The following is a 72,089-nucleotide window of genomic DNA, read 5'->3' as shown; positions in this document are numbered from 1 at the left end:
GGGTACTGGTGAGGCTGAACACCAGGGTACTGGTGAGGCTGAACACCAGGGTACTGGTGAGGCTGAACACCGGGGTACTGGTGAGGCTAAACACGAGGGTACTGGTGAGGCTGAACACTAGGTTTCTGGTGAGGCTGAGCACAAAGGCACTGGTGAGGCTGAACACGAGGATACTGGTGAAGCTGAACACGAGGGAACTGGTGAGGCTGAACACGAGGGTACTGGTGAGGCTGAACACAAGGATACTGGTGAGGATGAACACCAGGGTACCGATGAGGTTGATCATTAGGGTACTGGTGAGGCTGAGCTCCAGGGTACTGGTGAGGCTGAACACCTGTGTACTGGAGAGGCTGAACACAAGGGTACTGGTGATGCTGAACACAAGGGTACTGGTGAGGCTAAACACCAGGGTACTGGTGAGGCTGAACACCAGGGCACTTGTGAGGCTGAACACCAGGTTACTGGTGAGGCTGAACGCCAGGGTACTGGTGAAGCTGAACACCAGGGTACTTTTGAGGCTGAACACCAGGGTACAGGTGAGGCTGAACACCAGGGTACTGGTGAGGCTGAACACCAGGGTACTGGTGAGGCTGAGCACCAGGGTACTGGTGAGGCTGAACACCAGGGTACTGGTGAGGCTGAACACCAGGGTACTGATGAGGCTGAACATTAGGGTACTGGTGAGGCTGAACACCAGGGTACTAGTGAGGCTGAACACCAGGGTACTGGTGAGGCTGAACACCAGGGTACTGGTGAGGCTGAACACCAGGGTACTGGTGAGACTGAACACCAGGGTACTGGTGAGGCTGAACACCAGGGTACTGGTGAGGCTGAACACCAGGGTACTGGTGAGGCTGAACACCAGGGTACTTATGAGGCTGAACACCAGGGTACTGGTGAGGCTGAACACCAGGGTACTGCTGAGGCTGAATACCAGGGTACTGGTGAGGCTGAACACCAGGATACTGGTGAGGCTGAACACAAGGGTACTGGTGAGGCTGAACACCAGGGTACTGGTGAGGCTGAACATTAGGGTACTGGTGAGGCTGAACACCAGGGTACTAGTGAGGCTGAACACCAGGGTACTGGTGAGGCTGAACACCAGGGTACTGGTGAGGCTGAACACCAGGGTACTGGTGAGGCTGAACACCAGGGTACTGGTGAGGCTGAACAAAAGGGTACTAGTGAGGCTGAACACCAGGGTACTGGTGAGGCTGAACACCAGGGTACTGGTGAGGCTGAACACAAGGGAACTGGTGAAGCTGAACGCCAGGGTTCTGGTGAGGCTGAACACCAGGGTACTGGTGAGGCTGAACACAAGGGTACTGGTGAGGCTGAACACCAGGGTACTGGTGAGGCTGAACACCAGGGTACTGGTGAGGTTGAACACCAGGGTACTGGTGAGGCTGAACACCAGGGTACTGGTGAGGATGAACACCAGGGTACTGGTGAGGCTGAACACCAGGGTACTGGTGAGGCTGAACACCAGGGTACTGGTGAGGCTGAACACCGGGGTACTGGTGAGGCTAAACACGAGGGTACTGGTGAGGCTGAACACTAGGTTTCTGGTGAGGCTGAGCACAAAGGCACTGGTGAGGCTGAACACGAGGATACTGGTGAAGCTGAACACGAGGGAACTGGTGAGGCTGAACACGAGGGTACTGGTGAGGCTGAACACAAGGATACTGGTGAGGATGAACACCAGGGTACCGGTGAGGTTGATCATTAGGGTACTGGTGAGGCTGAGCTCCAGGGTACTGGTGAGGCTGAACACCTGGGTACTGGAGAGGCTGAACACAAGGGTACTGGTGATGCTGAACACAAGGGTACTGGTGAGGCTAAACACCAGGGTACTGGTGAGGCTGAACACCAGGGCACTTGTGAGGCTGAACACCAGGTTACTGGTGAGGCTGAACGCCAGGGTACTGGTGAAGCTGAACACCAGGGTACTTTTGAGGCTGAACATCAGGGTACTGGTGAGGCTGAACACCAGGGTACTGATGAGGCTGAACACCAGGGTACTGATGAGGCTGAACACCAGGGAACTGGTGAGGCTGAACACCAGGGTACTGGTGAGGGTTCGTCACGGCCACCCTGGCGGGAGATTCATCTGTTAAAACTAGCATTTGTGGTCGCAGTGGTCTACCTACCTGTAGGGTATTCCGGGGGATCAACGCCCCCGCGACCCGGTCCACGACCATGCCTCCCGGTGGGTCATGGCCTGATCAACGAGGCTGTTACTGCTGGTCGCACGCAGTCCAACGTAAGAACCACAGCCCCGCTGATCCGGCACCGACTTTAGGTGTTTGTCCAGCTCTCTCTTGAAGACAACCAGGGGTCTACTGATAATGCCCCTTATGGCTGGTGGGAGGCTGCTGAACAGTCTTGAGCCCAGGACGCTTATTGTGTTTTCTCTTAGTCTACCAGTGACGCCCCTACTTTTCACTGGGGGTATGTTGCATCGCCTGTCAAGTCTTTTGTTTTCGTATGGAGTGATTTCTGTGTGCAAATTATTAACCAGTACCTCCAGAATCTTCCAGGTGTAGATTATGATATATCTTTCCCACCTGCGCTCCAGTGAGTACAAGTCAAGTGCTTCCAGGCGCTCCCAGTAGTTAAGGTGTTTGATGGAACTTATTCGTACAGTGAAAGTTCTCTGAACATTCTCTAGATCTGCAATTGCACCTGCCTTGAATGGGGATGTTAATGGGAATGTTGAATGTTCTCATTATACATCCTATCAGTTTCCTCGCAAATATGATAGCATTGTTGTGGTCCTTGAAAGTGAGGTCTTCGGACATTAGAGTTTGTAGTATACTCAGTCCTAGTTATTATTTCCTCCAGTTTTCCATAACGGAGTAGTTGGAATTTGTCTTCATTGAACCTCATATTGTAATAAAGTTGGTAGAATTACCGACAATATGTAAAGTAAAAGGACACAAGTGCAACTAATGTGACATTTATTGTGGCAACGTTTCGCTCTCCAGGAGCTTTATCAAGCCATTACAAACAATACATGGACACAGAGGGTATATAAAGGCTCAGAGTGAGGTGAATACTAGTGAGGTACCATTTCGATGTTCACTAGTGGTAGTAGTAGTAGTAGTAGTAGTGGTAGTGACAAAAGTAATACAATATGGTAGAGCAATTAATTCGTACATGAGTAAAAGGATATAAAAGCTATTACTTGGGTAACATAAAAATAGGTTGGACAAATATAAACTGGAATGAGGCAGCTTGTAGTATAACAGGAGAGACTATGTGATGGCAGGGTTTACTGTTTTCAGGAGGATTCTTGCTAAGACTTCGGAGATGGTGAAGCTGCCGTTGTTTTGTTTAATTGTATTCGAAACAGCGATCAGTGCTGATTCAAGGCACTTGCGTGTGCGGAAATTAGTTTCTTTTATCACTAATTGGGCGTCTCTGAATTTCATAAGATGATTGGTGGAATTTCGGTGTTGTACACAGGCGTTGTTTAAGTTGTCGTTCCTACATGCGTATATGTGTTCATTGAGGCGGGTGTCGAGGTTTCTTGCTGTTTCACCTACGTAGATCTTGTCACAGCCTCCACAGGGTATAGTGTAAACTCCTGCATTGACTGGTTCGTGGTGATTGGGTTTTGTCCTGGTTAGATCCTTTATTGAAGTGGTAGAAGCGATGGCGACTCTGGTGTTAGCTTGTGAAAGTACTTTTGAGACGTTTAGTGCAACCTGGCTGTTGGGAAGAATTATAACTTTGTTGGGAGCGGTGTTGATGCGTGGAGAATTGATGATCTGAAGAGCTCTTTTCTTGCAGTCTTTGATGAAAAAAGAAGGAAATTGCAACTCAGTGAATGTTTGGTGAATGTAAGTACATTCTTCGTCAAGAAACTCAGGACTACAAATTCGGTATGCTCTTAGGAAAAACCCGATGATGATGCCTCTTTTGGTCTTGGTATCTTGACTGGAATAGAAGTGTGTGAGATCATTTTTATTGGTGGGTTTCCGATAAACTTGAAATCTTAGGTTGTTGTCTACTTTGTGAATGAGGACGTCGAGGAAAGGTAGCTTGTCATTGGACTCTTCTTCTAGTGTAAACTGAATCGCTGGTTCAACTGCGTTGAGCCTTGCCTGAAGATCCCGTACATCAAAACGTTTTGGAGTTATTACGAGGACATCGTCCACGTAACGTAACCAAGTGACGCTTGAAGGGATGATGTTGGCGAAGTGTTCGGACTCTAGGTGTTCCATGTATAAGTTGGCTAGGACGGCACTTATTGGGGACCCCATTCCCATGCCGTAGGTTTGTTTGTAGAGCTTGTTATTGAAGGAAAAACAGTTGAAGTTAACACAGAGTTCAATCAAGTCAACAAAATCTCCGGGAGGTAAAGGAAGATTAAGGTCCTGGTTGACTTTACGTCGTAGAACCTCGATGGCTTTTTTGGTAGGTACTTTTGTGAAGAGGGAAGTCACATCCAAACTGCTTAGTTTCTTGTTACGGACGGAGAGGTTACGGATGCGGTTGAGAAGGTCGCCTGAGTGTTTAAGATGAGCGGGGCTGATGGTCCCCAGAAGGCAGGAAAGATGTTTGGCAAGAACTCCGGCTAGTTTGTGTGGAGCACTGCCTATTCCTGACGTGATTGGTCTGAGAGGAATATTGTGTTTATGGGTCTTGGGTAAACAATACATGTGTGCTGGTTTAGGGTTGCTTGGTAACAAGTACAGAAGTTTCTTCCCTTCTCTAGTGCGTTTGAGTATTTGTCTGGTTTTGTATAGAAAGTCTTTGGTGAGCGTCTCCCACTGTTGAGTGCTGATGGGTTCGTATGTAGATTGATCATTCAAAAGGTCCATCATTTTAGTGTTGTAGTCACTGGTGTTGAGTATGACTTCCCTCTTCACAAAAGTACCTACCAAAAAAGCCATCGAGGTTCTACGACGTAAAGTCAACCAGGACCTTAATCTTCCTTTACCTCCCGGAGATTTTGTTGACTTGATTGAACTCTGTGTTAACTTCAACTGTTTTTCCTTCAATAACAAGCTCTACAAACAAACCTACGGCATGGGAATGGGGTCCCCAATAAGTGCCGTCCTAGCCAACTTATACATGGAACACCTAGAGTCCGAACACTTCGCCAACATCATCCCTTCAAGCGTCACTTGGTTACGTTACGTGGACGATGTCCTCGTAATAACTCCAAAACGTTTTGATGTACGGGATCTTCAGGCAAGGCTCAACGCAGTTGAACCAGCGATTCAGTTTACACTAGAAGAAGAGTCCAATGACAAGCTACCTTTCCTCGACGTCCTCATTCACAAAGTAGACAACAACCTAAGATTTCAAGTTTATCGGAAACCCACCAATAAAAATGATCTCACACACTTCTATTCCAGTCAAGATACCAAGACCAAAAGAGGCATCATCATCGGGTTTTTCCTAAGAGCATACCGAATTTGTAGTCCTGAGTTTCTTGACGAAGAATGTACTTACATTCACCAAACATTCACTGAGTTGCAATTTCCTTCTTTTTTCATCAAAGACTGCAAGAAAAGAGCTCTTCAGATCATCAATTCTCCACGCATCAACACCGCTCCCAACAAAGTTATAATTCTTCCCAACAGCCAGGTTGCACTAAACGTCTCAAAAGTACTTTCACAAGCTAACACCAGAGTCGCCATCGCTTCTACCACTTCAATAAAGGATCTAACCAGGACAAAACCCAATCACCACGAACCAGTCAATGCAGGAGTTTACACTATACCCTGTGGAGGCTGTGACAAGATCTACGTAGGTGAAACAGCAAGAAACCTCGACACCCGCCTCAATGAACACATATACGCATGTAGGAACGACAACTTAAACAACGCCTGTGTACAACACCGAAATTCCACCAATCATCTTATGAAATTCAGAGACGCCCAATTAGTGATAAAAGAAACTAATTTCCGCACACGCAAGTGCCTTGAATCAGCACTGATCGCTGTTTCGAATACAATTAAACAAAACAACGGCAGCTTCACCATCTCCGAAGTCTTAGCAAGAATCCTCCTGAAAACAGTAAACCCTGCCATCACATAGTCTCTCCTGTTATACTACAAGCTGCCTCATTCCAGTTTATATTTGTCCAACCTATTTTTATGTTACCCAAGTAATAGCTTTTATATCCTTTTACTCATGTACGAATTAATTGCTCTACCATATTGTATTACTTTTGTCACTACCACTACTACTACTACTACTACTACCACTAGTGAACATCGAAATGGTACCTCACTAGTATTCACCTCACTCTGAGCCTTTATATACCCTCTGTGTCCATGTATTGTTTGTAATGGCTTGATAAAGCTCCTGGAGAGCGAAACGTTGCCACAATAAATGTCACATTAGTTGCACTTGTGTCCTTTTACTGAACCTCATATTGTTCTATGTTGCCCATTGGAAAACTTGATTTATATCTTCTTGGAGCTTTGCCGTGTCCTCAATGGATGACACACTCATGCAGATCCTAGTATCGTCTGCAAAGGATGATACATCTCTGCCTATGTCTGATATGAGAATGAGGAACAGGATAAGGGCGAGTACTGTGCCTTGTGGGACAGAGCTCTTCACTAGGGCAACATCCGATTTAAATCTGTTTACCACTACTTTTTGTGTTCGATTGGTTAGAAAGTTGAAGATCCATCTTCCTACTTTGTCAGTTATCCCTTCAGCTCGCATTTTGTGTGCTATTACACTATGGTCTCACTTGTCAAAGGCTTTTTCAAAATCTGTGTATACTACATCTGCATTCTGTTTGTTTTCCAGTGCATCTAAGACCATATCATAGTGGTACAGTAGTTGTGAGAGGCAGGAGCGACCTACTCTGAGACCATGTTGCCCTGGATTGTGCAACTTTTGGGAGTCCAGGTGGTTTGCTATCCTGCTTCTTAGAACTCTTTCAAAGATTTTTATGATATGGGACGTTAAAGCTAATGGTCTATAGTTCTTGGCTACTGCTTTGCTGCCACCTTTATGGAGTGGGGCTATATCTGATGCTTTTAGTGATTGTGAAATCTCACATGTTTCTATGTTCCTTCTCCATAGCATATTTAGGGCCTGTGAGAGGGGTTTCTTGCAGTTCTAGATGAACACAGAGTTCCAGGAGTCTGGGCCTGGGGCTGAGTTCATGAGCATGTCGTCGATGGCTTTCTCAAAGTCTAGTGGAATTAGGGTTATTTCAGAAATTTGACAAACATTGGCAGGGTTTTGAGGCTCATTCATGAAAACATTGTTTGAATTGTCTATCTTTAGACTGATTAGTGGCTTGCTGAACACAGTCATATTGAGATTTCAGTATCTCACTCATTTCGTTTATGTCATCTGTGTAGGATCCGTCTTGTCTGAGCAGGGGCCTTATACTAGAAGTCGTTTTTGCCTTGTTTTTGGCATATGAAAAGAAATATTTCGAATTTCTTTCAATTTCCCTAATCGCTTTTAGCTCCTCTTGTCTCTTCTGGATCCTGTATGAGTCCTTTAACTTTAACTCAATATTTTCCACTTCCCTGGTTAGCACTTCCTTCCGTGTATCAGATAATCTGGCATTCTTGAGAAGCTCAGTAATTCTTCGTCTTCTCCTGTAGAGGGAGCGTCTCTCTCTCTCTCTCCAATTTACTTCTTGTTTGTTCTCAGGGGAATATGCCTTGAACATACTTCAGCTACCAGGAGGTTGATCTTTTCAAGAGACTGATTAGGGTCCATGTAATTTAAGATATCCCAACGTGTTTCATTTAGGGCATAGTTTACCTGATCCCAGTTTATGTTCTTGTTGTCGAAGTTGAATTTGGTATAGGTACCCTCATAGCTGTATGCATTTTGCTGATCAGGACCCCTGTGCATGTTAGTCTGGACTTCAATTAGATTGTGTTCAGAATTTGTTGTTTTTGATAGTGTTATGTTTCTTATCAGGTCCTCATTATTTGTGAAAATAAGGTCTAGTGTGTTCTTCAGTCTTGCTGGCTCCACTATCTGACTTAGGGTGCGTTTATTGCAGAAATTCAGCAGCTCCTGTGTGTGTGACTTTTCATCTGAGCTGCCTCCAGGGATTATTTCTGCTATAACATTATTTGTATGTCTTAGACTGAAGTCACCAAGCAGCAAGATGTTTGGGGATGGGGCTGGAAATTTTCCAGACAGGAGTCAATTTTTGATAGCTGTTCTTTGAATTGTTGGGAAGTTGCATCAGGTGGCTTATATACAATTACAATGACTAAGTTTTGGTTCTCGATTTTTATTGTCAGAACTTCAACTACAATATTTGTGGTGTTCACTATCTCTGTTCAAATGAGCGACTCTTTGACATGCAGGCCAACCCCACCCCCTTGTTTCCTGTTCTTTCTGTGGCATCTGAAAAGGTTGTACCTAGGTATCCATATTGCACGGTCAAAGTAATATTTTGCCTTGATATTGGTGAGGGACTCCGTAGTTTCAGCGTTGTCTGCGTGTTAAAATATAACAATTAGTCTGGTTCTTTCCAGCCAGCATCCAGTCATTGGTGGGATCATCACCGCGGCTATCCTGGACGGCGTTGTTCCGGGGATAATACTTACTGTCCTGGACGACGTTGTTCTGGGGACAATACTTGCTATCCTGGACGACGTTGTTCCGGGGATAATACTTACTGTCCTGGACGACGTTGTTCCGGGGATAATACTTGCACATAACTTTCAGTCACTGAATCTCTCTTCTAGCTTCCTCTTACTCTGACTTAACTGAAGATACAGTTGGTCTAAGAGCGGAGATCACACTAGGTACATCTTCACGTTACACATCACACAGATCTATACCAGCCCACTTACACAATCTCATACAATTTTTGATTGGTTAAAAAGGATTAAATCGACATTCCAAAGACATTGGATTTACAGTTTATTTTAAGATTTATAGAACTAAACAAAGTACTCCAGTAATAATATATATTCAGAAGTGCAAAAAATAAATTCTCCATTTGGCCAATAAGACTTACTCTTAACAAGAAAAAATAATGATATCAGTGAAACTTCTTGTTTTGCGTTTTACTGATGATCTGAAGTGAGACGAGACTTTCTGAACAAATAAAAACTTATTTGATTGAACGTGATCTTGGTGGACTTATTTATCTTTCCTTAATTCACAATATATTCCACAATTGATCGGCATGCAATTTTTAGTCAGAATTAACATAATGTTAGTAAATAATAGAACAAAAATGTTATTGTATCGAAGGGACTCTTCATGCAGCTCTTCTGAGGCATCTTACACACTGAAGGAGAGCGAACATCCCATATTGGACAACACTGCAACAGGGGATGACCTTTCAAAAAGCTCTGAATGTCTAAATTAACGAATGACAGTGATGATGTTTACCTACGACGCTTCTTGTGTGAAACATTTACAAGTCCCAAGACAAAGTTACTGAATTTCCTGTCAAGTTCCCGTATCAGCTATAATTTGCCTCAACAGTCTTAGACAGTTCCGACTTAATTTCTTAAAATCTAAGGATATATATCATATTTTTTTAATATCTTCAGCCAAATTAAACATGAATGGTAAAATGTCCGTCCCCAACTGATTCAGTATTATAAATCTGTGACAAATTGAACATACAGTCTAGTTGATGATTAAGTCACATGTGCAATACAAGTGACTTAAACATCAGCTGTTGCACATGTGTCTTAATCATCAACTGTTGCACATGTGTCTTAATCATCAACTGTTACACATGTGTCTTAATCATCTACTGTTGCACATGTGTCTTAATCATCAACTGTTGCACATGTGTCTTAATCATCAACTGTTGCACATGTGACTTCATCAACTGTTGCACATGTGTCTTAATCATCAACTGTTGCACATGTGACTTCATCAACTGTTGCACATGTGTCTTAATCATCAACTATTGCACATGTGTCTTAATCATCAATTGTTGCACATGTGACTTCATCAACTGTTGCACATGTGTCTTAATCATCAACTGTTGCACATGTGTCTTAATCATCAACTGTTGCACATGTGTCTTAATCATCAACTGTTGCACATGTGACTTCAACTGTTGCACATGTGTCTTAATCATCAACTGTTGCACATGTGTCTTAATCATCAATTGTTGCACATGTGACTTCATCAACTGTTGCACATGTGTCTTAATCATCAACTGTTGCACATGTGTCTTAATCATCAACTGTTGCACATGTGACTTCATCAACTGTTGCACATGTGTCTTAGTCATCAACTGTTGCACATGTGACTTAATCATCAACTGTTACACATGTGTCTTAATCATAACTGTTGCACATGTGTCTTAATCATCAACTGTTACACATGTGTCTTAATCATAACTGTTGCACATGTGTCTTAATCATCAACTGTTGCACATGTGACTTAATCATCAACTGTTACACATGTGTCTTAATCATAACTGTTGCACATGTGTCTTAATCATAACTGTTGCACATGTGACTTAATCATCAACTGTTGCACATGTGACTTAATCATCAACTGTTACACATGTGTCTTAATCATAACTGTTGCACATGTGTCTTAATCATCAACTGTTACACATGTGTCTTAATCATAACTGTTGCACATGTGTCTTAATCATCAACTGTTGCACATGTGACTTAATCAACTGTTGCACATGTGTCTTAATCATAACTGTTGCACATGTGTCTTAATCATAACTGTTGCACATGTGTCTTAATCATCAACTGTTGCACATGTGACTTCATCAACTGTTGCACATGTGTCTTAGTCATCAACTGTTGCACATGTGACTTAATCATCAACTGTTACACATGTGTCTTAATCATAACTGTTGCACATGTGTCTTAATCATCAACTGTTACACATGTGTCTTAATCATAACTGTTGCACATGTGTCTTAATCATCAACTGTTGCACATGTGACTTAATCATCAACTGTTACACATGTGTCTTAATCATAACTGTTGCACATGTGTCTTAATCATAACTGTTGCACATGTGTCTTAATCATCAACTGTTGCACATGTGACTTAATCATCAACTGTTACACATGTGTCTTAATCATAACTGTTGCACATGTGACTTAATCATCAACTGTTGCACATGTGACTTAATCATCAACTGTTACACATGTGTCTTAATCATCGACTGTTGCACATGTGTCTTAATCATCAACTGTTACACATGTGACTTAATCATCAACTGTTACACGTGACTTAATCATCAACTGTTACATGTGACTTAATCATCAACTGTTACACATGTGTCTTAATCATCAACTGTTACACATGTGTCTTAATCATCAACTGTTGCACATGTGTCTTAATCATCAACTGTTGCACATGTGTCTTAATCATCAACTGTTGCACATGTGACTTAATCATCAACTGTTGCACATGTGACTTAATCATCAACTGTTACACATGTGACTTAATCATCAACTGTTGCACATGTGACTTAATTATCAACTGTTACACATGTGACTTAATCATCAACTGTTGCACATGTGACTTAATCATCAACTGTTGCACATGTGACTTAATCATCAACTGTTGCACATGTGACTTAATCATCAACTGTTGCACATGTGACTTAATCATCAACTGTTGCACATGTGACTTAATCATCAACTGTTACACATGTGACTTAATCATCAACTGCTGCACATGTGTCTTAATCATCAACTGTTACACATGTGTCTTAATCATAACTGTTGCACATGTGTCTTAATCATCAACTGTTGCACATGTGACTTAATCATCAACTGTTACACATGTGTCTTAATCATAACTGTTGCACATGTGTCTTAATCATAACTGTTGCACATGTGTCTTAATCATCAACTGTTGCACATGTGACTTAATCATCAACTGTTACACATGTGTCTTAATCATAACTGTTGCACATGTGACTTAATCATCAACTGTTGCACATGTGACTTAATCATAACTGTTACACATGTGACTTAATCATCAACTGTTGCACATGTGACTTAATCATCAACTGTTACACATGTGACTTAATCATCAACTGTTGCACATGTGTCTTAATCATCAACTGTTGCACATGTGACTTAATCATCAACTGTTGCACATGTGACTTAATCATCAACTGTTACACATGTGTCTTAATCATCGACTGTTGCACATGTGTCTTAATCATCAACTGTTACACATGTGACTTAATCATCAACTGTTACACGTGACTTAATCATCAACTGTTACATGTGACTTAATCATCAACTGTTACACATGTGTCTTAATCATCAACTGTTACACATGTGTCTTAATCATCAACTGTTGCACATGTGTCTTAATCATCAACTGTTGCACATGTGTCTTAATCATCAACTGTTGCACATGTGACTTAATCATCAACTGTTGCACATGTGACTTAATCATCAACTGTTGCACATGTGACTTAATCATCGACTGTTGCACATGTGACTTAATTATCAACTGTTACACATGTGACTTAATCATCAACTGTTGCACATGTGACTTAATCATCAACTGTTGCACATGTGACTTAATCATCAACTGTTGCACATGTGACTTAATCATCAACTGTTGCACATGTGACTTAATCATCAACTGTTACACATGTGACTTAATCATCAACTGTTGCACATGTGTCTTAATCATCAACTGTTGCACATGTGACTTAATCATCAACTGTTACACATGTGACTTAATCATCAACTGTTGCACATGTGACTTAATCATCAACTGTTGCACATGTGACTTAATCATCAACTGTTGCACATGTGACTTAATCATCAACTGTTACACATGTGACTTAATCATCAACTGTTGCACATGTGACTTAATCATCAACTGTTGCACATGTGACTTAATCATCAACTGTTACACATGTGACTTAATCATCAACTGTTGCACATGTGACTTAATCATCAACTGTTGCACATGTGACTTAATCATCAACTGTTACACATGTGACTTAATCATCAACTGTTGCACATGTGACTTAATCATCAACTGTTACACATGTGACTTAATCATCAACTGTTGCACATGTGACTTAATCATCAACTAATTTCAACATAAACTGTAGTATCCACAACCTCATTAAATATGTAATTATGTCTTGTAAGATTTAATCTTAACTTTTAAGGTGTGGACAGGTAAGCCAGTGGAAGGTCTCTGTCAGTTGACCAAAAGCTCCAGTGGCGGGTCATCTTAAGACTAAAATCCTCGTCAGGAAACACTTGTCCTGTTTCCTGATCAATCTTACCTAAGTTAGTAATATTTCAGCTATTTTAACTCCTGACTATTGAGACATATTCTACACTTGGGTATCTTTATTGTGGGAACATTTCACTCCCAGTTGGCTTTCTCAGTCCAGTATATAGATGAATGGTAGAAACTGGGAAAGATTTTGAGGTAATCAGTCCCCCAGCCTACAGTCGATGTGTTCAGACCAGACCATCTATCTTGATTAAGTTTTATGAAGACTGATGGACCGAACACACAGACTCCAGGATGAGGGATTGATTACCTCAAACCACTCTTCAGTTTCCACCTTTCCCTTCACTGAACTGAAGACGGTACTGGCTGGAGAAACGATTTCAGATTAAATATACCCAAATGTTGCACAACTGTCTTTTTGATCAAGTACACTATTAGAGGCATGCAACTTAAAATACTAAATATACCCTTAATGTTAACCAGCCTATGATGGGTATATGTGTCTATGCCCACAACCTCCCACAATACTTTCCTCAACCGCCTTTGAACATACTTCTAGTTCATCAGAATTTCGTAGTATCCTAATAATTATGGATAAATTAATATAATATTTGTCAATGAAGACTTGAGGAACGTATGAAAAAGGAATTCCTGTGTTACAAGTTGATAATATAAAAAGATACATAATTCTCATAAATCAATGTTTAAAATACCTAGCTTATTAAAAGGCCACATAATATTTAAATAAACAACTACTAATATGCAGTACGACAGGTGGCTAAGTTCAGCCTTTTTTTATATACATTTCAAAAGGCGCCAATAAAGGTGAAAAAATATCTAACTAAACACCTTATTACCCTAAATACCAGCAACAGTTCATGGAACTTATTTCGTAGATAATTTGTTATAATGAACTTAAATTTAACATGTTTGGTATAATTTCAACTTTCTTGTTGTGTAGCAAATCACTTGGTGTATATTGATGTAAATAATAACATTGTTCGACCTATTTATACTTAAATATATTACCACTCTTACTACTCTCACGAAGTAATATTCAGGCTGATTTACTTATTAATCAGTAACTTAAAAATGTTATATTTTATTTGTATCAGTGAAAAGAATAATATTATCCTCGTATGTGATAATATTATCCTCGTATGTGATAATATTATCCTTGTATGTGATAATATTATCCTCGTATGTGATAATATTATCCTCGTATGTGATAATATTATCCTCGTATGTGATAATATTATCCTTGTATGTGATAATATTATCCTCGTATGTGATAATATTATCCTCGTATGTGATAATATTATCCTCGTATGTGATAATATTATCCTCGTATGTGATAATATTATCCTCGTATGTGATAATATTATCCTCGTATGTGATAATATTATCCTCGTATGTGATAATATTATCCTCGTATGTGATAATATTATCCTCGTATGTGATAATATTATCCTCGTATGTGATAATATTATCCTCGTATGTGATAATATTATCCTTGTATGTGATAATATTATCCTCGTATGTGATAATATTATCCTCGTATGTGATAATATTATCCTCGTATGTGATAATATTATCCTCGTATGTGATAATATTTGCTTCAAGAAAGTGGAATCTTCCCCTCAACCACATCGAGAATATTTCTTTATTCATTTTGTCGATAGGAAGTTAACAACAAAATAGTAAGAGGAAGCCACCATGATTTACACAATTGTTCATAGTGTAATAATCACTTTTTTGTTCCATTCCACACAGCAGTGGAAGGTCTCCGTCAGATGACCAAAACCTCTAGTGGCGGGTCATCATATGACTAAGACATGAACCAATTGTTCTGTGTCCTGACAAACCTGACCTAACCTAATCTATCCTAACCTAGGCCTAGGAGCACCACCTGCTCCTAGGCTGAGGGACTGCTTACCTAGTCGTCCAGTCTTCTCTATATATTTCTACAATCTAAAGATTATGTCCATGTATTAATCTAGTGGATGGCGAAGCATCTAATGCTTCGTTAAGTCAGTATTGTATACCACTGACACAGTTATTTCCTCCTGGTACTTATAAAATGTAAAACAATATAGAATATCAAGATTAATTCCTCAATCACTAATCATATCTGCCACAATAACGTGGTGGTGTTACTTGTGTAACGCGTTACACGGCTCCATTAAAGCACTAACTGCTCTTCTTCATCAGTAGATAATCCTCAACTGTAACCAAACTGTCTAAAATCAAAATATATTATACCTACTAATATATCCTGGAAATGAATTTCAAACAGCTTCAGTAAACATGATGATATAACAAGTTCATGGGCGACTCAGTCTACCTGGACGAATCTACTTGGAGGGTATTCCAGGGATTAACGCCCCTGCGCCCCGGTCCACGACCAGCCCTCCCGGTGGATCAGGGCCTGATCGACCAGGCTGTTACTGCTGGCCGCACAAAGTCCTACGAACGAACCACAACCGGGTGATCCAGCACCGACTTTTAGAATTTGTCCAGCTCCCTCTTGAATGTAGTCAGGGGTCTATTGGTAATACCCCTCATGCATGGTGGGAGACTGTTGAACAGTCTTGGGCACCGGACACTTATGATGTTTTCTCTTAGTGTTCCAGTTGCGCCCCTACTTTTCACTGCAGGTATTTTGCACCTCCTACCCAGTCTTTTACTTTCGTAGGGAGTGATTTCTGTGTGCAGATTCAGGCCCATTCCTTCTAGGATTTTCCAAGTGTAGATTATGTTATATCTCTCTCGCCTCAGTTCCAGTGAGTACAAATCAAGTGCTTCCAAGTGTTCCCAGTAGTTGAGGTGTTTGATGGAACTTATTTGTGCAGTGAAGGTTCTCTGTACACTCTCTAGATCTGTAATTTCACCTGCTTTGAACAGAGATGTTAATGTACAGCAATATTCCGGCCTTGTTACCTTGTTTTATTACCTTTGAATGAATCCTATCATGATCAACTTCATCAGTAAATCTATCATGATCAACTTCATCAGTAAATCTATCATGATCAACTTCATCAGTAAATCTATCAATATAATTCTTTAGTATCTGAGGTGAATATACAAAATGAACTTAATTTTTCTCGTGAAAGCATTGTGTATTCTTCATTAAAACATCCTGACCTTTATTATAACATCCTGACCTTTATTATAACATCCTGACCTTTATTATAACATCCTGACCTTTATTATAACATCCTGACCTTTATTATAACATCCTGACCTTTATTATAACATCCTGACCTTTATTATAACATCCTGACCTTTATTAAAACATCCTGACATTCATTAAAACATCATGACCTTTATTAAAACATCCTGACCTTTATTAAAACATCCTGACCTTTATTAAAACATCCTGACCTTTATTAAAACATCCTGACCTTTATTAAAACATCCTGACCTTCATTAAATCATCATGACCTTTATTAAAACATCTTGACCTTTATTAAAACATACTGACCGTTATTAAAACATCCTGACCTTTATTAAAACATCCTGACCTTCATTAAAACATTCTGACCTTTATTAAAACATCCTGACCTTTATTAAAACATCCTGACCTTTATTAAAACATCCTGACCTTTATTAAAACATCCTGACCTTCATTAAAACATTCTGACCTTTATTAAAACATTCTGACCTTTATTAAAACATCCTGACCTTTATTAAAACATCCTGACCTTCATTAAAACATTCTGACCTTTATTAAAACATTCTGACCTTTATTAAAACATCCTGACCTTTATTAAAACATCCTGACCTTTATTAAAACATCCTGACCTTTATTAAAACATCCTGACCTTCATTAAAACATTCTGACCTTTATTAAAACATTCTGACCTTTATTAAAACATCCTGACCTTTATTAAAACATCCTGACCTTCATTAAAACATTCTGACCTTTATTAAAACATTCTGACCTTTATTAAAACATCCTGACCTTTATTATAACATCCTGCCCTTTATTAAAACATTCTGACCTTCATTAAAACATTCTGACCTTTATTAAAACATTCTGACCTTTATTAAAACATTCTGACCTTTATTAAAACATTCTGACCTTTATTATAACATCCTGACCTTTATTAAAACATTCTGACCTTCATTAAAACATTCTGACCTTTATTAAAACATTCTGACCTTCATTAAAACATTCTGACCTTTATTAAAACATTCTGACCTTCATTAAAACATTCTGACCTTTATTAAAACATTCTGACCTTTATTAAAACATTCTGACCTTTATTAAAACATCCTGACCTTCATTAAAACATCCTGACCTTTATTAAAACATCCTGACCTTTATGAAAACATTCTGACCTTTATTAAAACATTCTGACCTTTATTAAAACATCCTGACCTTCATTAAAACATCCTGACCTTTATTAAAACATCCTGACCTTTATTAAAACATTCTGACCTTTATTAAATCATTCTGACCTTTATTAAAACATCCTGACCTTCATTAAAACATCCTGACCTTTATTAAAACATCCTGACCTTTATTAAAACATCTGGACAATTCTTTTTACCATCAACTACATTGCATTTGTATATTTTGTTCTTCTGTTTCATCTCTTTTCAGAATGTCCACATACCTTTTTTTTATTCTTTTAATAAATATATTTTTTATTATTGATTTTATTTTACACAAAGACATAGCTGTTTAAAAAGATTTTCTATTTTCAGACATCTTCCTATATACTGGCCTTCGTGATTTATCATTTAAATATAAGCCACATAAAATATTTTCCGCCATATAAAGAGCACTTTTTCACACAAAAAGTCTTGGAAAATCCCGCTGCGCCTTATATGCTGGAGGTGATGGTCAAGGTTACACTCTGGGTTACACTTCAACAGTTGTTTACTAAAGTTATGTTACAACTGCTCGCTAATATAGTCTTATATGTCTCATTTGCTCGTGCGCCTTATATGCCGGAAAATACGTTATATTCTAACTTATTTTGTTTTATTATATTATACAGAGAATTCGAAGTTTTGTGATTAAAAATAGGTGTAGAGTTGCCAAAATAATTATTAAGAGGGTTAATTAGGGGTTCTTGAAGCAGTACACATATATAGAGGATGGAGTAATATAGGACTACTAAGAGGGAGTATAAATCTGTGGTGGAGGGAAGGAGAGATGGAAGGGTAGGGATCATCCCAGGAAACACTGGAGGGAGAGGGTAAAGGAGGTTTTCAGTGGTAAATAATTGGACATTCAACAGGCATTTGTGGGCCTCCTGGAAGTAATTCAAGTAAGAATAAGGGAACATAAAGTTTCGTGCTTGTGTCTAACACAAAAATAAACAGAGCATTAGTAGAGAGAAGTAGTTTTTGTGATTTGACGTGTTGTTGAAGTATGAGCAAGGTAACATTATTTTTTAAGAAATTCATGAATGCGGTTAGTTAGGCTCGAGTCCTGGAGGTAGAAAATACATTGTATTGTGAAGGAGGCGGTTTGGAAGGTCGCCTGAACTGTAATGTCATCATGTTCCTGCTAAGACAATCATTGAACGAGTGACAGTGAAAGTGTTTTCTTCTTTGTCGGGTCACCCTGTCTCGGTGGGAGACGGCCGAAGTGTTAAGAAATACATATTTAAAGAATTTATATGAATTCAAAACTGATAGTGCTCTAGCCGAGTATCGGTGGATTTATGGACAGCAACAGAATCGTGGGTCAGCCAGCAGTGTAAACTGACCATTATTTTTCTTCGATGTTCATTGTTGCCATCAGCCTCTGTTGAAAAACGTAGTTATATTACACCCAGAGCATTCCTTGGAACAATAATATTTAATACAAATTAGTGAGAAGAATATCTAATTAACAGATGAAGATATTAAACTTAATACGAATTGTGCTGGGAAATGTATAAAACGAAGGGTATGATAAGACGTATATCTTGTGGAGGGTATGATAAGACGTATATCTTGTGGAGGGTATGATAAGACGTATATCTTGTGGAGGGTATGATAAGACGTATATCTTGTGGAGGGTATGATAAGACATATCTTGTGGAGGGTATGATAAGACATATCTTGTGGAGGGTATGATAAGACGTATATCTTGTGGAGGGTAATGATAAGACGTATATCTTGTGGAGGGTATGATAAGACGTATATCTTGTGGAGGGTAATGATAAGACGTATATCTTGTGGAAGGTATGATAAGACGTATATCTTGAGGAGGGTATGATAAGACGTATATCTTGTGGAGGGTAATGATAAGACGTATATCTTGTGGAAGGTATGATAAGACGTATATCTTGAGGAGGGTATGATAAGACGTATATCTTGTGGAGGGTAATGATAAGACGTATATCTTGTGGAGGGTATGATAAGACGTATATCTTGTGGAGGGTATGATAAGACGTATATCTTGTGGAGGGTATGATAAGACGTATATCTTGTGGAGGGTAATGATAAGACGTATATCTTGTGGAGGGTATGATAAGACGTATATCTTGTGGAGGGTATGATAAGACGTATATCTTGTGGAGGGTAATGATAAGATGTATATCTTGTGGAGGGTATGATAAGACGTATATCTTGTGGAGGGTATGATAAGACGTATATCTTGTGGAGGGTATGATAAGACGTATATCTTGTGGAGGGTAATGATAAGACGTATATCTTGTGGAGGGTAATGATAAGGCGTATATCTTGTGGAGGGTATGATAAGACGTATATCTTGTCGAGGGTATGATAAGACGTATATCTTGTGGAGGGTAATGATAAGACGTATATCTTGTGGAGGGTATGATAAGACGTATATCTTGTGAAGGGTAATGATAAGACGTATATCTTGTGGAGGGTATGATAAGACGTATATCTTGTGGAGGGTAATGATAAGACGTATATCTTGTGGAGGGTATGATAAGACGTATATCTTGTGGAGGGTATGATAAGACGTATATCTTGTGGAGGGTATGATAAGACGTATATCTTGTGGAGGGTATGATAAGACGTATATCTTGTGGAGGGTATGATAAGACGTATATCTTGTGGAGCGTAATGATAAGACGTATATCTTGTGGAGGGTAATGATAAGGCGTATATCTTGTGGAGGGTATGATAAGACGTATATCTTGTGGAGGGTATGATAAGACGTATATCTTGTGGAGGGTATGATAAGACGTATATCTTGTGGAGGGTAATGATAAGATGTATATCTTGTGGAGGGTATGATAAGACGTATATCTTGTGGAGGGTATGATAAGACGTATATCTTGTGGAGGGTATGATAAGACGCATATCTTGTGGAGCGTAATGATAAGACGTATATCTTGTGGAGGGTATGATAAGACGTATATCTTGTGGAGGGTATGATAAGACGTATATCTTGTGGAGGGTAATGATAAGACGTATATCTTGTAGAGGGTATGATAAGACGTATATCTTGTGGAGGGTAATGATAAGACGTATATCTTGTAGAGGGTATGATAAGACGTATATCTTGTGGAGGGTATGATAAGACGTATATCTTGTGGAGGGTATGATAAGACGTATATCTTGTGGAGGGTAATGATAAGACGTATATCTTGTGGAGGGTAATGATAAGACGTATATCTTGTGGAGGGTATGATAAGACGTATATCTTGTGGAGGGTAATGATAAGACGTATATCTTGTGGAGGGTATGATAAGACGTATATCTTGTGGAGGGTAATGATAAGACGTATATCTTGTGGAGGGTATGATAAGACGTATATCTTGTGGAGGGTATGATAAGACGTATATCTTGTGGAGGGTATGATAAGACCTATATCTTGTGGAGGGTAATGATAAGACGTATATCTTGTGGAGGGTATGATAAGACGTATATCTTTTGGAGGGTAATGATAAGACGTATATCTTGTGGAGGGTATGATAAGACGTATATCTTGTGGAGGGTAATGATAAGACGTATATCTTGTGGAGGGTAATGATAAGACGTATATCTTGTGGAGGGTATGATAAGACGTATATCTTGTGAAGGGTAATGATAAGACGTATATCTTGTGGAGGGTATGATAAGACGTATATCTTGTGGAGGGTAATGATAAGACGTATATCTTGTGGAGGGTAATGATAAGACGTATATCTTGTGGAGGGTATGATAAGACGTATATCTTGTGGAGGGTATGATAAGACGTCTATCTTGTGGAGGGTAATGATAAGACGTATATCTTGTGGAGGGTATGATAAGACGTATATCTTGTGGAGGGTAATGATAAGGCGTATATCTTGTGGAGGGTATGATAAGACGTATATCTTGTCGAGGGTATGATAAGACGTATATCTTCTGGAGGGTAATGATAAGACGTATATCTTGTGGAGGGTATGATAAGACGTATATCTTGTGGAGGGTAATGATAAGACGTATATCTTGTGGAGGGTATGATAAGACGCATATCATGTGGAGGGTATGATAAGACGTATATCTTGTGGAGGGTAATGATAAGACGTATATCTTGTGGAGGGTAATGATAAGACGTATATCTTGTGGAGGGTATGATAAGACGCATATCTTGTGGAGGGTATGATAAGACGTATATCTTGTGGAGGGTAATGATAAGACGTATATCTTGTGGAGGGTAATGATAAGACGTATATCTTGTGGAGGGTATGATAAGACGCATATCTTGTGGAGGGTATGATAAGACGTATATCTTGTGGAGGGTATGATAAGACGTATATCTTGTGGAGGGTATGATAAGACGCATATCTTGTGGAGGGTATGATAAGACGTATATCTTGTGGAGGGTATGATAAGACGTATATCTTGTGGAGGGTATGATAAGACGCATATCTTGTGGAGGGTATGATAAGACGCATATCTTGTGGAGGGTATGATAAGACGTATATCTTGTGGAGGGTAATGATAAGACGTATATCTTGTGGAGGGTAATGATAAGACGTATATCTTGTGGAGGGTATGATAAGACGCATATCTTGTGGAGGGTATGATAAGACGTATATCTTGTGGAGGGTAATGATAAGACGTATATCTTGTGGAGGGTAATGATAAGACGTATATTTTGTGGAGGGTATGATAAGACGTATATCTTGTGGAGGGTATGATAAGACGTATATCTTGTGGAGGGTAATGATAAGACGTATATCTTGTGGAGGGTAATAAGGCGTATATCTTGTGGAGGGTATGATAAGACGTATATCTTGTGGAGGGTAATGATAAGACGTATATCTTGTGGAGGGTAATGATAAGACGTATATCTTGTGGAGGGTATGATAAGACGTATATCTTGTGGAGGGTATGATAAGACGTATATCTTGTGGAGGGTAATGATAAGACGTATATCTTGTGGAGGGTATGATAAGACGTATATCTTGTGGAGGATAATGATAAGGCGTATATCTTGTGGAGGGTAAAGATAAGACGTATATCTTGTGGAGGGTATGATAAGACGTATATCTTGTGGAGGGTATGATAAGACGTATATCTTGTGGAGGGTAAGGATAAGACGTATATCTTGTGGAGGGTATGATAAGACGTATATCTTGTGGAGGGTATGATAAAACGTATATCTTGTGGAGGGTAATGATAAGACGTATATCTTGTGGAGGGTATGATAAGACGTATATCTTGTGGAGGGTATGATAAGACGTATATCTTGTGGAGGGTATGATAAGACGTATATCTTGTGGAGGGTATGATAAGACGTATATCTTGTGGAGGGTATGATAAGACGTATATCTTGTGGAGGGTATGATAAGACGTATATCTTGTGGAGGGTATGATAAGACGTATATCTTGTGGAGGATATGATAAGACGTATATCTTGTGGAGGGTATGATAAGACGTATATCTTGTGGAGGGTATGATAAGACGTATATCTTGTGGAGGGTATGATAAGACGTATATCTTGTGGAGGGTATGATAAGACGTATATCTTGTGGAGGGTATGATAAGACGTATATCTTGTGGAGGGTATGATAAGACGTATATCTTGTGGAGGGTATGATAAGACGTATATCTTGTGGAGGGTATGATAAGACGTATATCTTGTGGAGGGTATGATAAGACGTATATCTTGTGGAGGGTATGATAAGACGTATATCTTGTTTAGGGTATGATAAGACGTATATCTTGTGGAGGGTATGATAAGACGTATATGGGCGAAACTCAACTTCCTGGAAGTAAGTCAAGTAAGAATAAGAGAACATAAAGTTTCGTGCTTGTGTCCAACACAGAAATAAACAGAGCCGCCTCATGAAATTCCGAGATGCTTAATTAATCATACATGAAAATAACATACTTCATCTACTGTTCAGATGCCGCCATGATAACAGTAACCAACAACATCCCATAAAAATCAGGTTTCTATAGCATCTTCAAAGTCTTAGCAAACCACTTACTACACAACCTGGACACTACCATTAGATGATACCAACCATCAACATCACTTCTGCTAAGTTAGGTAAGACTGGTCAGGAAATAAAGCAAGTGTTTCACGACGCGAGTCTTAGTCATATGACGACCCGCCACTTTTCATCATCTGACCGAGGCTTCCACTGACTTATCGGTCCAACCCTTGAAAATTTTAGATTATTAATAATATTTTAACTTTGTCACTTCTCCATCAGAAAACACTGCAGTATTTCGCTCCACTGCTGGCATGTCCATTATATCCAAGAAGAGAAATTATGCTGAAGTCGGCGATTTAGGGCCATGCACCAGGGCGATTTGCGGGGATGAGCTCTGATTGGTTTCAGGAGATGACCGGGAAACTTGTGTTTCACTTCCGCATTGCACAAACAAAGGAACAGTGCTGTTGACTCTTGTACAATCTCAGAATTCATGGTAGAACTATTACAGTGAAGCGTACTTATCTTTCTGTTGTGACATTATTACGAAAGAACAAATATTGAAGAACAGTGTAGTGTGACAGTGTGTATTGCGAACAATCTTCAGAGAGACAGTGCCATAGTGAGACACTACTACGTCAATCAAGATAACGGATATCGGGTAATTTGTGGGTCCTATACATATACCCAGGTAAGTATAGTCAGTTATGAACCTAGTTAGGTCGGCTGAGCGGCAGATAGCTAGGTCATAGCAGGTCTAGATTTACCAAAATTCCTCATAATTCGCGAGCCATTGAGCCATTGAGTTTTATTCAGCATTCAGTTATTAAAATAAAATGCTGAAACAAACGCCCCTTTGGGGCAATTATAATTCTTTAATTGAATTTCAAACAGTCCAAGGTTTGGAGTTTTGCAGCTCCTGGAAGGAACTCTCCAGGGATGGCTGCAGGGACGTTGAGCCGTCATAAGTAGCTTGATACACTTCTTTAACTTGCTAGTCTCTAAAGGCTCCAACTTCTTACAGTTCAACTGTATCTATCTACACACTGTACCTTAACAGTCATTATTTCTATTATTATTGTTTTATATTATTATTATTATTATTTTTATTATTTCTATTATTATTAATACATGTAATTTTTTTTCATTTTTGTTATTATTATTATTATTATTATTATTATTATTATTATTACTATTATTATTGTGTAGACATGTACTAATTCCTTATGGGTAATAAAGTACTTGTGAGAACACTTGTAATATAGAAGTTTATGTTGACAATTTGAGAAATAAAGACTGACAAGAGACATGATCAAAATAAAGACTGACAAGAAACATGATCAAAATAAAGACTGACAAGAGACATGATCAAAATAAAGACTGACAAGAAACATGATCAAAATAAAGACTGACAAGAAACATGATCAAAATAAAGACTGACAAGAAACATGATCAAAATAAAGACTGACAAGAAACATGATCAAAATAAAGACTGACAAGAGACATGATCAAAATAAAGACTGACAAGAAACATGATCAAAATAAAGACTGACAAGAAACATGATCAAAATAAAGACTGACAAGAGACATGATCAAAATAAAGACTGACAAGAGACATGATCAAAATACTCCTCAACACTTTCAGTAAGTTCCTGACTCTTGATCCAATGATCCATTCGTCTTCCAGTTTCCTATGCACTCTGTAACCCCTGTAGGTTTAGCACTTCTCATTAAAAAGGGTAAACATTCCTTTGAGATGTTTCTACTGCTTATTAAGACAGTCGGTGCCCCGTGGCCTGGTGGCAAAAGCTCTCGCTTCACACGGTGAAGAACCGGGTTCGATTCCCAGCGAAAGGGTAGAAACATTGGACGCGTTTCCTTACACCGGTTGTCTATATTCACCCATCAGTAAAATGGGTACCTGGGTGTTAGTCGACTGGTGTGAGTCGCATCCTGGGACAAAACTGACCTAATTTGCGGGATATGCTTTGCATAACAAAGGGCTTTCTATATAGTAGTATGTCATTGATGTCAGCTATGGTCTGTATACCTTGTACTTGTACTTGTAGAAATAAAATATTATATATTATTATGATTATTATTATTATTATTATTATTATTATTATTATTATTATTATTTTTAGTAGTAGTAGTAGTAGTAGTAGTATTAATACTCACTTCAAGTTCGGTGCAGTTGTCAGCAATGGAGATATTTCCAAGGTTTTCCATAGAATTATGAACCTTCTTTAGATTCTGCTCAGCAAGTTTCTTCACTATGTCGTTACCCATTTTGCTATAAAATGAAAAATATAAACACTGAATACCAGGGGTTCCTAACGCAGGGGCACATGCACCCCCAGGGGTACGTGCACTCCCAGAGGTACAAACACCCCATGGGGGTACAAACATCCCCAGGTGGTACATGCACACCCGGGGTGTACATGAACCCCATTGACACAAGCACCCCATTGGTACCTGAACCCACTGAGATACATGAACCACCTGGGGGTATAAGCACACCCAGAGGTACATACACCCCCAAGGTAAAGGCACTCCTGGGATACAAGCACCCTAGGAAATACATGCACCCCCTGGGCTACATGCATCCCCAGGGGGGTACATGCACCTCATGGGGGGTACGTGCACCCCCCCAGGGGCACATTTGCATTTGTCATGAGGAACATAAGGGTGCGAGAGTATAATCATTGTGTATACCATGAGTAATATAGAAGATAAGCAATATAGAACACCCTGGTTACAAATATAGAACATAAGCAACATAGAACACCCTGGTTACAAATAAAGAGATCAGCCATCAAGACAAGCTCTCCTCTCTCCTTCCTTCAACTTACACAGTTACATATATGTAGCACATCAAAATTAATGAACTCGTAAATAATCATAGCAAACGCGTTTTAGTCTAGTTTAGAGACTCAAGAAGGATCGCCGGCAGCACTTTGCTCCAGTTATCCACAAACAATAGTACTCATATTTGTCAATTTATTTTATTATTTCTTACAGACAAGTGCCATTTAGCATATTTCATAGTTTAGAAAGACACGTAAGCAAACACTATAACATATTTATTAGAAAACGTTTCGGTCCTGGGACCTTGATCACTTCTAACATATAGAGGTAGAAAGACATTATATATATAGGCGGAGAGTGAGATGTGACGCACGTGACCTGAGGAATGTCATAAGAACATAAGAATGGAGGAACACTGTAGAAGGCCTGCTGGCCCATGCGAGGCAGGTCCTTATCAAAACAACCTCTACCTATGAGGAGGACGGGTAGACGATGAAATCATGTGACTCCTGTGTTGTTGGGTTGGTGCTGCTTAAGTATCATGTATGCCAATGTTTTTGAAATTTTGTAGTTTCCAGTGTTGCGTTCTATAGTGTCGGTGACGGCGATTAGTGAGGCTTCTAGGCACCGTCGGCGTCTGAGGTCTGGTTCGGTGAGAACTAGTTGTGCCTCGTTCCAGTTCATCAAATTCCCCGTGGAGTCACTGTGGAGGACACAGGCGTACCTTACATCGTCTCTGTTAGAGGCATATCGATGTTCATTCAGGCGGACTGCAAGATCTCTGCCTGTCTCGCCTACATGTTTCTTGGGACAGAACCCACAGGGGATAGTGTAGACGCCTGCTGTAGAAGTTAGAGGTGTGGGGCTGCGTTTCGTAGTGAGGTCTTTGATAGATGATGTGTTTATGGTGGAAACGTTGATGTTACTCATAGCAAGTGCCCGGCGAGTATTCGTGGCAACATCGCCACATGGGAGTACTATGGACTGTTTAGGGGGCTGTTCCATGGGCGGTTTGTTGAGGATAGCTTGTGCCTTGAGTCTGCAAACTCGGATGAAGAAAGATGGGAACTGAAGACGTGTAAAGGCTTGTGTTATGTAAGTGCATTCTTCTTCTAGAAAACAAGGGCTGGAGATTCGAAGAGCTCTCAAGAAGAAGCCAATGAGGACTCCTCTCTTAGTGCGGGTGTCTTGGTGTGAATAAAAATGTATAAGATCGTCCTTGTTGATAGGTTTTCTATACACTTTGAAGAGAAGTTTGTCACTGTCGGGAGATCTGCACAGTAGAACGTCGAGGAAAGGAAGTTTGCCATCATTTTCGAGTTCAAGTGTAAACTTTATTGATGGTTCAACTGCATTGATCTTGTTGAGAAGGGCCTGGATATTGAGACGTCTCGAATAGAAAACCAATATATCATCAACGTATCTTAGCCAGGTAACGGTGTTGGGAATGAGGGTGCTGAATTTCTCTGTCTCCAGGTTTTCCATGAAGAGGTTGGCAAACACAGCACTGAGCGGGCTGCCCACTGCCATCCCAAAGCATTGTTTGTAACTGTTGTCCTGATACTTGAAGAAGTTGAAATTAACACAAAGTTCCACTAGATTGATGAAATCTAGAAGAGGTAAAGGGAGGTCGTGGTTTTCAGTGAGCCTCTGTCTCAGAATGTTGATTGCAGCGTCAGTAGGAACGTTGGTAAAGAGGGCTGTGACATCGAAGCCTCACTATGACATAGAAGCCTCACTAATCGCCGTTACCGACACTATAGAACGCAACACTGGAAACTACAAAATTTCAAAAACATTGGCATACATGATACTTAAGCAGCACCAACCCAACAACACAGGAGTCACATGATTTCATCGTCTACCCGTCCTCCTCATAGGTAGAGGTTGTTTTGATAAGGACCTGCCTCGCATGGGCCAGCAGGCCTTCTACAGTGTTCCTCCATTCTTATGTTCTTATGACATTCCTCAGGTCACGTGCGTCACATCTCACTCTCCGCCTATATATATAATGTCTTTCTACCTCTGTATGTTAGAAGTGATCAAGGTCCCAGGACCGAAACGTTTTCTAATAAATATGTTATAGTGTTTGCTTACGTGTCTTTCTAAACCAACTTGTCGGTATTTATTACCAAGGTTTATACCAGCATATTTCATACATAGACAACAACAACAACAACCACACTTGCCACTCTATCTCGAGCCCCACACATGACCAGAAACACACACACACGCACACACACACACACACACACACACACACACACACACACACACACACACACACACACACACACATACATACAGTCGTAGAGCAGTTATAGAACCAGAAATGAATATGAACAGGTAACGAGGGAGGCCCAACGGCAATACGAAAATGACATAGCAGCGAAGGCCAAATCTAACCCGAAGCTGTTGTACAGGAGGAAAACAACAGTCAAGGACCAGGTATTCAGGCTAAGGATGGAAGGAGGGGAGCTCACAAGAAACGACCAAGAAGTATGTGAGGAGCTCAACATAAGATTCAAAGAAGTGTTCACAGACGAGACAGAAGGGACTCCAGAAAGACGGAGAGGTGGGGTACACCATCAAGTATTGGACACAATACATACAACCGAGGAGGAAGTGGAGAGGCTGCTAAGCGAGCTAGATACCTCAAAGGCGATGGGGTCGGATAACATCTCTCCATGGATCCTGAAAGAGGGAGCAGAGGGGCTATGTGCACCACTAACAACAATCTTCAACACATCTATCGAAACAGGGCGACTACCTGAGGTATGGACAGACACGAAGCATTAAACTACAGACCAGTGTCACTGACATGCAAAGTCATGGAGAAGATTATCAGGAGAAGAGTGGTGGAACACCTAGAAAGGAACGATCTTATCAACGACAGCCAATGTTTTCAGGGACGGGAAATCCTGTGTCGCAAGCCTGCTGGAGTTCTATGACAGGGCGACAGCTGTAAGACAAGAGAGAGAGGGGTGGGCAGACTGCATTTTCTTGGGCTGTAAGAACGCGTTTGATACAGTTCCACACAAGAGATTAATGCAAAAGCTGGAGGAGCAGGCAGGAATAATAGGGAAGGCACTGCAATTGATCAGGAAATATCTGTCAGGAAGACAACAGCGAATGATGGTACGTGGCGAGGTGTCAGAGTGGGCATCTGTGACGAGCAGGGTTCCACAAGGGTCAGTCCTAGAGCTAGTGCTGTTTCTGGTATTTGTGAACGACATGGCGGAAGGAATAGACTCAGAAGTATCCTTGTTTGCCAATGAGGTAAAGTTGATGAGAAGAATTCAGTCAGCCGAAGTCCAGACAGAACTACAAATGGATCTGGACAGGCTACAGGCCTGGTCCAGCAACTGGCTCCTGGAGTTCAACCCCACTAAGTGCAAAGTTTTGAAGATTAAGGAAGGGCTAGGAAGACCGCAGATGCAGTACAGTCTAGGGAGCCAAAGACTACAAACCTCACTCAAGGAAAAGGATCTTGGGGTGAGTATAACTCCAGGCACATCTCCTGAGGCGCACATCAAGCAAATAACTGCGGCAGCATATGGGCGCTTACCAAACCTAAGAACAGCATTCCGACATCTAAATAAAGAATCGTTCAGGATATTGTACACCGTTTACGTTAGGCCCATACTGGAGTATGCGGCACCAGTCTGGAACACACACCTAGGCATGCACTTAAGGAAACTAGAGAAAGTGCAAACGTTTGCAGCAAGACTAGTCCTGGAGCTAAGGGGCATGTCGTATGAGGAGAGGTTAAGGAAAATCGACGTGACAACACTGGAGGACAGGTGAGATAAGGATGATTTGATAACGACACATAAAATACTGAGACGATTCGACAAGGTGGACTGAGACAGGATGTTCCAGAGATGGGACACAGCAACAAGGGGTCACAGTTGGAAGTTGAAGACTAAGATGAATCACAGGGATGTTAGGAAGTATTTATTCAGTTACAGAGTTTTTAGGAAGTGGAATAGTCTGGGAAATGATGTAGTGGAGGCAGTATCCATACGTAGCTTTAAGAAGAGGTATGATAACGCTCATGGAGCAGGAAGAGTGGCCTAGTAGCGACCAGTGAAGAGGCGGGGCAAGGAGCTATGACTCGATCCCTGCAACCACAATTAGGTGAGTACAGACACACCGTATGGGAAACGGCAAATGTAGTCCCCATTTTTAAGAAAGGAGACAGACACGAGGCACTAAACTACAGACCAGTGTCACTGACGTGAATAGTATGTAAAATCATGGAAAGGATTATCAGGAGTAGAGTGGAGGAGCACCTAAAATGGAATAACATTATAAACGACATCCAGCATAGATTCAGGGAAGGAAAACCCTGTATCACAAACATACTGAAGTTTTATGACAAGGTAACTGCAGTAAGACATGAGTGAGAGGGGTCGGTAGGCTATATTTTCTTTGACTACAAGAAGGCCTTCGACAGTTCTTCACAAGAGATTTGTGCAAAAGCTAGAGGATCAGGCACGCATAACAGGAAGAGCACTACAATGGATCAGAGAATACTTGGTACGTGACGAGATGTCAGAATGGGCGCCTGTGACGAGCGAGGTTACACAGGGGTCAGTCCTAGGAAAAGTGCTATATTTGGTATATGTGAATGACATGAAGGAAGGGATAGACTCAGAAATGTCCCTATTTGCAGATGATGCTATGCTAATGAGGAGAATTATATCGGATGGGGATCAGGCAGGACTACAAAGAGACCTGGACAGGCTGGAAGCCTGGTCCAACAACTGGCTCCTCGAATTTAGCCTCACCAAATGAAGAGTCATGAAGATCGGGGAAGAGCAAAGAAGACCACATGCAGAGTATAGCCTAGGGTGGCCAAAAACTGCAAACCTCACTCAAGGAAAAGGATCTTGGGGTGGATATAATACTAAAAACTTCTCCTGAGGCGCACACCAGCAGATTGCTGCAGCATATGAGTGCCTGGCAAACCTAAGAATAGCGTTCCGATACCTCAGTAAAAAATCGTTTAAGACTCTGTACACCATGTAGGCCATGCCCATATTAGAGTATGCAGCACCAGTTTAGAACCCACAACTGGTCAATCAAGTCAAGAAATTAAAGAAAGTGCAAAGGTTTGCAACAAGACTAGTCCCAGAGGTAAAGGGAATGTAGCCCTTTGTCCGAACGACCGAGGGCTGCATGGGAACGTACCAGAACAACCAAGGGGAACATGGGAGCCTGTCAGAACAACCCAGGGCTACATGGGAACTTGTCAGAACGACCAAGGGCTACATGGGAACCTGTCAGAACGACCAAGGGCTACATGAGAACCTTTGGGAACAACCAAGGGCTATATGGGAACCTGTCAGAACGAGCAAGGGCTACATGGGAACCTGTAAGAATGACCAAGGGCTACAGAAGAACAAAAAGATTGAGAAGCCTTGCAGTAAAAAAGTTTCTTCTAATAAATTCCCTGAACTGGGCATTATTGTTGTAAGGGAAAAGTTAGTGAAATGGGCTTATGATAGTTCGGACTCCGAGGGAATGTTACAGTGTGTCACCGCCAGGACTGCCATCTAGCGGGTCGCTGCAAAACTCCAGATTTCTTCGGGGTCTGAGTTTCTTTAGTTTCTACTCTTGGTAGCATTAGCCTTACCTGGTGTAGGTGGGAGTTTGGAAAATCACTTCACCTCCACTCTTTTCCTGACCAGATAAAGTGATCTACCAGGAGTAGTGCTTAATTTATTTTATACATAGCCTGGTTACCAGTAATGACATTGGCGCACAATTAACACCTTTGTTCTTTCTTCAGTGTTATACTTAATAACCGTCTTGTAACCAGTCTTTTAATTTCATTATAAGTTCTGCTGCTGGAGTGGTCATCCACAGTAGATGCTGGATATATGGGAGTTAGAACCCAGGCACTCAGTGGGACATAGCGACTGCTCATCTCTCCTTGATATCTGGAGTGAGATACTGATAGCCAGTTTTGACAGAAGCTGCGTCATCTACGTAACATAAGACCAACACCGCCTACCAAGAATAACTAACATCATATCTTAAGAACATCTCCTGGATTTAGAAGATTTTTCTCTCTTAAGATCTCACTGGAACCAATGACAGCAAACTTGTTTTTTTTTTATCTAATTAGATACTTATTAACTTTTTCATTATTATTCTTCCTCTAAGCTATTCATTTTTTTGGTTAGGTGTTTTCCCTGTCTTTTTAATATCTTTTTGGTATCATCAAAACATTTTTCAACTGTAAATCATAACTACTGTAGAGGTTAACACATAAAGCTACCCATTAAGATTTATTTTTGTTGTATTCCCATTTAATATTTATTCTTTATTTAAAAAGGATTGGAGTACTTACTTAGCTTCTTCAATGGCTTTGTCACAGTATGTCAGTGCATTTTTTAAATCAAAAGTGAAGAAGTAAGCGTTGGCCATCATCAGGAATACGTGGGGTAATTCTTCGTCCTTGCACCTAGAACTGTTCACCAACTTCTCATATCGATCTAGTGCTTTTTGGTAGTTGCCTCTCTTATACATGGTGTCCGCTTTATTGATACCTTCTGTTTTATCCTCCTGCAAAGCGACACAAATTTGCATTAATACTACCATGAATTTTCTGCCTTTCCCACACTTCTACAAATTTTAATTATAATTAAGCTTCATTTTGGTTATAATATTATAATTCAAGATAAATTTCCTTCACATGGAGTTGTTTGATGGAAATAAGAGAACGAGTGAGGGCTTCAACTCACTTGCCATCTTGTTGTTTACAATTTCCTGAGTCTTGTCTGGTGGTAATGAGAGGTACATTATCCAAGGACTTACATTCCTATGCTGGGATCACATTACACATTAATAATATTGCCAGTCACACTGTAAATCAATATTCACAAGCATTGTTGCAGCAGATGTTAGAACACATCAGATAAAACTTACCGAACTATGATTGTTGACAGTCTTGACACTGCAATGATCATACATAAAAGGTACAACTATAATACATAATTACATACATACTGGAGTTATAGTAAGGTGAGTGTTCGGTCTAACAAGTGTACAATACTGTGTTGTTATTTCTCAAGTGAAGAGCGGCCAGAGAGGCAGGAAGGGAACGTAACGAGGAAGAGAGGAGAATGTAAAAAAAAAGCAGGAAATGGGAGAGAGGAGTAACGAATAAAATGTACGTACCGTCAATATATCGTTTAAGTCATGTTCCCTTGCTTGGTCTGCGTAACCAACTGCCCCTGTCAATGAGAGATAATATCATTGTCAAGCAGACAGCAGACATGCTATCACCTACACCAGGGTCATTAAGACTGCATGTGACCTGAATACCAATAATCAACAATACCTTAGCTACATAAATATGGGTTAAATTCTCTAGATATATATACATAAGAAATACATTTTTTGTGTACGTAACATCTGTGCTTCACACCCTGTTTGAGTCTATGATATATAAATGACAGAAAACATGCATCAGAAACCCTTGTGTTGGAGATCAAATGGTTCGTTAACAATTTGATAATACACATGTGGAACAGTGAGGTACTTTTATTCTGAAACGTTTCGCCTAAACAGTTAGCCTCTTCAGTCGAGTACAGAGGAGGCGGCAGAATCAATAGGAATGTAAAGCCGATGTAATCAGTCCATTACTCTGGAAGACATAGTTTAGAGGTGGTCAGTCCCTCAGCCTGGAGAAGAATTCTGCTCCATAGTCTGGAAAAATGTGAAGATGAGCGAAGCAGAATGAAGATTAATATATTGTCAATGTGAGGTGCAAAAATCTTGATGAGAGAAGAGATGGAATAAAGATAGTTAACTGTTGCATGTGTCTTGCTTATCAACTTGTCAGTATTGTATACCATTATCATATTCACAGTTCTAAAGCTTGTCTGATTCCCAACAAAATTAAACTTTTCTTCTTTGGTATATCGCTTTGTGCCCTGAAAAAGAAAAATGCAGGAAATATGCCCATAACCGAAAGCGACACTAATCGCCTCCATATTTCTGAAACTGCTGTCCGAAGTATTTGAAAAGAGGCGACTACGTTGCTACAGTCAAACTAACTTGGCTTTGGAGTCTGACAAGAAAAATATACAGTGGTTAATGTGGCAAGAGCGTGTATCAACAGCTTACCTGACAACGTAAAATTAAAATTAGACTGTCCTTGCTAGACACAGCAAGTAGATGGTCTACACTGGGGAGCATGAAATAAATTCAACGGAGAGTGTTCAGCAAGGATATCTTCTCGCCCTACTTCTCATCTACACTAAGGGTAAGGAAATCTATGTAGGATTTACCAGCGAAGTAAACACCTGTTTCGTGGATGATGGCGCACTGGCAGATATAAAGGAGACATTTCTAGCAAATCTTTCTCAAGTGATGACACAGTTACAGGCACTGGAGCTCGTCCTTACCCATCGAAATGCAAAATCATCTCAGTCAGTCAGCAAGGGATTGATGTATCATCTATTGCCACAACAAATAGCATCCCTCTTAGAGCACCTCTAGAAACTCATGACTGATGATATAGTCTAGAACGAACTGGACGACTTGAGGAGGATGGAGCAACGAAGAGGCATTCAAGATTCCAGTGATGCCTTGTACCTTCTAACAAATTGCTTGAATCAGATGTGTACCCTCAACTGCATGAATACGACACTCTCCTGAAAGTGATTTTCACTAATCCCTGCATATTTCTCATCTGTAATTTTGCACCAAAAGAAACTTAGAAAACTTACCTAACCTTATTATAACAAGAACAATTTATTTTAGCCTAACCCAACTAAACATATTTTAGATTTGTTTACAATAATTTAATACTAGACAAACACATTGAAATATATTTTTTTCGTTAGGTTCAGAATGATTTTGCCGAAATTATTGCACACACAAATTTTCGCTTGTCCTATATGGCAAGATGAGCGTTGCTATTTAAGCCAAGATCGCAAGTTCTGCCTATTCGGCACGACATATGTATATATATATATATATATATATATATATATATATATATATATATATATATATATATATATATATATATATATATATATATATATATATATGCAAAACAACCACTCTGAAAGAATAAGAAATTCCAAGCGCTTTCGTGACTACTCACATTATCAAGGAACTATGATAATGATAGATAGTTCCTTGATAATGTGAGTAGTCACGAAAGCGCTTGGAATTTCTTATTCTTTCAGAGTGGTTGTTTTGCATATTCTGAAATCACCTGTTTACTGTGATCTTATTGCATATATATATATATATATATATATATATATATATATATATATATATATATATATATATATATATATATATATATATATATATATATATATATATATAATATCGTGCCGAATAGGTAAAACTTGCAATTATGGCTTAAGCAGCAACCCTTTCTTGCCGAATAGAGCAATTATATTTCATTGTGTTTGTTTATTACTAAATTATTGGAAACTTATCTAAAATATAATTAGTTCGATTAGGCTAAATTAAATTGCGCTTGTTATGATAAGGTTAGTAAGTTTTCTAAGGTGCATTTGGTACAAAATTATTAATTTTTACATTACCTATTCGGCAGTACATGTCAGTGGTCTGTACTTTAGTGCAGCCTGTCTGTCTCCTTTCTTAAAAATTGGGACTACATTTACTGTCTTCTACATATCAAGCAGTTTCCCTGTTTTGAAGATTATTGTTAGTGGCACAAACAGTGCATCTGCTCCCTCCTCAGTTGTGTGGAGCGTGTCCAGCACTTGCTGGTGCACCCTACCACCTCGGTTTGCTGAGAGCCTCTTTGTCTTCACTGTCAATACCTCCCTAAATCTTGAGCTGAGCTCTTCACACACTTCCTGGTCGTCCCCTGTGAGCTCTGCTCCCTCTTTCCTCAGCCTGATTACCTGGTCCCCGTTGCCCAGCGGTGAGAGGAGCGACTCTCATTGCTGAGGTCCAGGGAATAAACCCTGGACTTTAATATAAAAAGATTACCTGGCCCATGACTGCTGTTTTTCTCCTGGTGTGGCTGTATAACAACTTTCTGTCAGATTTAGCTTATGATGCTATGCCATTCTCGTACTGATGCTGGGATTCCCTCCTTATCCATACATATTCATTTCTGGCTCTTTAGCTCAACTCCCTGTCGTCCTGGGTCCTTTACCTTCTATATTTTTTCCATGGTCTTGGCCTCTCCACACATCCTGGTAAACTATTGGCTCACTCTGGACTTCTCGTTGTTTCTGTTGCCCCTTGGTACTACTACGCTGCCTCCCTGTACTTTGTGGTCACATGTTCCACTATTTATTTTACTGTCTTTCCCTCTAGCTCGCTTACCCACTTCATCTCATGTAAGAATTGTCTCATACTTGTGTAGTTCCCTTTTTGGAAGTTTGGCTTCTCTCGTCCTTGTGCTGCTTCACTCTTAATTGTTAACTCTACTATATATTCGAAACTCAAGACAAAATGATCACTAGCACCTAGGGGTCTTTTGTGTGTTATATTTCCTGTGTATGAACTGCTCAAGGTGAATACAAAGTCTAGTCTTGCTGGTTCATCGTTTCCTCTCTCTTTGGTTACATCCTTGACATGTTGACACATGACATTTTTCCTGTACTGCCTCCAGCATCTTGGCTCTCCACGTCCCTGGTCCTTCATGTTGCTCAAGATTCTCCCAGTCAGTCAACTAATGGCTGAAATCCCTTATGAGGAGTAGCTTTACCCTGCTCATGTGGGCCCTTCTGGCATTCTCAGCTAGTGTGTACACCATCACTCTGTTGCTCTCATCATATTCCTGTCTTGACCTCCTGCTATCATCATTGTGATTGCTATGATGTCCGGGGATGCCTCAGTGATTCTTTCCTACCACTCCTCACTCTTATTTGTAAGTCCATCTGCATTGGTGTACCATACGTTCAGCTTCCTTTCTAGAACTGTATTCTGATGGGTGGGAGGGGTTGGTACTCACTGTGTGGTAGGCAAGTCTGGATATTATGGTAGTCTGCTGTTGTGGCAGTATTAGTGCTGGGAGAGGCGGACTGTTGCTCGGCTCTCGTTATTTTTTTATGGTTGGTGTGGGGTGGTAGAGGTTGAGGGGATGCTGTGAGTGTATCTGTGTGCGCTTTTGTTTGCTGTTGCATTCAAGGATGTGCTTTCCTGCCTGCCGATACCTGCCCTCTTCCCCTTCCTGCCTCTGGCACATTTTTACTCTTTATCTCAGCTGTTCCGCTACATTTTGTATTCAATTGTGGTCGACGTTAACTCCCTATTATTTATGGGAACCCTTTCACAGTGATTTCCACTGCAGGATTTTGTTTTGTATCATTTCTGACTTGAATGTCATTTTGACTGGGCAGATCTTTGCCTGGAGTACCATCCAACTCTCTGAAAAATTGTCAGTTGAGTTGTCCACTATTGTTCCTTGATCTAGCTCCCTGCTCGTTTCAGTCATGCCTTCACTAAATCACTTGCCAGACTATTCCACTTCCTGACAACTCTATGACTAAAGAAATACTTCCTGACATCTCTTTGCCTCATCTGAGTCTTCCGTTTTCAATTGTGACCGCTTGCTTCTGTGTTTCATCTCTTGAACATCCTGTCTCTGTCCACTTTATCCATATCTCGCAGTATTTTGTATGTCGTTATCATGTCTTCCCTGACCCTCCTGTCTTCCAGTGTCGTCAGACAGATTTCCCTTAACCTTTCTTCATAGGACATGTTCCTTAGCTCTGGAACTAGCCTTGTTGCAAACCTTTGCGCTTTCTCTGATTTCTTGGCGTGCTTGACCGGGTGTGAGTTCCAAACTGGTGCTGCATACTCCAGTATGGGCCTGACGTACAAAGTGTACAGAGTCTTGCACGATTCCTTTCTGAGGTATCAGAATGATATTCTCAGGTTTGTCAGTCGCCCATATGCTGCAGCAGTTAACTGGTTGATGAAACCTTAGGAGATGTGCTTGGTATTATACTCACCCTAAGATCCTCTTCCTTGAGTGAGGTTTGCAGTCTTTGGCCACCTAGCCTACACTCTGTCTGCGGTCTTTCTTGCCCTTCCTCGATCTTCATGACTTTGCATTTGGCCGGGTTAAATTAGAGGAGCCAGTTGCTGGACCAGGCTTGCAGCCAGTCCAGGTCTCTTCGTAGTCCTCCCTGATCCTCATGCGAGTTAATCCTCCTCATTAACTACACATCATCTGCCAACAGCGTCACTTTTACATCTATCCCTTCTGTCATGTCATTCACATATACCAAAAACAGCGCTGGTCCTAGGACTGTGACTACTGTGGAACCCCACTTGTCACAGGCGCCCACTCAGATACCTTGTCACATACCATGACTCACTGTTGCCTCCCTGTCAGATATTCTCTGATCCACTGCAGTGCCCTTCCTGTTATAAATGCCTGATCCTCTAGGTACAAAATACATATATGATATTACAAGATTATGCAGAATGAGTAAAATTGCCCAAGACTTGGTAAAGTTAATCTACATGCTTCCTTAAAACTACATTTAAATAAATTAAAATTAATACTGAAACATAATCTCACTAATCTCTTGTGAGAAACTGTGTCAAAAGCCTTCTTGCAGTCCAAAAAATTGCACTCTACCCACTCCTCTCTGTCATGTCTCACTTTCGTTACCTTGTCATAAAACTCCAATAGGTTTGTGACACAGGTTTTGTTTTCCATGAACATGTATTGGTTGTCGTTTATTAGCTTGTTCCGCTCTTGGTGTTCCACCACTCTCCCCTTGATAACTCTGTATATTATACGTCAGTGACACTGGTATATAGTTTAGTGCTTCGAGTTTGTCTCCTTTCTTAAAAATAGAGACTACATTTGCTGTCTTCCATACCTCAGGTAGTTGCCCAATTTCAATAGATGTGTAGAAAATTGTCCTTAGTGACACACACAGTATCACTGCTCCCTCTCTCAGGACCCAAGGAGAGAAGTTATCCAGTCCCACCGCCTTTGACGTATCAAGGTCACTTAGCATTTTCTTCACCTCCTCGGTTGTGTGTATTTCATCCAATACTTGTTGGAATATCCCTTATTGGTGTACCCCCCTGTTCTGACTTCCCGGAGTCGTTTCCGTCTCCACTGTTAATATTTCTTTATGTCATGTTGAGCTCCTCACATACTTCTTGGTAGTTTCTTGTGAGGTCCCCACCTTCTTTCCTCAGCCTGATTACCTGGTCCTTGACTGTTGTCTTCCTCCTGATGTGGCTATACAACAGCTTCTGGGTCGAACTTGACTTTTGATGCAATGTCGCTTTCATACTGTCGCTGTGCCTCCATCCACACCTATGCATACTCGTTTCTGCCTCTTCAACTAATCTCTTTATTTTCCTGGGTCCTTTTTCTTCTGTACTTTTTTCCATTCTCTAGTACACTTAGCTTTTGCCTCCCTATACCTTCGGGTAAATCAAGGGCTCGTTTTGATCTTCCCATTAAATATCTGTTACCCTTGGGAACAAACTTTTTCTCTGCCTCCTTGCATTTTATTGTTACGTGTCCATCATTTCATTTACTGATTTTCCTACCATTCTCTTTCCCACTGAACCTCCTTCAGTATGTGTGTGTTCGTGAAACATTTCCCTAAAAAATCTTTTATCTCGTTACTCAAAATTAAAATAATCTTTAACCAAACTGTGGACATTTTATGTAGGAAACTGCCTCTACTTTTTTACACGATATGTGAATAGCAAAGAAAGGCATAGTTTGTATTGACTTTTAAAGTTGTGGACTGGTAAGCCAATGGAAGGTCTCGGTCAGATGACCAATAGCTCCAGTAGCGCGTCATCTTATGACTTATATCCGCGTCAGGAAACATTTGTCTTGTTTCCTGATCAATCTTGCTTAACTTAACCTAAGAAAAACATCAGAGTTATATCCCAGTTTTACTAATGAATAAGATGAACAACGATTTAATAAAGCTCGATTTCTTAACAAATTAAAAATACATAATTTGCTCGTCATTTTGGTTTGATGGAATATTTTGAGAACTTTATTTGAGGTTCAGTCAATTCTTGAGGAAAGTGGAGGTCGTACTCACCTTCTTGTAGCCCATCATTGTCTTGTAAACCATAGTCTTGTAAACCATTGTCTTGTAAACCATTGTCTTGTAAACCATAGTCTTGTAAACCATTATCTGTAAAACATATTTGGAATTAATTCACTAAATGGAAACCTTCTTTTTAAATTAATGATGAAGAAAAAAGTGATATTGTATTTTATAATTTTTGACCTGGAAAGAATTTAAGGACATTGTGGTAATGTAATTCAAGAGAGACGGTAAGAACCACCATCGCCCAGGCTTGGAGGTAAGCCTGTCAGTGTTGGTTCATGAGCGTACCACATCACTTTACAACTTTTGCAGGCTTTCCTGTGATTGCCTAGTTGAACCAAGGTGCTTAGCATAACGATGGGGGATGCCCCTACTTCTTATACCCTTAGCACCGTGTTTGCTGGTTGGGAGGCATGTCTATGTGGATTTGTGACATAGGTCGAATAAAATATAACATAATCTTAGCATGCCACACCCCCACCCCAAAATGGCTCTAATAGCCAGGACTAGGCACGCCTCCATGGGTAGTGTGCCACCATGGCACGAATTAGTAATGGAACTGCCTTTCCTCTCAACCATCCAACTCATTACGTAATGTTCAACCCAAAGGAACTTTCAAGTCAGGCACAATCTTTGAGCAAGACAACAGTCAAGTAAAAGGACACAAGTGCAACTAATGTGACATTTTATTGTGGCAACGTTTCGCTCTCCAGAAGCTTTGTCAAGCCGATACAAACAGTATATGGACACAGAGGGTATATAAAGGCTCAGAGTGAGGTGCAATACTAGTGAGGTACCATTTCGATGTTCACTAGTGGTAGTAGTAGTAGTGACAAAGTAGTAGTAGTAATACAATATGGTAGTGCAATTAATTCGTACATGAGTGAAAGGATATAAAAGCTATTACTTGGGTAACATAAAAATAAGTTGGACAAATATAGACTGGATAGAGTAGGCCTGTTTCAGTGTTCACTCTCTGTAATGTGCTTTGTGTAGTATAACAGGAGAGACTATATGATGGCAGGGTTTACTGTTTTCAGGAGGATTCTCGCTAAGACTTCAGAGATGGTGAATCTGCCGTTGTTTTGTTTAATTGTATTCGAAACAGCGATCAGTGCTGATTCGAGGTACTTGAGTCTGCGGAAATTAGTTTCTTTGATCACTAATTTGGCGTCCCTGAATTTCATGAGATGATTGGTGGAATTTCGGTGTTGTACACAGGGGTTGTTCAAGTTATCGTTCCTACATGCGTAAATGTGTTCATTGAAGCGGGTGTCGAGGTTTTTGCTGTTTCACCTACATAAATCTTGTCACAGCCTCCACAGGGTATAGTGTAAACCCCTGTATTGACTGGTTCATGGTGCTTTGAGTTTGTCCTTAGGGCTAGCATAGGTTCAAGGTACTTACGAACGGGAGCAGTGTCCACCCACTACAAAAAAAAACTTAAGGCCAAATTTATGCACATTTTACTTTATGAAAAAAAGGGAAATAAAAGAGCATACTATCCATTTCTCCCCTGAAGCATTATAACAAATTATGACATATGGAGTGGTTGAACGGTTGCCGGTACCAGGGCCAGGGGTTCCTTTTTTATGGTGGTGTAGGGGACAAAAATATGGGAGCAACGTACTAGAGAAGTTTAACACGGTTAAAAGCCTCTTGACAACTAGAGGTCCAGGGAAATTTAGTTTTAGGACTGGTAAGAAATTTCTGCAAAATTTGTGCTAAATTTCCTATAAAATACTACAATTCCTAAAAATCTTTGCAGATTTCTTATCCTGAAGAACAGGATAATTTTAATGGCTGAAACTTTGTCAAATTTAGGTGCCACTTTGCCACTGCCTGATGAAATGAAGGGGATGAGATGAAAAGCTGTAAGTCTTCTCCCTGAAAGCTGGCTGCCATGGATCAAAGTCTAGCGCAAGCTGGACTCCAAGGTATTGGTCCAGTGTGGGTAGATTGGTAAAGCACTGCGTACCTTGTTCCAAGGTTCGTAGGTTCGAGTCTCCTTCAGCCAGAGATCAGTGTTTGTGTATATTTCGCCTGCTCTTGCGAATTCCTTGCATATATATATATATATATATATATATATATATATATATATATATATATATATATATATATATTTATAATCTTTTATCCCTTACAAAAAAGTATTTTTTGGTGTAAATATTAGGGTATGTTATGCGTCAGTCAAGTGAGGTAAAACAATACATGTGATCTATTTCAGTAAAATTTAAGCAATAGCGAGGCATAACTTACCTTGGTAATATTGTTGCTGCTGCTGTTGTTGTCTCCAGTGCTTCATCCGCTGCTTGTTTGCCCTCACCTGCTCATTACTGGGATACAAATCAGGGTTGTTTCTGTTGGCATAAGACGATAAATATTATGCTTTATAATTTCCCTCCACAAAACAATATTGTGCTCATAACTAAATTTGAAAAAAGTCTCTTTCTTACTTTTTGTCTCTGTTGATAATGCCACAAAATGTTTTGTAGTTCACGTTTAGACTGTTACACTTTTCGTGCCTCGTTTGTGTGACGTTGTGTTCATTACGACCATACTGTATTATGATGTCACGATCACGTGGAGTTGTATCATACCTTACTCTTCTCTCTGAAATAATATTGAAAATATCTGTAAGTAAATACTCTGAAGTAACAACATCAATATTGTGTTCAAGAGAAAAAGAAAAACCCACAGGGGTCATACAACACTGTACAAATGTGAGACAAATAGGTATGATCCAAGTATTTAGAGGTTTTGAGAATTTGAAAGAATTATGTAAAGCAAGAGGCCAGTGAAAAGGAAACCTTCTTCTTCATCGTCATATCTGACAGACAGAGATGTAAGCCACAGCACCGCGTCTTCCGGAAGACTCAAGGTGGACGTCAACCAAATCTTCAAATGGGCCACTCAAGACAATATGAAATTCATTGAAGTAAATTTTCAACTACTCAGATATGGAAAACCTGAGGAAATTAAAACTTTATCAGTGTATGAAACAAATTCTACCTACACAATAGAGCAAAAAACTAGTGTGAAGGACCTGGGAGTGATAATATCAGAGGATCTCACCTTCAAAGACCACAACAATGTATGTACTGCATCTGCTAGAAAAATGAAGGCTGGATAATGAGAACCTTGGAAACTATGGATTCCTAGCCCATGATGATTGTCTTCAAATTGTTTGTTCTCTCTAGACTGGAATATTGCTGTACACTAACTGCCCCCTTCAAGGCAGAAGAAATTGATGACCAGGAGAGTGTGCAAAGAGACTTTCACAGCACACATAAGTACGATAAAGCGCCTAAATTACTGGGAACGGTTGAAGTCCCTTGATTTGTATTCCTTGGAACGCAGGCGAGAAAGATACATGATAATGTACACTTTGAAAATCCTAGAGGGATTAGTACCAAACTTGCACACGAAAATCACTCCCTACGAAAGCAAAACACTCGGCAGGAGATGCAACATTCCCCGAATGAAAAGCAGGGACACCACAAGTACGCTAAGAGACAACACAATAAGTGTCAGGGGCCCAAGAATGTTCAACTGCCTCACAGTATATACAAAGGGGATTACCAATAGACCTATGGCTGTTTTCAGGCTCTGGACAGGCACCTAAAGGCAGTTGAAGATTGAGACACTTATGCAACATATAAGAATCTTTATTGAAGAAACGTTTCACCACACAGTGGCTTCATCAGTCCAGTACAAATCAGAAAGGTGTAAGGAGAGTAGTTTGAGGTAATCAGTCGATGTGTTCAGTCCATCAATCTTGTAGGAAGTACACCATAGGACCGTAGAAGTGGCTTATGTACTGTAGTCAGGTGAGGCGAAGCATAAGTGTCTCAATCTTCAACTCGTCGGTTTTAAACCATTTATCACACCTGAAGTCAGTACCTGATTAGACAGGCTGTGGTTTATAAGTCGGTTTGCGTGCGGCCTGTAGTAACAGCCTGGTTGATCAGACCCTGATCCACCATGAGGCCTGGTCTCAGTCCGAGCCGAGGGGGCTTTGACCCCCGAAACCTTCTCCAGGTACACTCTCCCCAAGTATACCCCTCCTCTTCCTTGGATTAAGCATGATTACCTTCCATTTCCCAGAAAGTTCATGATCTTCAAGAGATCAAGACTTTCTCGTGATTTCTTTTTAATGATTAAAAAGGAAAAAAAAAACCTGTAAGAACTCTGTGCTATACAAACATTATATTGAATATTCTTAATAAACACCATTGTCCATCAGAAAAGTTAAGAAAATGCGGTATTTTTTAATAAAATATTATAATAACCAACTTTATGCACATTGAGTCTAACATGGATATGTATATCCAGAGTATACCTTTAGTATACCTGGTGTATGCCTTTAGTATACCTGGAGAATATTTGGTGTATACCTTTAGTATACCTGGAGTATACCTTAAGTATTCCTGGAATTTACTGATGTTTACCTTCAGAATACCTGGAGTATACCTGGTGTATACCTTTAGTATACCTGGAGAATATTTGGTGTATACCTTTAGTATACCTGGAGTATACCTTAATTATTCCTGGAATTTACTGGTGTTTACCTTTAGAATACCTGGAGTATACCTGGTGTATACCTTTAGTATACCTGGAGAATATTTGGTGTATACCTTTAGTATACCTGGAGTATACCTTAAGTATTCCTGGAATTTACTGGTGTTTACCTTTAGAATACCTGGAGTATACCTGGTGTATACCTTTAGTATACCTGGAGTATACCTGGTGTATACCTTTAGTATACCTGGAGTATACCTGGAGTATACCTTTAGTATACCTGGAGTATACCTGGAGTATACCTGGTGTATACCTTTAGTATACCTGGAGTATACCTTAAGTATTCCTGGAATTTACTGGTGTTTACCTTTAGAATACCTGGAGTATACCTTTAGTATAGCTTTAGTATACCTGGAGTATACCTGGAGTATACCTGGAGTATACCTGGTGTATACCTTTAGTATACCTGGAGTTTTACCTTAAGTGTACCTGGAATTTACTGGTGTTTACCTGATGTATTCTTGGAGTATACCTGATGTATTGCTGGAGTATACCTGATGTATTGCTGGAGTATACCTGATGTATTGCTGGAGTATACTTGATGTATTGCTGGAGTATACTTGGACGGTGTTCAGTGAGTCAACGCCCCGGCAGCCTGGTCAATCATCAGGCCTCGCGATAGATGAGGGCCTGATCAACAAGGCTGTTACTGCTGTCTGCATGAAAACCGACGTCCTTTCAATGGAATTGCAATCGCAACAGTAAGATTGTGTATGTACAAAACAGAGTCGCTGAAATTAATTAAATGTAAGAAAAATATAAGAGTTTGGTTCAACATTTAATCATATACCTGATGACGAGACTCCAGCTGACTTCTTGTCACGAGGTTAAGATAAGATAAGATTTCGTTCGGATTTTTAACCCCGGAGGGTTAGCCACCCAGGATAACCCAAGAAAGTCAGTGCGTCATCGAGGACTGTCTAACTTATTTCCATTGTGGTCCTTAATCTTGTCCCCCAGGATGCGACCCACACCAGTCGACTAACACCCAGGTACCTATTTGCTGCTAGGTGAACAGGACAACAGGTGTAAGGAAACGTGTCGAAATGTTTCCACCCGCCGGGAATCGAACCCGGGCCCTCCGTGTGTGAAGCGGGAGCTTTAGCCATTTAGCTATTACTGTACCATGGTTCAGTGCACCGAGTTGGCTGGTAAATAAAGTTAATTGGCCTTTACAAAAGGCTCATACTGAACCTGTTGAAATTACTGTGATCACCGCTCCAGTAATTTGTCCTTCATTAGCCTTTGATATTAATAGATATTCTTCCTTACCCTAATTAATGTAACATTGTTGCTGTTGAAATTTATAAACAAAATGAATATTTCATATAATTTTCCACAGCCTCTGAAATACTGTGTTCAGAGAGTGCGAGAAGAAATCTATGGAGAGGAAATTAAATTGTTGTTAAAAGGAAGAGTTGTAAAAAGGTTCAAATAGATAAATTAGAGCTGTATTTAATTGATGTAATTAAATGCATAGATAGGTAGTATGCTGAATTGTGCAAATATGTAATGTATCCTTTAATTATAATTTATATACATTTAATTATAAATTTATGTAAAAAAATGCAAATCAAAGTGGAGTACAAAGGTAATTGCAGTTAATTAAGTCGTTTTTCAACAATCTCCACCCAGCCACAATGTGGAATTTTTTTATAGTTTTCCTAAATTCATGTGTAAATATCAGTAATATAATAATTGTGCATTAAAATGTGATGCTGATTTGACGTTTCAAGAAATTTCGTGAGAAGGAGGATGTGCAGCGGCCGCGGAGTGATACACAGCGGGAGACGCCATGAAGGTGTGAGCTCTGGCTTTTGTGGTGAAATCGTCTAATAATTTTTAATCAAGGATGTGGAGCCACGGGGGGCAGGGTGTTTTTTGGTTAGCCTAAGGGATCTTTTGCTGGGCGTGGGGTTAAGGGATGTTATTGGAGGTGGGGACCTAATGGTTGAGCATACGTTTCATAGACAGGGATACGCGGCCAGGCTCGATAGGTTATATGTGACGAGAAGTGTGCGGGTGATGTGTGTGCATATGGTGGATGCTGTATACAAGGATCATAGAGCTGTTTATACGGACTTGACTTGGGCCAGCTTACCCAAGAGGTATCCAGGGTATTGGAAGTTAAATGTGAGACTTCTTGGGGTGGAGGAGGCGGGGTTAGATTTTAGGACAATGTGGGAGAATTTGTGGGGAGAGGGTAGGGATGTGGGTGACTTGCTGGGGTGGTGGGATGGGGTAGCTAAGGAGAGGATCCGGCGGTTTTATGTGCGATGGGGAAAGTACCAGGGTTGGATGACGTACGGGTTGCAGCAGTATTTCGAGGGTAGGTTGCAAAGTTGTTATGAGAGGGGCGTGCAGGCAGGGCAGTATCCCATGGAGGAAATCGAGTTGTTAAAAGGGAGGATTCGAGATTTGCAGAATGACAGATTTGATGCGGTGAGAGTGCAGGGTGGAATTGAAGAGGCGGTGTGGGGTGACCGCCCATTGGCCTGTGTGTTATGGGGACAGAGGCAGCGCCGTATGGCTATGGAAATTGATAGGCTGGTGGTACATGAGGACTTAGGTGGATATAGGGCGGGACATGAGTTAAGAACAACGGAGGCAATGAGTGATTACGTGGATAGGTGGTTTGGCAAAAATTTACTGAGTGTAGGGGTGGATGTGGAGGCTTTCGGGAGGTTGGGGGAGAATGTATCTTGTGTGCTAAGTGGCAGTGATCGCATGGCGTTGGGGGGGGGATATTGAAGAAGGGGAGGTGTGGAGGGCTTTGGAGGGGATGGCACGAGGTAAGGCTCCAGGTCTGTATGGCTTGCTCTGCGAGTTTTATGTGAGCCATTGGAATGTGTTGAAGTACTTCTTAGTAGAACTAATGAATACGATGAAAAGGGAGGGGAGTATGGGCAGGTTGCAAGGAACTGTGGTTGTGGTTTTAGTGCCAAAAGGTAAGAGACAAGACACGGTGCGGGACTTTAGGATATCATTGCTGTGTGCTGATTGTAAGATTTTTGCAAAAATTTTAGGAAATAGGATGAAGTGTGTGGTGGATAGAGTGGTTGCGAGAGGACAATATGGTGTATCTGGGAGGACGATGTATGACGGGCATAGTATTATAAAGAATTTTGTGGAAGGGTCAGGAGGGGAGCAGGAGGAGGGTGTCTTAGCCTTAGATTGGCAGGCGGCGTATGATAGTGTAGAACGTGAGGTGTTGTGGTACATATTAAGGAGGCAGGGTTTTGGGGAGGAGGTGGTGCGTTGGGCAGAGACATTGTATACAGGTGTGGGAGTGTGTGTACAGGTAAATGGGAAGTTAGGGGAGTGGGTATCCATGGGTCGGGGTATTAGGCAGGGTTGTCCCCTGTCTCAATTGTTGTTTGCCTGTTTAACAGACCCTTTCTATAGAAAGGTGGAAGCGTGTATGGAGGTGGATTGGGGAGTAGGAAGTGGAGAGCAGGGAATAATAGGGTACGTGGATGACACGACAATACTCGTGCGAATGCAGAAGAGTTTACTTGCGGTTGGAGATGTTATTGATAATTTTGCGGGGGTTACCGTGTTAAGTGTTAATGTGGAAAAATCAAAATTACTGGTCTTAGGAGATTGGGTGGGAAGAGAGAGTTGGGGAAGGAATGTACGTTGGAATATGGTGGACAGGATAAAAGTGTGTGGAATAGTGTATATGAGTAGTGCGAGAGAGGCGAGGATGGTTAATTCTGGACTTGTTGTGGATCGAGTGGTGGGGCGATTGGATGGGTTGAGACCAACTCATTTGACAGTACATCAGCGTGCGATTGTTGTGAATGTGTTGTTATACAGTAAAGTCTGGCACGTGGCTGCGGTATATCCGTTAGCAGGTCCGGATGTTACGAGGCTGTTAAAGAGGGTTTTCCATTTTCTTCGGGGTTCCGGGTGTGAATGGTTGAGTAGGAGTGTGGTTACTTTACCGGTCAACAGAGGAGGATTGGGGTTGATTGATTTACGGTTAAGAGTCAAATGTATTTATTTGAAGTGGGGGTTACGCCGTGTGCGGGGTCATGCAGGGAGGGGCGTGAATGGCTTGCATGAAGAGGTGCGAATGTGGTGGGGAGGGTCGGAGATGAAGGTGTGTGAAGACGTGTTGCGGGCGTTGCTGCATGTACGGGACCCTAATAAAGTTCGAGTGGGTGTTTTAGAGTGTGTTGTAAGGGCGACGGTAGTCGCGAAGGCTGAGAGTATCTACCCTATGTATGCGTGGAAGGATATATGGGAGAGATTACGGTTGATGCGCGTGCGTCCAAATGTGCGAGTGGTATTTTTCCGTTTTCTCCATGGTATACTGCCGTCGGGTGCTGCACTTAAGGAAAGAGGGTTGATGGTGGAGGGCGCGTGTCGGGTGTGCAGGGATGAGGAGACGGCGTTTCATGTAGTGTATTTTTGTGATAATTTGGGGAGTATCAGGGAATGGATGGGTAAGGTTCTGCGGACAGTGGGAGGAGGCGGGATATCAGTATTGAGGGCGTTAAGTTTGGACGTGGGAGGCGTCGAGGCGCCTGTGCAACGTGCAATCACGTATATAATTGCGGATTTTGTTTTTGTATCCTGGGCGATGAGAGGGAATGGGGATTGGGAGGTGTGCAAAAGGGTATTGGCGGGGACCATTTATAGAACGTTGTGTTATAATCGGGAAATATATGGAAGTCGCTGGGACCAGGCTTTTTCAGCAGGGTACCGTAGTATGAGTGTGAGAGCATTGTTAACGTTGTGAAAGGGGGGGGGGATTGAATTTCAGGGGATGGAACGGGCTTATCTCCTGGGTTGGGTATGCACAAGGGCTGTGTTGCTGTGTGTATCTGTGTAATGCGTGGTTGAGGTAAATGTGGTTGTGTGAATGGATGTGGTGGTGCAGTTATATGTGTTATAGATGTCTTATGTCAGAGTCTACTGCCTTCTTTCTTTGTTGAAGTACTTGACGTACCTTTCGGCTATGGCCTGGCAAACGGGGTTTTATGTGTTTGTACTGAGCATTTTATTGCTATATTATATTATGTGTATAGCCTGTAGATGAGTGCGGAATGCTTATGGCTTTTCTAGTTTTGTGGTTAACTCGTAAGACTTGTGGTAAGGCGAGTATGTGTGACTGTAGGGAACTTATGTACTGGGGAGTTAGGTGAGTAAGAGTATGTACTTTGTTTTATCATGAGATTGTGATGTAGGTTCTTTCATTTATCGATTATTTGTGTTGGTTGTGAGTAACCGATATATTTATATATTTATCATAATATTCTTCTTATTGTATTGTATTGTGCATTGGCAATATGTCCCAGTAATATTATGTAAATAGTGTATACCCGAAGGGATTATAGATTTAATTATATTATTGAACCTGCTACAGGGGTCACCTACATGTTATGTTCTTGTTGTTGTTCTTGTGTACATAGGGTTAAGATTGCCCATCTTTCTTAATGTTATGTTTTGTCACAAGCGATATTTTCTAGTATATTTGTGTAACCTCTTGTGTTTGTTAATATTGTGTTTGTTATTTGCTATTGTACGTTCTGAGGGATTGTTTCAAAATGTGTTTATATTAAATGTGTATCAACCCTTGTTTAAGGGGTTTTTATGTTAAGCTATGTGTTGTATTTTAAATAAAATAAAAAAAAAAATAATTTTTAATCCGGCGTCATCAAGGCCGTAATGGGATGTTTCGGCCCTAATTTGTAATAGGAACCCATATTAATGTCTCCTGCTGAAGAATAGGGGCAGGAAATTTGCAGGGCCTCTAGAATTAAGTGGTGATGGTGGAAATTAATGGGACAACGCCATCACTCATCTAAGTTTATACACCATTGTCTTTTCATTTAGACTTCTCGCTGGCCAGTGTAGGATTCTATTTGTTAGGTGGACAGTGAGGTGTGATCCAACTACAATATAAATTGGTAAATGGCAATTCAATTTTTTTTCTTGTAACATTATTGTTGTGGAAAATTGCATTTATCTGTATGTATAATTATGAACATAACAATAAATGAGCATAGGTAATCATTATTTATCAGTTAGACAAGTAGGAATTTGGGACACCTAGGTCGCAAAAATGTCCCCCTTCGATACCTACCACTGTCATATCCACAAGTTGCTCTGGACCTATTAATTAAATGAAATATACATACACCAGGAATACTGGTAAATATATAAATTTGTGGACTGTATATTAAATTAAAAAACGGTTATATATATACACAATTACATAACAGAAGGAAAATATATCATAATATCACTCACCAATTTGACTGGATATTAAGTTGTATCATACTCAGAAAAACCTCACTAACTAAATTTATGAAAACACTGGCCAGAACTATACACAAATCTAGAGAGCTTATCTGAGGTTCCTGGAGCTGTCTTGTCCATTCGTCTGATATCTCAAGTTATGCAGGAATGCATGTCCAACAATTTCGCCTCCTATTTGAGAGGTGTCAGCCTAATTTTAACCTGTAGAGCACGAAAATTCCTTCCCATTAAACTAACGTTGTATCCAATTCAAAACCAAGATGGCGAGTCCCCTCTGCGCAGACGTAGGCTTTCCGTTTTCTATGACATAAATATTATTAAATACAGTATGGCCATCTATTTACATATAAATACTGAATTTCTGGAAAATATATACAGTATTTTCCACGATTGTATTACATGCATATATCAATAGTTTTTTATTATTATTTTATTTAAAACACACATTACAATAAATAAATAAAAGTATAGTGTCAGATAATTCACATACAAAAACAATTATAACCTCATAATCAAAACACACTGCAAGTGTTACATTGCCTTTAGAAAAATTCGTCTTCACATGACTCAGTACAACCGCCAACACGTGTGTGAATAATAAGATTACACAATATTATACCCGACATCAATCATATCATTTCAATTTACAATAATATATCACTTAGTACACTGCACACACCTCATACATGTAAAATGTCTTTATACAAAAACAAAGGAAAACTGTGCAAGCAATACTAATTAAAAACAGTTCTCATTACCCTTTCCTATCAGCAGTATACACATCAATTAAGTACATGTAATAAAATAGGTTTGAGCAGTACCCCCACAACCCCCCCAGTACCCCCACAACCCCCCAGTACCCCCACAAACCCCCCAGTACCCCCACAACCCCCCAGTACCCCCACAACCCCCAGTACCCCCACAACCCCCCCAGTACCCCCACAACCCCCCCCCCCGTCACCCCAGATCATCATATTACACAACATTATACCATTGTTCAGTGAACACAGAAACGAATAACCAACATAATTTTAACCTTGAACACAGTATCTTGTTTACAATAAAAAATTTCCTCTTTACTATAAGATGCATAGATGATGCCACCATGACAAGTGATATTTAGAAAATGAACATAAGATTGAACTTAGTATTATGACTAACACTAAAAACCGTTTATATAGTTATGAATGCCGTCATCGTGAGATCATTACACATGATATAGTCACGGACTCACATATTACATATACACATAAGTACGAAAGTTGAAACATAATATCACATGACTTATGAAAATTTATATTCACAGCAATTATATCAGTGTCATACTTGCCCATTAACTTACATAAGATTATAAAAGTACCGAATCAATTTATTATGCCTCCTCGCATCCCCATGCTCGATATACACATTAATTAAGCACTTTCAATAGCAAATATTTTTTTGGGGGGCAGTTCAACTAACCCCCCCCCCATTTACCTCAGATCATCATATTGGACAACGTCATACCATTGTTCATTGAACACAGAGACAAATAACCATCATAATTTAACCCTAGGACATAGTATCTTGATGACAAAAAACATCTTTCCAATAGTGTAATATACATACTGTTATGTGCACATTACAATTTGACATTAAGAAAAATAACACATGGTTGAACTTATTATTATGACCAACACAAAATCCTGCTCAAAGTTAAGAATGTCATCAGCCATGGTAACATTACTCCTGATATATTCACAGACTCACTTTTTTACATATACATATACGTATGTACAAAAGTTGAAACATTATATCACATGACATATGATTTAACAATATGTCCACAGGATTTATAGCAGTGCCCTACATGCCCGCTAACATATATAAGAATATAAAAATGCCGAACCAATTTGGTGCTCCCCCTCGCTTCCCCATGACCACCCATGATAAAACACTCGGGGCCAGGAGCTGACTCGACCCCTGCAACCACAAATAGGTGAGTACATCTACATTTAAAGCTTTGCCCCATCAAGAGAGTTTTCTATCTAAAATTTATGCCAGGAATACACTAATCTTCCCCCCCGTCTGGCTGAGACCAATCCTATTCAACCATTACTCCATTAATTCTCGCAACCCACGCACTTTCATACCTCTAACCTGGAAATTCTATATTCCATCTCCTGCCATACACGACCTCATTCCTACACTTTGTTTTATAAAAATGCCCAGCTAAAGCCCGTATTCGCACTTCCCCCTCCACCTCCCTCATAGCCCACGATATAGTAATAGAATCCATTACTAAATACATGACTGCCCTTCTCACACTATCATCCACTCCCTCTATGTCCAAACTCAATGCTTTCAATACCATTAACCTACCCTTGTGATACCCTCACAAAAGTACACTACATGATATGCAGTCTCCGCCTCCCCACACAAAACACATGTTGGTTGCACAACTCTCATCTGATACAAACGTACTTTAGTGGGTAATATCCCATGTAAAAACCTGTACAGTAAATAGTTTCCAGCACCCTTGACTTTAAACGTAACTTATGAAACACACCCCAGATACCTGCCCAATTATATAAAGGAAAGACACTTTTCCCCTCCATCACCTCATTACCCCTCACAGTCCTCCCCAAAACTCGCACCAACACTTTTCCCGGTATACTAACCCTCAATAAAAATCTTAACATACACACACACTCCTCCAATTCCCTACCCCCCCACCACTGCCGCACATCATCCATAACCTCACTCACCCTTACACCCCAATCCCCACCCAGCCGTATATAACTATGTTTCACATACATACTTTTCAGTCTACTACACAGTGGAATTAATCCTAATCCTCCCCTCCCCAATGTCTGCTTAAGCCAGTGATAACCATATCCCCAAATAAAACGCATCACCTTCTTTTGCACCAACCTCACATCATTCTTCATCAACGGATAAACCACTGCCACATGCCACAATTTAGCTATGACCCTCTGATGGATCGTCAGCCCACTCGTCTGTATTCCCCCCAATCTCCTTAATACTCCTTGCCCAACCCTTATGGAGTTGGTCTCTCTAGCTTCCTGCCCTGCCCTTCTGTATAATACTCCACAGACTTTAATTTGATCTACTACCTGCCAACCATACTTTTGTCCCAAGTTCCCTTCCACCCATGAACCAACCTCTAACAATTTAGACTTAACTCCATTAAGATGCATACCTGTTGCCCCACTAAATATCTCAACGATTTGACCTACATTCCTTAATCCTTCCTCTTCCCCAACTAAAACTGTCGTATCGTCAACATACCCAACTATAGCAGGAGCACCCGGCTGCTGTACCCCTCCTTAACCCACCCCAACATTAATCATCCTATATAAAGGATCTTGTAGACATGCAAATAGGATTTGAGACATGGGGTATCCCTGTTTCAGTCCCCTACCTATACTAACTACCTTGCCCACACGTCCATTGATTTTCACCTGTAGTACTGTGCCTTTGTATAATGTTTCCGCCAATCGGACAATTTCCTCGCCTAAACCATGCACCTCATTATCATCCATAATGTCTCTCGCTCTACACAATCATAAGCAGCTTTCCAATCCAAAGCAAGTACACCCCCTCTACTCGTCCTACAATAATCAATAAAATCCTTAATCCTCCCATGTCCACTAATATTGACCGCTCCGGCACACCCATTTGTCCCTTATCTATAACTCTCCCAACTCTTGCAAACAATTTGTAATCACCGCACATTAAGGATAAACCTCTGCACTTCCCCTTCAGAATCATGACAACCACCCCTGTTCGTTGCGTCATACCCATGCATCCCCTCATTTCATTTAACAAACGCACCAAACATTCCTTCAAGACCTCCCAGTCACTTAAATAAAAATCATTTGGAATGCCATCAATCCCTGGCATCTTCCTTACACTCATCCCCTGTAACGCCTTCAATACCTCATCTTCACTTGCAGGCCCCTCTATCTCCACCCTGTCTTCTGGTTCCAGGATTCGTGATATCCCTTCCTCCATAATATGCAAGTCCCCCATCTTCCTATTACCCCCTCTCATATATATCTTTCAAACCATTCATCCGCAAAACCACTCATACCTTCAGTCGTCACTAACCGCTGTCCCACTATGTACCCACCCACGTCCTGATGTACCTCTAATTTTAAAATATTCATTATATTTTGCCGGATCTTTAATCGCCGCAGAACGCAAGCTGATGTCTTATCACCCCGTAAAACATCCTCCAACCCACCCCTTAATCTTTCACCATCAAACCGTGCATTCTGCATCTCCAGCAATTGCGTCTTTATACCCTCAATGGAGCAGGACGGCTATATATAGGCAGGAAGAGGTGGGGGTAGTAGTAGTAGTACAAGAATGGTATATAATACCGACAAGGTGAAATTAAGACACATGCGCAACACCCGGGCATCCCTATCGTAGACGTTTCGCCATCCAGCCAGCCACTGGATGGCGAAACGTCCACAACAAAGACAACCAGACGCCGCACATGTGCCTTAATTTCATAAGTAGTTGTAATAGTAGTAGTAGTAGTAGAAGAGGTAGTAGTAGTGGTAGTGGTAGAAGTGGGAAATAAGGAGGACGAGCCAGTCAAATACAAAGGAAGGGGAGCACTGCAAGAGAGCTAGGTGCCCACTGAGGGAGAACAAGCGCAAAGAGGTGCGTGAAAGGGAAAGTGGTGAAATAAATAAAGAAGGAACAGAAACAAGAGACAGAAGAGAGAAAGACAACCCAGAGGAGAACAGGAAAGAGGAAAGGGGAAGAGGGAGAAGAAAAAGAAAAAGAAAAAGAAAAAATGAGGAGTCAGGTTAAGTCATGGGTGCTCTGAAGTTTGGAGCATTTTACAATGTAGTGGGAGAGGAAGACATCTACAGAGACGAAGCCAGGGCTAAGATTCATGCAAGGAAAGTCGCCGTCTAGTTGAATCCTCTCTAATACACAACTTTCCTTGTATGAACCTTAGCCCTGGCTTCGTCTCTGTAGATGCCTTCCTCTCCCACTACATTGTAAAATGCTCCAAACTTCAGAACACCCGTGACTTAACCTGACTCCTCATTTTTTCTTTTTCTTTTTCTTCTTCTCCCTCTTCCCCTTTCCTCTTTCCTTTTCTCCTCTGGGTTGTCTTTCTCTCTTCTGTCTCGTGTTCTGTTCCTTCTTTATTTATTTCACCACTTCCCCTTTCACGCACCTCTGTGCGCTTGCTCTCCCTCAGTGGGCACCTAGCTCTCTTGCAGTCCTCCCCTTCCTTTGTATTTGACTGGCTCGTCCTCCTTATTTCCCACTTCTACCACTACCACTACTACTACCTCTTCTACTACTACTACTACTATTACAACTACTGATGAAATTAAGACACATGTGCGGCATCTGGTTGTCTTTGTTGTGGACGTTTCGCCATCCAGTGGCTGGCTGGATGGCGAAACGTCTACGATAGGGATGCCCGGGTGTTGCGCATGTGTCTTAATTTCACCTTGTCGGTATTATATACAATTCTTGTACTACTGCTACTACTACTACCACCCCTACCTATACCCTCAATCTCTGAAACCGGATATACTCCACGACAACCTTCATAACACTGTTTTAACTGTCCCTCCAAATACCTCTGTAATCCATATTTCCATTGTCCGACCTCCCTTCCTTTCCTCATATAAAAACTACGGATCCCCGGTTTAGCACATTTGCTCCCACCACAGTAATATATCACCTCCCAGCTTTCCTTTATTCCATTCATTTTTCCACCATTCCACAAAACTAAGTCCATCCTCCATATCCTCTAACAAGCTCACATTATTTTCCAATAACTCATAAAACGTTTCGGCAACTCACCCCAGCCCACGTCCACAACCACCCCTCTATGATCCAAAAATTCAACATTTACAGTTTCCATATTATTAACTTGTGTCCCAGGAGAGACATAAATGCGATCCAAGCATGCAGCATAACCACTCTTCACATAAGTATGCTCCACCACCCACCCCTCCCCACTAACTACATCCACTAATCCAACTCCCCCTAATACATCCCGTAGGACTCCCAACACACACCCAGCTCCCCGTGGCTCCACATCCTTCCTACGTATCACACTATTCCAATCCCCTCCAAATAATGTATAAACTGGTAACCCCCTCATATGATAAAGTGGTGTGTCCTGAACAAAATCCTCTATTGCTGTTTGCCGGCATGTACACACTCACAAAACACACACGAACCCCACCCCATGTCCCATCCACCCTCACTACTCTCCCATCTCCCCCTTCTTCCCAATGTAACAGTTGAAAAGAATTGGCCTCAGCTCTTAATACAGCAGCACCCCCCTTAAGCATAAACCTTATACTCATCTATCAACAAATCCCTTCCATACTTAAAATTATGCTCTTGTAAAAATATGATCTGTATTCCATGTCTCTTTAAAAATTTACTAAAGATCCTGCGCTTTACATCGGCCCTTAGGCCATTTACATTTAACATTAGGCACTTAAAAATGCTATCAGAGGCTTACCAATCGACTGATGCCCATAGGGGTCCTTATGTTTTTGCACAGTATACTTTTCACAATGCCCTTTCCTTGCCTCACCTTTCCCCTGCCCCTTCCTCCCCTGATACTTTTTTTGGAACATCCACTGAGTGTTTCTTACCAGATCTTTGCGCAGGTGTCAGAACATCATCACTGTCAGAAGCACCTGCCTCTCTCTTTCGTGATGCCTCAACTATGTGCATACCCTCATCTGCACTTTCAACCTTATGCACTTCAACCACAGCCTCACAAATCCTCTGTGGTTGCCCATCCCCACCACCCACGTTACCCTCCTCATGAATTCCACCCGTATCTACAGATTTCCCATCCGACACCATACGTAGTGTTCCGTCTCTATTCTGATCCTCCAAGAATCCCTGTATAACAGTGTCTATTGTGGCCAAAACTTCACTACCCAATTTCACTTGTCTCACCTCATCCTCTATACGCATGTTCTCAATCACCTGAGAGACCTCCGGTAATGTTACACATTCCACCGGATTGTCCTCCACGATTTCACTCTATGCCCTGTGGGCCCGAGGATGCTCCCGTGTTGACTGGGTCGTCACCTCTCTCTCCTTCTCCATTCCTTTCCCTTCTCCATGTGTCTCAAGTGACGATCGTCGAGGACACATCGCAGCCATATGATCATACGCTCCACACAGTCTGCATGTTCTTCTCTGCCCTGGATATGTAACATATACCTGAGTTTTAAAGTCACTAATGTCACATATGATGGTATTGTTTTGCACAAAGACATCTTAAGGGTAAAGGATCCCTCACGCAGTCCAGCATACATTCCCTCAGACCACCTTCCAACTGTTGCTTGATGTATAACACCAAACTCTTCGAAAGTTGCTTTTATGTCTTCCTCATCTGCCTCAAATGGGACATTCCGTAACTTTACCCAAGTATAATACTTGGATACGTCCCTCATTCGTACTTCTAAACTAGGGTTAACCAGCATACACACACATCCTGGTACTTTTCCATCATCTTGTCATATACAGCAGCCGTCACGAATTTCACAAAGATTCTTGTAGCTTCATTCAAGGCAATTCCATACAGATCATTGTTGTTGATGCAGTAGGTATCTCTTGGGATGGCAGGCAGCATAACTGACGCATTGATGTTATAAACCGCGCCTTTCAACACCTCAATACACAGTGTTTATCCTCCTCCTGGTAGTCTGCGCCAACTTGCGAAAATCGCTCAGTGCTATCAACTGTAGCGAGTGCAGCAGCCAACGTCCGTCCTCCATCAATGGTGTTAGACGAATGCAGGAGCAAAGGCAAAGCACAACCTCTCGGCCCGAAAGTGAAGAGGTCAATGTATCAATAGTTATATTCTGTGGACCCGACAAACCAAAGTTTCATACAATCCACATAAATTTAATTTACCAGAGTTGCTCTTTTATTAATGATAATTATTAATTTAATGTTAGGTGAAGCGTCGTGTGGGAGTGGTGAAGGAGTGGGCATCGAGGGAGTGACAGTCCAGTGACCTACTGTGATAAAATACCACTTATGTCCCCCAAATTATTTGCATGTAATAATTCAGGTGTATACACGTGAACCTCATGCAGGTAATTTCTCACAAATGTTAGAAAATTGGCCAGCAATTGGGGATCAACATTTCTAATAGCCATTTTGAACAATTTATAGGAAATTGAATCTATGAAGCTAACAATAGTTCTGGCTGGATTACCTGGTTTTGTGGTTTTATTAACCCATACATTTATGGTAAAGATGGATTAACTCTCATGAATTTTTCAATTCCTTTCTCTTCCTCTTTCTCTAGTCATTTTATTGTTTAATTAAAGTTACTGTTAACTAAATCTCTGTGATTCTTTCTAAGTTTGGAATAAGATTCAGTATCATTTAAAATATATTCACTCTACCTTGGTAATTAGTTTCTTTCAAAATTATTATTGTATTTATTTTGTCTGTTTAGTAATATGTAATTTTTTTTATTATTAATAATATTTTCATAAAACTTAAAAAAATGTTTAAGGACAATTGGGAATATTTTTTCATCATAGAGCTATTAAACATTTTCTTACTTATATTAATTTCATCACTGGATAAATCAGTGGATTTTTCCATGTTACAATAAGCTTTTGTAATTTCTCCATTATTCACTTTTTTAGAAGTTGCAAAATTTGCACCAAAACCCGGAGCAGCTGTTGTATTTTTATCAAATGTTTCAACTAACAAGTTAATTACAAATTTATTATTAGCATCTTTAGTCCAGTTACTGTTTTTAGTTTTCATTTTAGTTAATTTTTTAATTCATTACCATTATTTAATTCATAATTATAAAAATGATCAAACATATTTCATTCTTATTGCATCAAATACCACACGAACTTTCAGAATATTCACGGTAACTTTCCTAATTTTATTGTCTCTGTTACCCACTTATTTCTTCACTGATCAAATCACGAGCTTAACATTCGACTTATTTAATAAAATGTCTGTATGAACAAGTTCTGCCTAAATCTCTTGACATAAAAAATCGCTCCTTTGATAATTTCATGAGAATTATTCTTCAGAATCGTATTGAAATTACTAAACTAGAAGAAAATAAGACATGTAAAATATACAGAAGCAAAAAAAAATTTTTTTTTAATGAATTTGTTTCATTAGATTGAAAACAAATGTTGTACTTTTGTTATAATAAAATTAGAAGAGTTTGTAATGAGCTCAAAAATATACTAAAATGAAAATTAGACAATCTAATTCATACATTGTGGGTTATTCAGTGTAACTAAATACTTGTGAAATCTTACTGACATGACAGTAGATAACACACTGGCCAGTGAGTTTTAGGACGCCCGTGTCATAGCTACGACCGAACCTGCCCCGTGATAACACGACTTTTGTAAGTTCTGTGATGAGCACACAACTCATCAAATGGAGGTAGAGAACCCAGTGCTTGCTAGTTCTGGGCTGAGCTAGTAGGAGTAGCAGTACTAGGTTCACCGCCTCTGTCCCGGCCTGGGTCTTTTTCAGATGGTGACACAGCGAGAAACCTGGGTCGAGTTTGCCATAGTTCTTTTCGCTCGGTGACTCGAAGTAAGAAATGGTAAAGAGATGAACTTCCGTCTCTGGTAATCATGGTACCATAAACCTGGCAAACAATGGGTTGGTTTCTATGGTCTGATATATATAAAATGTACATTTATCGTACCTTCGGTTTTGCGCATATAACATCTCATTTTTGTAAATCAAAGCTGTCATGTAAATAATTCTGTTGACTAAATAGTGATATTATTTATGGCAGTCATGAAGGAACACATTATGGCAGTCATGAAGGAACATATTATGGCAGTCATGAAGGAACACATTATGGCAGTCATGAAGGAACATATTATGGCAGTCATGAAGGAACACATTATGGCAGTCATGAAGGAACACATTATGGCACTCATGAAGGAACACATTATGGCAGTCATGAAGGAACATATTATGGCAGTCATGAAGGAACACATTATGGCAGTCATGAAGGAACACATTATGGCACTCATGAAGGAACACATTATGGCAGTCATGAAGGAACACATTATGGCAGTCATGAAGGAACACATTATGGCAGTCATGAAGGAACACATTATGGCAGTCATGAAGGAACACATTATGGCAGTCATGAAGGAACACATTATGGCAGTCATGAAGGAACACATTATGGCAGTCATGAAGGAACACATTATGGCAGTCATGAAGGAACACATTATGGCAGTCATGAAGGAACACATTATGGCAGTCATGAAGGAACACATTATGGCAGTCATGAAGGAACACATTATGGCAGTCATGAAGGAACACATTATGGCAGTCATGAAGGAACACATTATGGCAGTCATGAAGGAACACATTATGGCAGTCATGAAGGAACACATTATGGCAGTCATGAAGGAACACATTATGGCACTCATGAAGGAACACATTATGGCAGTCATGAAGGAACACATTATGGCAGTCATGAAGGAACACATTATGGCAGTCATGAAGGAACATATTATGGCAGTCATGAAGGAACACATTATGGCAGTCATGAAGGAACATATTATGGCAGTCATGAAGGAACACATTATGGCAGTCATGAAGGAACACATTATGGCAGTCATGAAGGAACATATTATGGCAGTCATGAAGGAACACATTATGGCAGTCATGAAGGAACACATTATGGCAGTCATGAAGGAACACATTATGGCAGTCATGAAGGAACACATGGCAGTCAAGAAGGAACACATTATGGCAGTCATGAAGGAACGCATTATGGTAGTCATGAAGGAAGACATTATGGCAGTCATGAAGGAACACATTATGGCAGTCATGAAGGAACACATGGCAGTCAAGAAGGAACACATTATGGCAGTCATGAAGGAACGCATTATGGTAGTCATGAAGGAAGACATTATGGCAGTCATGAAGGAACACATTATGACAATCATGAAGGAACACATTATGGCAGTCATTAAGGAAGTCATTATAATAGTCATGAAGGAACACTTTATGGCAGTCATGAAGGAAGACATTATGGTAACCATGAAGGTAGCCATTATGGCAGTCATGAAGACATTATGGCAGTTATTGTAGAAAATACTGTATATATTTTTCAGAAATTCGGTATTTGTATGTAAATAGATGGCCATACTGTATTTAATAATATGTCATAGAAAACGGAAAGCCTGCGTCTGCGCAGACGAGACTAGCCATCTTGGTTTTGAATTGGATACAACGTTGGTGTAATGGGAAGAATTTTTCGTGCTCTAGAGGTTAAAATTGTGTTGACACCTCTCAAATAGGAGGCGAAATTGGTGGATGTGCATTCCTGCATAACTTGAGATATCAGACGACTGGACAAGACAGCTCCAGGAACCTCAGATAAGCTCTCTAGATTTGTGTATAATTCTGGCCAGCATTATTTTCATAGATTTAGTTAGAGTGAGGTTCTGAGTATGATACACATTAATCTCCAGTCAAATTGGTGAGTGATATTAAGATATATTTTCCTTCTGTTATGTAATTGTGTATATATATAACCGTTTATTATTTTTAATATACAGTCCACAAATTTATATATACATACATACACCAGTATTCCTGGTGTATGTATATTTCATTTAATTAATAGGTCCAGAGCAACTTGTGGTTATGACAGTGGTAGGTATCGAAGGGGGACATTTTTGCGACCTAGGTGTCCCAAATTCCTACTTGTCTATGTAACATTGATAAATAATAATTATCTTTGTTATCATTTACTGTTATGTACATAATTAGTTACATTCAGATAAATGCAATTTTCCAAATTTAATTTGCCCGTTGGTCCTTTGAACCGGATGTAATTAGTGAAGTCATTAATTAGTTAATTACTTAATAATTATATGTGAAATAACAGAAGGAGGTGGATGTTAAGTTCACAAATTTACTTAATGTGTAGTGGATTATAATAATTACAATATTAATTTTGATAAGCTAAGCTCAAGTTCTGGCTAAGTTTATATTAATTTGTATAATACTAATTTGATAAGACAATTCTGGCCAAGATTTATATCAGTGTATGTGTAATTGATAAGACAAGTGTGGATAAAGATTATATTGTGTATAATATTAATTTTGCTATGCCAAATTCTGGCAAGGATTAATATTTGTATAATATTAATTTAATAAGCCAATTTTGGCCAAGATTTATATCAGTGTATGTGAAATTGATAAGCCATGTGTAGCTAATTATTAATGTGTATATTAATTTTGCTATGCCAAATTCTGGCAAGGATTTATTAATTTGTATAATATTAATTTTGATGAGCCAAGTTTGTATTAATGTACATTTAAAATTTATATTATACATGTAATTGCTAAGCTCAAGTAGCTAGAATTTATTTAAAGGTAAGTTGTACTATTTACCTTTATAAAGTGCATAATTTAGTACATAATCAATGTTATTAAGTTGAATTTAATACATTGCATCATGGCTGAAAATGAGGAAATTAATGTAGAAGACAAACATATGGAATATAGAGCAAAGAAAGCATCTCTGCAAGCTAGAAAGGGGCATGTAACAAAAGCATACAATAAATGTTTGGAATTAATGAATCAAGAAACTGTGAATACTGATGATTTAAAATTGTATTTAGATGCTTTAGGTAATAGATATGATTCATACAAATTATATTACAACAAATATGAAGGAGATTTGTTAGTAAACTGTGTAGATGAGACTGAAGTAGATCTTATGATTAATCAGTATTATGAATTAGAAGAAAAGATTCTTTCTTGTAAAAGTCAGGCCTTGAATAAATTAAAATGTGTAAACCAGGCAGTTAATCAGTCTGCTTCAACAAATAATATGTCTTTGCCAAAACTCCCAGAACTATGTTTACCTGTGTTTAATCCTGGAGAAAACTGGGAGGAATTTTGGTAAATTTTTAAAGCAGCTGTGCATGACAGGAGTGACCTAGCCTGTGTAACTAAATTATTTTACCTCAAAGGACAGGTAAGAGGAGATGCTCACATACTCATACAAGCCTTTCCCAATGTAGATGACTCTTACAAGGAAGCAGTTGACTTGTTGAAAGTCACTTATGGTAATATAGAACAAAGTAGGTTGGATCTAGTGAATATCATTATTAATTTAAAATCTCCAGATCATACTTACAAAGGTTTACAGCAGTTTAGAGTTAAACTGAAGAGCACTCTCAAAACATTAAGTAATAAATATAATCTGAAGAAATCAGACTGGTTATTGAGTGCCATGGTACAGAATAAATTAAGCTGTAAAACACTTGAATTGCTCTCGAATAAATATCACAAAAGTTATTTTGGTCTGGAGGAAATAAGACTAGGTCTACAAGAATTAATTGTTCAGTTGCAGACCAGCCAACCAACTCATTTTAAAGATGCAACACATAATAATTCTGAGGTATCTGTCAAGTTTCATAAAGGGAAAAATTATACCAATAGTAATAATCAAAATTCATTTCCTAAAAAGAGTTGCATAGGTGCATATCAAGTAGCAGGAATCAGAAATAATGATTCTCCACATGGTAAGAAGAATAAGTACCCTCCTAAGAGTATCCCAGTTAATAGGAAACCAGTCAAAGAAAAGAGAGATTGTCTTTTCTGCAAGGGTACTCTTTTTTCTAAGAATTGCAATGCATGCAATTCATGGAATGATAAAGTTGAAAGATTGGAGGAACTTGACAGATGTATCAGGTGTTTGGGTAATCACAATGTAAAGGATTGTTATGCCAAATTAAACTTCTGTTATCAATGTCACAAAGGAAGACACCATATAGTCATGTGTAAAGGTCTATATGATAATGTTGATAATAATGATAATGTTGACAATCCTGACACAACAGTAGCTAATGTAAAAATTGCTGCTAATGTTAATAATGATGGTTTTGCTGAAGTAGCCTTACCTGTGTTACAGGTAAAAATTGATGATAAAAGGCATAAATAAAAAAATGTAACTGCATTATTAGACCAGGGATCCCAACGTACTTTCATTAAACGTAAATGTCTTGATGGTATGAAAGTACAGATGGGAGATCCTACAACTCTAAAATTATCTGGTTTTCTCTCAGATAAAAGAGCTCAATTGTATGACACTGTTTATGTAACTGTCAGGTTGGGCAATGAGAAAAAATGTGTTAATGCAGTAATTGTAGACAGACTTCCAGAGAAAATATCTACAGTAGGGCTTAGTAAAGCTACAGAAAGACTTTCACATAATGTAAATTTAGCACCTTCTGGTGTAAGTGATGATTCTGTAGGCCCAATAAATATTTTGATAGGTAGTGACTATTATGCCTCCTTTGTAAAGGGTATGGTAAAGAAATGTGGTGTCACCCTTTTGAAGACTGCAGGAGGCCATGTAATGTATGGTAGGATTCCTCGTAATAATAATTCATGACTAGAGGAAACTACAAATACCATAACTGTGTGTCTTACTCATGAAATCGTACCCCAGTATAATTCTTCCATAGAGGATGGTGTTGAGCCAGTGCATAAATTGTGGGAATTAGACAGCATTGGAATAAATGTAAATGAAGAAAGTCCAGACGATTCTTTTACTCAGGAGCAATACCTGAAAGATGTAAAATTTGAATCTGGACAATACTGGGTACGACTTCCGTGCAGACTGAACCATCCAGAATTGCCCACTAATTACAGAATGGCATATGGACAATTAAAGGCTCAGCTCCGCGAACTGAGTAAGACACCAGAATTGTTAACTGCCTATAATGATATAATTGCTGAGCAGTTAATTAATAAATTTATAGAAGAGGTACCTCCTGAGCAAGCCAAAATTTATGGTCGCTATTTGCCACATCACGGAGTGAAGAAGGATTCTAAGACCACTCCTCTAAGAATTGTGTTTAATTGTAGTGCCAGGAGTAACAAAAATGTACCTAGTTTAAATGACTGTTTGATGACAGGTCCTTCGTTGACGGAAAAATTAGGAGATATCTTATTAAATTTCAGAGTGAAGCATTATGCCTTTACGGCTGACGTAAGTAAAGCTTTCCTAAGAGTGGGTTTACAAGAGGCTGACAGGGATTGTACCCGCTTCTTATGGCCTGAGAATCCTATTGACCCACTTAGCCCTCTGAAAACCTTTCGCTTCAGGAGCGTATTATTTGGTGCTACATCCAGTCCGTTCCTACTTCAAACAACGATAAATGCACACCTTAAACGTATGGGAAGTCCATTGAGTAAAGTAATGAGCAAACAATTTTATGTGGACAATTTCCTGGGTGTGACGTCAACTGAAGAGGAACTATTAATGACTTATGGAGAGGCTAATAAAATAATGCAAGGTGCAAATATGCCTCTGAGGGAATGGAATAGTAATTCGTCCAAATTAAAGGACAAAATAAGTAAAGATTACCCTGGAGATGAAGTGCCAAAATGTAGTAATGTTTTGGGATTAACTTGGGATACTGAGAGAGATTTGTTAATGTTAAAACCTAATAATTACAGTATGCCCAATAAATTAACTAAGAGAGTTTTGCTTGCTGAAGTTTCCAAATGTTTTGATCCACTAGGTTTAGTGTCACCCCTTACTATAAGAGGGAAATTATTAATTCAGGAAGCATGGAAACTTAAATGTGCTTGGGATGAAATTCTACCTGAGGAATTCATTAACAGGTGGGATGAATTAATTGGTGATTATGAAAAAATTCCAATGTTGGAGTTCCCACGCCAGGTGGCCAATCCAAATGGGAAAAATGTACTCCACATTTTTTGTGATGCTTCAAAATTGGCATATGGAGCAGTTGCTTACCTTCAATGTAATAGTGTTATTTCTCTTGTTATGTCTAAGGCTAAAGTGTCTCCAATTAAATCACGTACCTTACCTCAGTTGGAATTAACAGCCATTTATGTAGGTGTCAAATTAGCTAATTATATAAGAAATAAGTTGCAGGAGATAAATATTAGCGACACTGTAATTTGGTCTGATAATGAGGTATCCTTACAATGGATTCGTAATGGAAACAGTAAAATTGTGTACGTACAAAACAGAGTCGCTGAAATTAATCAGATGCAAGAGAAGTATAATAGTTTGGGTCAGCATATGTTAACATTTAATCATATACCTGGTGAGGAGAATCCAGCTGATTTCTTGTCTCGAGGTTTACCTTATGCTAAATTTGTAAATGCTGTATCATGGTTTAAAGGACCGAGCTGGTTGATAAAGCTAATTGGCCTGTACAAAAGGCGTATGTTGCTCCTGTTGAAATTACTGTGAACACCGCTCCAATAGTTTGTCCTTCCTTAGCCATTGATATAAATAGGTATTCTTCTTTACCCAAACTAATCAATGTAACTAAGTTGTTGTTTAAATTTCTAAACAAGATGAATATTTCATATAAGTTTTCACATCCTCTTGAATATTGGATAAAGAGGGTACAAGAAGAAATCTATGGAAATGAGATTAAATTGATGATGGAAAGAAAAATTGTGAAAGGTTCCATAATAGAGAAATTGGGGCTGTATTTAGAGAACAATGTAATTAGGTGCAGAGGTAGGTTACAAAATGCTGAATTGGGTGATTATGCTAAACACCCTATCTTACTGCCCAAAACTCATCATCTAACAAATTTAATTGTTCTAAATGCCCATAAAAATGTAATGCATGGTGGGGTACAAGATCCCTTAAATTGTATTAGGGAAACTTTTTGAATTCCACAAGGACGGCAAAGTGTAAAAAGGGTGATTAAATCTTGTGTAATATGTCGCCGTATGGATGCCAGATCCTATATGTACCCAGGTCCTCCACCATTGTCAAATGAGCAATTTGAGTCATTTAGCAACGAACTCCGGCCGGCCGCAGTGTGGAAAATACTGTATATATTTTCCAGAAATTCAGTAAGATGGCCATACTGTATTTAATAATATGTCATAGAAAACGGAAAGCCTGCGTCTGCGCAGACAAGACTAGCCATCTTGGTTTTGAATTGGATACAACGTTGGTGTAATGGGAAGAATTTTTCGTGCTCTAGAGGTTAAAATTGTGTTGACACCTCTCAAATAGGAGGCGAAATTGGTGGATGTGCATTCCTGCATAACTTGAGATATCAGACGACTGGACAAGACAGCTCCAGGAACCTCAGATAAGCTCTCTAGATTTGTGTATAATTCTGGCCAGCATTATTTTCATAGATTTAGTTAGAGTGAGGTTTTCTGAGTATGATACACATTAATCTCCAGTCAAATTGGTGAGTGATATTAAGATATATTTTCCTTCTGTTATGTAATTGTGTATATATATAACCGTTTATTATTTTTAATATACAGTCCACAAATTTATATATTTACCAGTATTCCTGGTGTATGTATATTTCGTTTAATTAATAGGTCCAGAGCAACTTGTGGTTATGACAGTGGTAGGTATCGAAGGGGGACATTTTTGCGACCTAGGTGTCCCAAATTCCTACTTGTCTATGTAACATTGATAATAATAATTATCTTTGTTATCATTTACTGTTATGTACATAATTAGTTACATTCAGATAAATGCAATTTTCCACAGTTATGAAGGAAGATATTATGGCAGCCATGATACATTATGGCAGGCATGAAGGAACACATTATGGCAGTCATGAAGGAATGCATTATGGCAGTCATGAAGGAACACATTATGGCTGTGGAAAATTAAATTTACCTGAATGTAACTCATAAGATACATACCAGTAAATGGTAAAGATAATTATTCTTTGCCAAGGTTACAGAGACAAGTAGGAATTTTAGGACACTTAGGTCGCAAAAAATGTCCCCCTTCGTTACCTACTACAATCTATCTCTCCACAAGTCACTCTGGACCTATATTAATTTCAAATGAAATATACATCACCAGGAATTCTGGTAAAAACATTAATATAAATATGTGGACTGTATATTAAACTTAAAATGTGAATACATATACATTGAAGGCGAATTTATAATAAGACTCTCCAATTTGTGTGGAGATTATTTGGTGTATCATTTACAAACCTCCTGCCTAAATTATGAAGAAAATACTGGCCAGAATTTCAACATAAATAGACATCGACTTAGCTGGGGTTCCTGGACTGTCCTGTCCACTCGCCTAATGCTCACGTTATGCAGGACTGCAAATCCAAAAATTTCTGCTCCTATTTGGGAGGTTTCAACCACAATTTAACCTCCAGAGCGACGAAATTTATGCACATTTCACTTGCGTGCCTTCAGCCCAGTTCAAAACAATTTTGTCTCTTCCCCAGCGACGCTCACCCATTTCGCTGCTTCTTTATTTATTTACAAATTAATTTTTATTATCTACAATATATTCCATCAATTTACATACAAAATACACTGTATTTTTGGAAAATATACAGTATTTTCTACAATGGCAGTCATGAAGGAACATATTATGGCAGTCATGAAGGAACACATTATGGCAGTCATGAAGGAACACATTATGGCAGTCATGAAGGAACACATTATGGCAGTCATGAAGGAACATATTATGGCAGTCATGAAGGAACACATTATGGCAGTCATGAAGGAACACATTATGGCAGTCATGAAGGAACACATTATGGCAGTCATGAAGGAACACATTATGGCAGTCATGAAGGAACACATTATGGCAGTCATGAAGGAACACATTATGGCAGTCATGAAGGAACACATTATGGCAGTCATGAAGGAACACATTATGGCAGTCATGAAGGAACACATTATGGCAGTCATGAAGGAACACATTATGGCAGTCATGAAGGAACACATTATGGCAGTCATGAAGGAACACATTATGGCAGTCATGAAGGAACACATTATGGCAGTCATGAAGGAACACATTATGGCAGTCATGAAGGAACACATTATGGCAGTCATGAAGGAACACATTATGGCAGTCATGAAGGAACACATTATGGCAGTCATGAAGGAACACATTATGGCAGTCATGAAGGAACACATTATGGCAGTCATGAAGGAACACATTATGGCAGTCATGAAGGAACACATTATGGAAGTCATGATAAATTAGACAGATGTGGAACACTTGGTTATCTTTATTATGCAAACGTTTCGCCACACAGTGGCTTCATCAGTCCTGTACTAAGATGAATAGTGAAGGTCAGAAGGAGATTGAGGTTGTCAGTCCCTCAGCCTCGAGTATATGTAATCAGTCCATGAATATTGATAAGAATACATCATATGCGCGAAGAAGTGTAGAGAAGTGAAGTGAAGCAGTCGTAGGTGGTGTCACCTTGGACAAATCCACAGGTGGAAGCAGGTTATGGCTATGGATTAGATACTGAACTAATGAAGCCACTGTGTTAAAGTGTTAAAGCGAGCAACATATGTACATCTTACTGTACCTTCCATAGTTACCCAGCAGCGAGTTTCTCACTCAACGGTATCAGTGTTTGTTTCTAAAAATAGTTGTGAATTTAAAGAAGAGTAGGTAACCGTACACTAACAATTTCCACACTTTGTTGTCCTGTAGGATGGGCTGGGCAAGGTAGGACGGGCTGAGCAAGGTAGGGCGGGCTGGGCAAGGTAGGACGGGCTGGGCAAGGTAGGACGGACTGGGCAAGGTAGGACGGGCTGGGCAAGGCGCTGCCTCTTCACTTAACCTCTATCAAAACTCTACTTCTATTAGTGAATTAGTTTCTTTAAGGATTTCACTGTACAGCACACGGCAGTGATTTAGATGTTGAAACGAAGTGTAGTGATGACGCTGGATACTACGACATACACTAAGGAACAGTGATGGCCTTGGAGGCTGCCAACGGATGTGAGTGTTACACTTGCCATAATATCGTACAGCATTTAATTAAATATATCATCAAATTACATTAAAGTCTATATTCCATTATATTACGTATGACAAGGATATGCAATTATATTGTGAAGTATAAATATGATTTCCAGGTCCATAAATAATCGTACTGATTTGAGTTGCATTAATAAATTATTTACAGTTTTTAGTATAATTATTACTTACAAATGATATCTTCCACTGTATCACTTCTTTATAACATATATAATAACGTTGTGTTTTTAACGTAATAATCCAGGTTGGTGTATCCCCGCTGCCAGACGTGTCTTTCTATGCTTACATTTAATATCAAGGAGATTTTATAATGTATTTCAACCTATTATACAATATTTAATAGTTAATTTATTGTTGTCTTTGTTATATTCATGTATACTGCAGCGTGGCTACTCTGACTTAATATATACACTACACTGTGTGGCTACCCTGACTTACTATATACACTACACTGTGTGGCTACCCTGACTTACTATATACACTACACTGTGTGGCTACCCTGGCCTAATATATACACTACACTGTGTGGCTACCCTGGCCTAATATATACACTATACTGTGTGGCTACCCTGGCCTAATATATACACTACACTGTGTGGCTACCCATGTATACTCTGTATACACTACACTGTGTGGCTGCCCTGGCCTAATATATACACTACACTGTGTGGCTACCCTGACTAACTATATGCGTTACACTGTGTGACTACCCAGGTATACTATATATACACTACCCTGGCCTACTACATACACTACACTGTGTGGCTACCCTGGCCTACTACATACACTACACTGTGTGGCTACCGTGAGTTAGTGGCATTGTTGAGTGGCCTTCAACACAATATCTTAGCTTCCTCACGTCCGTCGAGACAGTTACTCACTGTAGCTTATATTCCCACAGTTGACTTACTTAACTGATTTAACTTCTAAGGTTATATTGATGACTGATATCTACTGTATCTTACAGCCAGGCTTTAAATAATAAGAT

General features: G+C 39.8%; 1 protein-coding gene across 1 annotated transcript; it reads right to left on the bottom strand.

Annotated features, from left to right (window-relative positions):
- Positions 1-17,567: 17,567 nt before the first annotated feature.
- Positions 17,568-71,022, bottom strand: LOC128698918 (uncharacterized). Its single transcript, XM_053791325.2, has 8 exons — positions 70,644-71,022; positions 42,852-43,008; positions 42,655-42,755; positions 40,381-40,476; positions 33,512-33,567; positions 32,682-32,896; positions 25,691-25,805; positions 17,568-18,945 (listed from the first exon to the last, which is right to left on the bottom strand). Exons 1-8 carry the CDS (start codon positions 70,648-70,650, stop codon positions 18,910-18,912), a joined length of 783 nt encoding a protein of 260 aa, XP_053647300.1. The 5' UTR covers positions 70,651-71,022; the 3' UTR covers positions 17,568-18,909.
- Positions 71,023-72,089: the final 1,067 nt, after the last annotated feature.

This window comes from Cherax quadricarinatus, chromosome 55 (assembly GCF_038502225.1).
Source record: "Cherax quadricarinatus isolate ZL_2023a chromosome 55, ASM3850222v1, whole genome shotgun sequence".
Taxonomy (NCBI): Eukaryota; Metazoa; Arthropoda; class Malacostraca; order Decapoda; family Parastacidae; genus Cherax; species Cherax quadricarinatus.
Note: the sequence above shows the minus strand (reverse complement) of the source record. Positions and strands in the feature narration are given on the sequence as shown.

Excerpts from the sequence above, each read along its gene's own strand:
- LOC128698918 (XM_053791325.2), bottom strand. Across the intron at positions 40,477-42,654 it reads GCAGCAACAATATTACCAAG|ATAATGGTTTACAAGACTAT; the intron begins GTAAGTTATGCC and ends TATGTTTTACAG. Across the intron at positions 25,806-32,681 it reads AAAGCCATTGAAGAAGCTAA|CAAAATGGGTAACGACATAG; the intron begins GTAAGTACTCCA and ends TTCATTTTATAG.